Source organism: Arachis hypogaea, chromosome 9, assembly GCF_003086295.3.
Source record: "Arachis hypogaea cultivar Tifrunner chromosome 9, arahy.Tifrunner.gnm2.J5K5, whole genome shotgun sequence".
In the NCBI taxonomy this organism is placed as follows: Eukaryota; Viridiplantae; Streptophyta; class Magnoliopsida; order Fabales; family Fabaceae; genus Arachis; species Arachis hypogaea.
The window spans coordinates 119,177,153-119,230,112 of NC_092044.1; the positions used below are offsets into that span (position 1 = coordinate 119,177,153).

General features: G+C 31.4%; 5 protein-coding genes and 1 long non-coding RNA gene across 55 annotated transcripts; 4 read left to right on the forward strand and 2 right to left on the reverse strand.

Annotated features, from left to right (window-relative positions):
- Positions 1-4,926: 4,926 nt before the first annotated feature.
- LOC112712623 (isoliquiritigenin 2'-O-methyltransferase-like) lies at positions 4,927-10,462 on the forward strand. 50 transcript variants are annotated; one of them, XM_072203674.1, is made up of 13 exons: positions 4,927-5,518; positions 5,783-5,813; positions 6,184-6,257; positions 6,552-6,696; positions 6,828-6,869; positions 6,970-7,049; positions 7,151-7,260; positions 8,002-8,227; positions 8,844-8,949; positions 9,504-9,639; positions 9,833-9,902; positions 10,005-10,078; positions 10,259-10,462. In XM_072203674.1, exons 9-13 carry the CDS (start codon positions 8,942-8,944, stop codon positions 10,262-10,264), a joined length of 294 nt encoding a protein of 97 aa, XP_072059775.1. In that variant the 5' UTR covers positions 4,927-5,518; positions 5,783-5,813; positions 6,184-6,257; positions 6,552-6,696; positions 6,828-6,869; positions 6,970-7,049; positions 7,151-7,260; positions 8,002-8,227; positions 8,844-8,941; the 3' UTR covers positions 10,265-10,462. The 50 variants fall into 50 exon arrangements, 41 of the variants coding, with proteins under 41 accessions (XP_072059775.1, XP_072059776.1, XP_072059782.1 ...); XM_072203675.1 differs by having other exon boundaries at positions 6,828-6,861; XM_072203671.1 differs by lacking the exon at positions 6,184-6,257 and adding an exon at positions 5,649-5,707 and having other exon boundaries at positions 5,033-5,518; positions 6,536-6,696.
- Positions 10,463-13,781: 3,319 nt separating this feature from the next.
- On the forward strand, positions 13,782-14,676 carry LOC112712628 (galactose-binding lectin-like). Its single transcript, XM_025765557.2, has one exon. The coding sequence runs from the start codon at positions 13,819-13,821 to the stop codon at positions 14,605-14,607; it is 789 nt and encodes a 262-aa protein (XP_025621342.1). The 5' UTR covers positions 13,782-13,818; the 3' UTR covers positions 14,608-14,676.
- Positions 14,677-18,572: 3,896 nt separating this feature from the next.
- Positions 18,573-19,180, forward strand: LOC112709644 (secreted RxLR effector protein 161-like). The gene is made up of 2 exons (XM_025761526.1): positions 18,573-18,642; positions 18,768-19,180. Exons 1-2 carry the CDS (start codon positions 18,573-18,575, stop codon positions 19,178-19,180), a joined length of 483 nt encoding a protein of 160 aa, XP_025617311.1.
- Positions 19,181-19,795: 615 nt separating this feature from the next.
- On the reverse strand, positions 19,796-23,993 carry LOC112712630 (uncharacterized). The gene is made up of 13 exons (XM_072202212.1): positions 23,897-23,993; positions 23,712-23,797; positions 23,584-23,646; positions 23,390-23,439; positions 23,165-23,279; positions 22,863-22,940; positions 22,505-22,605; positions 22,121-22,248; positions 21,803-21,893; positions 21,612-21,700; positions 21,198-21,238; positions 21,022-21,078; positions 19,796-20,037 (listed from the first exon to the last, which is right to left on the reverse strand). The coding sequence occupies exons 1-6, from the start codon at positions 23,991-23,993 to the stop codon at positions 22,935-22,937; spliced, it is 417 nt and encodes a 138-aa protein (XP_072058313.1). The 3' UTR covers positions 19,796-20,037; positions 21,022-21,078; positions 21,198-21,238; positions 21,612-21,700; positions 21,803-21,893; positions 22,121-22,248; positions 22,505-22,605; positions 22,863-22,934.
- A 1,631-nt stretch (positions 23,994-25,624) lies between these two features.
- LOC112712633 (uncharacterized) lies at positions 25,625-29,770 on the reverse strand. Its single transcript, XR_003157859.3, has 4 exons — positions 29,590-29,770; positions 29,310-29,488; positions 26,607-28,150; positions 25,625-25,813 (listed from the first exon to the last, which is right to left on the reverse strand). It is a non-coding gene; the product is annotated as an uncharacterized lncRNA (long non-coding RNA).
- Positions 29,771-34,982: 5,212 nt separating this feature from the next.
- LOC112712626 (lectin) lies at positions 34,983-36,068 on the forward strand. Its single transcript, XM_025765555.2, has one exon. The coding sequence runs from the start codon at positions 35,043-35,045 to the stop codon at positions 35,913-35,915; it is 873 nt and encodes a 290-aa protein (XP_025621340.1). The 5' UTR covers positions 34,983-35,042; the 3' UTR covers positions 35,916-36,068.
- Positions 36,069-52,960: the final 16,892 nt, after the last annotated feature.

Here is a 52,960-nt window from a genome sequence, read left to right on the forward strand (position 1 = left end):
TTCTATTTTAGAAAAAATCAAAGGAGCAACTTGGTTTTCATCTCTTGATGCAAAATCAGGATATTGGCAACTTCGTTTGGACGAAGAAACAAAAAAATTAACTGCTTTTACTTGTCCAACGAAAGAATCAACAAGTGTATTACTTTATGAGTGGAATGTATTACCATTCGGATTAAAACAAGCCCCAGGTATTTATCAAAGATTTATGGAAGAAAATCTAAAAGAGTTAAATGAATTTGTTTTAGTGTACATTGATGATATACTAATTTTTACAAAACAGGATAAAGAAGATCATCTTCAAAAATTATTAATAGTTTTAGAAAGATGTAAACAGAAAGGATTAGTTCTCAGCAAAAAGAAAGCGAGAATAGCAAAACAAGAAATAGAGTTTCTTGGATTAATTCTATCCACTCAAGGAAAGCTAAAACTTCAACCAAATATTTTAGAAAAGGTAAATTTATTTCCTAATAAAATAGAAGATAGAAAACAATTACAAAGATTTTTAGGGTGTATAAATTATATTTCGGATCAAGGATTTTTAAAGAATATAACAGAATACACTAAAAGCTTATTTCCAAAAATAAGTACTAAAAAAGAATGGAAATGGGATGAAGAAGATAGTATGCAAATTCAAAGAATTAAGAAATTATGTGAAAAACTTCCAGAACTTTATATTCCAGAAGAAAACGACTACTTAATAGTAGAAACAGATGCTTCAGACATAACCTGGTCAGGATGTCTAAAAGCTAAGAAAACTATAAAAAGTTTGGAACAAGAAAAAGAATCACTAGATTCTAAATATTCCATAAAGGAATTACTTTGCAGGTATATTTCAGGAACTTTTACTCCAACAGAACAGAGATATACCACTCATGAAAAGGAAACTCTAGCAGCAATTAAATCTCTTAAGAAATGGAAAATTGATTTACTACCCAGAGAATTTACATTAAGGACAGATTCAAGTTACCTAACAGGTTTCATACGATATAATTTAAAAGTTGATTATAATCATGGACGACTGGTAAGATGGCAATTATTTTTGTTACAATATCCAATAAAAATTGAATATATTAAAGGTGACAAAAATGTTATTGCAGATACATTAACAAGAGAATGGAGTTCGTCTACAACGCATTAGATCAAGAAATTCAAAAATACGAGCAAGAACTCGAAAAATGAAAGCATTGTTAGCAAATAAGGACACAGATCCAATCCCTCAAGAAGGCCATCGAAGCAATGAAATCAACACAACAACCAAAACCATCAGAGTTCGGCTAGCTAAGCGTGGTGGACAAATCAGGTGAGGAAAAAATTCCAGAAAATAAAACAATTGCTGAAATTATCAAAAAATCCACCCAAGATAAAAAATATTATGTAATTTATAATGGCCCCATGAAAGGAGTATATGATGCCTGGGAAAAAGCAGCACCATTTACACATCAATCAAGGATAATTCATAAAGGAGGGTTTTTAACACTGGAAGAAGCAAAGGAATCCTTTAGAGAATATGAAGCTCTTCATCCAGAGCAAACCCTAAAAAGAGCAGATAAAGCTCCAATTCAAACCCAGAGAACAGGGATAATAAGAAACATTCCTACAAGGACTGAAATCAAGGAAAAGAAAAGGGTCTGTAGATCAAATCTCAGAGAAACCCTTAACATAGTTCTGAATTGGACTAAAGAAAAAAGGGCAATCTTGGGATATTATCCTATTGCCAAAGAACAGCTAACAAAGCTGGTTATATTTCCAGAGGCTTCCCCATCTGACACCTATCAGTTTTTCCAGTATGGATTAATTGATACAATTCTAATTTTTAATGATTTGAAAATTATTAGTGAGTTTCCTGCAGGATTCGTTGATGCAGTAAAGAGATTTAAAAATATGATTGACAACGTAAATCCAAGGGATATATCCCTAAAATTTACAAACAGTCAACCTATTTTTAATGAAGAAGAAGAGTGCTTGGTTCCAGCACATCAAGTAATATTCATGTCCGTCTTCCCAAGAAATTTTCAACCAATTGATCAAGTTCAAGATTTAACAATCTACAGTCATGAAGGTAGACTAGCCAGCACACTAGCAAGGGTCTTCGAAAGAACTCAAAAGATAACAAGGGAATCTCACACAAGAATCAATTATAAAAGCAGAAATACTCTGCTTGTGTCCAGTAAAAGAAATGAAATTGAAGAAAGAGAGATGAGACTCTTAGTGGAATTTGAATCAGCATTCTACAACTTATCTGGACTCTTAGAGAAGCTCCCCGAAGGGATAAAGAGGAATCTCTGCTATTTGATAAAAGACAGAGAAGACCACAAGTGCCAGCTGTGTGTCTCAGAAACATCTGAAGAAAGTAATAATGAAATGGGATCTCCCCACATAAAGGAAGAAGACAACGCATCTGAAGGTCACATGATGAAAGAGGAGGACAGCACATCTGAAACATCTCTCAACATTATTGCATAGTGACGTAAGCGCTTAGGTCATAGAGCACCAACAATGTAGCTGGTGCAAGATAATAAACAATGACGTAAGCAATGACGTCATAAGAAGGGTAAGGATGGGAATTGTCCATCAGACCCAACCATTATAAATAGGTTGCTTAGGCAATTGTAGAAGGCATCAGACGATAGAAAGCAGGAGGCTACGAGTACTCATATGCTAGGAGAGCAAGGAGGAAGCTGCCGAGGCGATTCTATAGTTTGAAGAAGAATTCCTTTAGGAAAAACCAATTCTAAACTCCCCTCTGGAGTTAGTATCTACAATCTCCCCTCTGGAGATAAAACCATCTTATGTAAAATATTTTAAATAAAGGAAGTTTTTCTCCAGAAAGGTACGCCTTTATCTTAGTCTCATAGTCATGAATTATTTAGAAAGTTTAGAATTAACAGAAGAATCTGATTATTATAGATTAACTGCTTTATTAGATAATGAAAAACAGGCTGTTCTAAAAACAGAATTAAATCTCAAATCAAATGAAAATTTCAATAAACAAAATCTTTTAAAAGAAGTTTTTAATAGAAAAAATATAATATACTATGGAAAAATTCAACTTGAAGCCCCTATAAAAATAAAATCTGCCAATGGAGAACTTGAAATAGCTCTGATAAATGATGAAGAATTGAGCAAACAGATTGAGAAAATTAAGGATCAACAAAAAAGATCTAAAATTAGATGGATTCATATTAGTACTATACAAGTCTTAATCAAATCTATATATATGAAAGGAATTAATTCACCAATAAGCTTAGCAATCTGTGATAAAAGAATTACTGATGACCCAATAGATCAAATCATTGGAATTGTTCATGGAAACTTGGCAAACGTAAATGTTAAATTCAACGCCCATCTTGGATATGCTATACCTTTATCAACTGAAAACCTTGAAGATCTATAAGTTTGGCTTATAAATTTCATAGAAAGAATCTAATGGAACAAGACGATGAACCTTTTTCAATTACATATGCAATAAATTATGCTTTAACAAATAGCCATCATAGTATAACATTTAAAAACAGAGAAAGGATTTATGTTGATGAATTATTTCAGAAAATTGTAAAAACAGAAATACCAAAATATAAAGCTATTGAAAACCCAGTTCTATTACTAAAAGAACCATCAGGAAAATTAGTTTCATCGAATTTTCAAATAAGAGAATCTAAAATTAATAGCCCTTTAAGTTTATCTAAGTTAAAAATTAAAGAAGAAAGTTCTGAAATAAAAGAACTAACAAAAAAAGTCGAAAAATTAAATGAGACCCTAAACACTAAACTATGACAATAAATAAAGAAGAAATATATGTAACTTATCAAGACAAAAAACAAGAGCTCTTTGAAAGAGAAAATCGTTTGAATTATTTACAGTTTTCTGAAATAAATCAAAGAGCATTTGAAGCCCTAAAAATAATTTATGACAAGTTAAAAAGAGAAGTTGAAGAGCTAGAAAAATTAATAGAATCTCTAGAAAATAGTGATGAATCGATGATAGAGTTTGCGGAAATTTTAAATAATGAAGCATAAAAAGATTGAAAAACCGGAAAATAAAATAAGAAGAAATAGGACGAGAAAATTAAAAAGTAAAATAAAGGAGTATAAAAGGGAATTAAATAATCTTCAGATTGAAATTGAAGATCTTATAATAAAAAGGATAGAAATAAGAATAACTATAAACAAGTTGGAATTAAACTTAAAAAATTTATAAATGCCTGGAAAACCATATTACGACTTAAAAGAATTAAAGCTGCTAAAAGAAAAAATGGAGAATGAAATTGAAAAATTAAACAGATATTTAGAAACAAGAGAAAGTGTAGAAATAAAAGAAGTAATTGAGGATTTGAGAAATTATATTAAAAAAAAAGACAAACAGATAAAAGATTTTATACACAGTAATCCATGCAAAAAAGAATATTATAAACTAAAACAAGATTAAAAAATTATAAATATACATCAAAGTAGTAGAAATGGTCAATATTATAGAATTTATAAATTATTTTTATTCAAAGTTCAAAATTTATAAATTATTTTTATTCAAAGTTCAAAATTGGTATCAGAGCCAAATTAACGATTTAGAGTAACTCTTTCTCTTTAAGCAATATTTTTATCAATACGCTAAAAAAAAAAAAAAAGTTAACGCCGTTTATAAATTTTATTACCCACTACAACATTTTTGAGCTATTGTAACATATAATATAAGTAACCCTTAAAAAGTGTTGTTTAAAATAGTCAAAAGCAACATTTAAAATTTGTTGCAAAGAAATAAAATTATTGCAACTCTTTGTTAACCAATATACTGAAACGTTCTCTTTGATCAATTTAAGATACATGTAAAAAAGCGTTGCTTTATAAATTAAATAGGCAACCTTTATAATATTTATCTATTTTACTTTTTAAGAGTTGCCTTTAAATGTTTAATGAACTTCCCATTCTAAGTGTTGTCTAAAGTTTTTTCATTAAATTTTTTATGTTATTTCTTTTTTAAAATTACTCTTTTGCTCCTGAACTCAACCAAAAACAAGAAAAGAACCACAAAATACATCAAGCAATAATTGATTCTTCACATTCGTGGCTACCATTACTTAGAAACAAAACTTGAACCATACCATTTCAGAATCAAAATCCTAACCCTAACTCAAATTTTCCCTTTAACGACATTGACGCGCGTTCTGCATTCCTCTCTGCTCGTCGTCGTCGTGTTCATCACTGCTTAAGCTCGCGCCATGTTCTACTCTGCTTGCGCTGTATTCTTTTGCTCGCATCGCGTTCTTCTATAGTCTGATTTGATGTGTTCTTCTACCCGCGCCGTTCTGAAACTTCTGCTCTTCTCAGCAATTTTGAAATCTCTTCTCCACTCCACCGTTCTGAAACCTCTGCTTTGCTCCGCCGTGGTGCCGTGCTCTGTCCATCGCAGGCGAGTCGACAACTCTTCGTCGTTCACCTCTTCCTCTCAAGCCTCTCACCTCGATCCTCAGGCATCTCTTCCTTGAAGGCGCCGTCATCCTTGAAGGCTTGCATAGATCTCTCAGGCATGACAAAAATTTCTTCCAGATTTTACATAATTAATTTGGTTGAATTGTTGAAATAACAAAACTATTCAGAGACTTTTTTCTACTTCTTCTTCTTCAATGTTCCATGGTCCACACTTCAATCCCGCAGAATCAAGCCATTTTCTCCACTTCTTAATTTGAAGCCTTAAAAAATGAATATCCAGTGAGGTATTTTTTATTCATCATTGAATATTAATATAAGTTAATAAATAACAATTTTTATGTGTGTGTTTTGCTGTCCAGGTTAGAGTCGGGAACATCATTGAAAAGTAAGGTTAGGTTTTGCCTTTTGAGTTCATTCATTAGTTAGTTTCTTATTTAGATGTTCAATTGGTTTGCTCTGCGTTGCTCTAATTCCAGGGCTTTGAGGTATCTATGCATTGCTCGAATAGCTTAAACTCGTTGCCAAATAGTTAGTATTCCTTCATTTGAAATTGAATATTGTTTATCCAAAGTCACTCGCCTCTTTTGACTTTGTTGTTAACCTCTTTTGACTATTGTAACCATTTTATGTATATTTGTTAGTTCTATTGCTATAATCAGAGAGTATAGGTTTTGTAAGCGCTTGTTTGGATTTGTTTGCATGCCTCTGATTGTTATTTGATGTATGAGTTATATAGAAAATAAATTTGGCTGAAAATTAGATTGCAGAGTTGATGACTTACTTTCGATATTGACATGGTCATTTCTGGAAAGTAGAAACAGCCTTTGCTTTCAGGTTCTTATTAGTATTCTGCACTTTACTTGTTCTTTGGGTGTAGATTGTTGCCGTAGTTCACATTGTTTTTTCAATAGTTTCAGTAGTTTGCGGTTTAAACCATTATTGTTATGCTCTACATGTTTCTTCTTTTTTTTTTCTTTTTTCCTTTTTTTAGACAAGGACTTAATTTGAATAAATTGTCATTTTCATTTATTTGTAAATTAAAGAAAAAGTATGATGTTATTCACATACTAGATATAGATCAATATGTGGTACTAATTGCACTACTGAAACAGCTATACTATATCTTAGGGAGCTTCTATTTTGTGGACACTTGTTGTTGAAGTATTGATATTATCCCTATGAAGTGTGAACCATACTTGGGCATGAGCTCTTTCTTTAGAGGGAGCTGAGTCTTGTAGGATGGACAATGTAAACAAGCTTCCTTAAACTGTAGGTAAAGTTGTCTTCTAATATCTAGTAGCTAATCTTTTATTGAAAAAAATACAAGCAGATAAATGTGATTAGCTTGCCCAGTACAGCACTTGAATGATTAAGTTTTTGTTGGATGAACTCATGCCCTGCCAGGATGAACTCATCACAAATCTTAATGGAAATGAAGGCATGCATGTATTACTCTCTCTGTTGTTTTTGTTGTTTGGTTGATGTTAATAGTCTATAATTTAGTACTAACTGGAATTTTTCACCACTTATTGTATTACTGATTCAGATGATATTGGATCAAGGGGATTAGAATGCTAGCAGCTACTGAGATGCCAAATCATGGAAAACAAGCTTGTGTAATTCCTGGTAATGATCTTATTTATGTTAGATTTTTGTTTTACATTTGTAATCATATTGAATCGGTACTTAACTAGGGGTGACCAGCTCAACTTGACTAAAATTTACAGGTTTGCCGGATTTTGCTGAAGTTTACAGCTTTATTGGAAGCGTTTTTGATCCTGACACTAGAGGCCATGTTCATAAGCTGTAGGAAATGGATCCTATAAATTTTGAAACTGTAAGTTGATACAATTTATATTATGATTGTAATCATTCATGGGCTCTGAATGAACCACCAAGGCCCTCAAATGTCATCAGTATTTGGTAAAGCTATGGTAACATTTGTGAGAGTTGTGAACTAATTTAATCTTCCAAGTGTATTTGTTGGACAACTTATAACAACATCCCCAACTATATCTATCTTTCTGATGAATTAAAGCAGTTAGTGCAATTTGACTTTCAATGAGGTTTTAAACGCAGTTGTCAGCATAATGATCATTGCTATTTGATATTCAAACTTGATTATGCTGTTTTATACCTCATAACTTGTTCATATATGCCTATGATGATATGCAAAATGGATAAGAGTATAAGTTAGCTACCATTTTCAAGGTCAAAATACCAAAACAAGTTTTCCTTTTTAGAACTACCTGCAATCTTTGTCAAAGAAGATCTGGTGATTATTTTTATGTTCAATGAGCCAGTGGAAACCCTTATTAAGTTTAGTGATCAAGTTAGATAACTAATTGTTTTTCAACTAATAAAATTGGTTTTCAAGATTTTTCAACAAGAAAAATAAGAATGCTATATATTCATCAACTATTGAAATATATCTCATAAGAATTATAACTAGCACTATATTTCAACAAGAAAAATAAGAATGCTATATATTCATGAAAAGTGATAATTTTGTTTGACTATATTTCAACTATAATTTATACAATGATAAATCACGATGCTAATGATAAAATTGTGGCAGGCTGTTTGTCATAATTGGTCAGATGAGAAGTGCATAACAGTGCTGAAAAACTGTTATAAAGCACTTGAAGAGAATGGAAAAGTGATTATCTTTGAGATGATCATGCCTGAAGAACCAGATTCAAGCAATGCCTCTAATCTTGTCTCTATTGTTGACAATTCTATGTTCCTTCATGCTGGAGGCAAGGATAGAACAGAGAAAGAATTTGGGAAGCTAAGCAAAGACGGTTTGAAATGTTCTTTCCTTCTTAATATTGCAATCTTCACCAGCTTAATTAGATTTTACTCTACTGTTTTGATCTGTTGCTTGCTGCGTTGCTGGATTGTGATTCAACAAGTAATTTAAGTATAGCTTTCAACAAGTAATTAGACTTTTTATATGTAGTTGAAGCTTCTGGTGTAGAATCATATCACAAACACTGATTGTGATATAAACACAAGCATGCACACTGCATTATGTGCTGAACTAGGAAGATGATTGCAGCAGGGATTGGTTATGAATTTATCAGACAATTAGACATGATGACATCACATGAATATTATTTCCAAGAATCTAGCATTTGAATGCCATATATATGGTTCCCTTTAACATTTTAGTTGAATTATAAGTTCACCTCCACAAACTCCATTTCATATTCACTGTATAATCCAATATACAAACACCAAATGTGTAATGTACTAATAGGAGCTTCAGAAGAGACTCTAATGCTTGCTGAACCTATGGCTGGTAGTTGTGCCTGCTCATACGAATTTGGTCTTTATGTGATGTGCTGCTGCTTGTTTCAAATAATATTATGTAGATGAATGTTATTTAAAAGTAGTTTGCCTCCTTGGCTTGCACAGCACAACTGATCCTACTACTGGATTCATATCCAAAGAGTTGCCAAGTGAATAGTGGCTATTTTATGTGCTGCTCCAAGGAAGCCTTTAGATCCTAAAGTATGAGCTGGTAATTCCCTTTGCTTTCTTCAGTTTACACTTGGAAATAGAATTGGATTTGTTTCAGTTTCAGTTACCCGATTCCGACAAATTAAATTAAGCTAATAGGAAATGACTGAAAAAAAAAAGAAGGGTTACTCACTACTAAAAGATTAATTAAGGGATGAAAAACTATCTCGCATTGAATTAAAAATATTAACTCGAATACAGAAAGGAAGGGATTGAAGTCCTTAGTGATAATAAACTGTCTTGAATTAGTACAAGTATATTGAATTTTGTATAATTAGTTTATATATGTAGTGTTTTTAATGTCTGAAGTGATTATAAAATATAAATACACCCATCACATACGAAATAATCACTAGTTTTAAGCATATATCAAACCCTACTAATAAATACACCCATCAATTCAACTCAGTCACACTTGATTGATGGCAGCATTGCATAGTGCCATGTTTAAAAATAAGGTAGGACAAATACCCTTTTTCTAATTTTTATTTTATGAGCTTGCTTTTTGTGCTAACTGCATTTTTTTTATTATTTTTACTTTTTTCCCCCTTGTAGTGTGGAGTCTGGTGACATTGATCTAAGGCTAAGGCTATTAATCCTTATTCTGCTTTTAGATGGCGAGATGCTAAAGTTTGTCTTGCAAAGTCTAAGGCTATTAATCCTTATTCTGATTCTAGATGGCACTCCACAGGTAAATTCATGCTTTCCTTCTATTCTATAGTTCTATGGTTCTTTATATGGGTTTAGTTTTCTTCTGGTCTTTTATCTTTGAAAATCTTTAATCTTGGTTCCTGAAAAATTTTCTCTTTTATACATGAATTTTTACACCAAGCCCGACTTGTAACTTATAGTTACTGAAATAAAGCTATATATGTGTAATCCAGGCTGCTCTTGTCAAAGATCCAGGTGTTTCTATCAACCGTGTGATTTGGAGTCCAGATGGTGCTTTATTCGGTAAGTTGAAAGTTTTTAAATTATTCGTTTATGATATTCTCTAATGTATACTTCCTGAAGTCAACGCAACCAATCATTGATATGACTTTGTTCAACAAACAGGAGTTGCTTACTCAAGGCACATTGTTCAGATATACTCTTATCATGGTGGTGATGAAGTACGACAGCACCTGGAGGTAGACACAAACATTTGCATGCATACACATTGGATAATTCTATCTTCTTACATTAGATTTTACTTATAACCATTTGCAATGCTTACAAAATTTATTTATTGCTTGTCATAAAGAAATTTTTATTATAATTTTTCAGTTTTAATGATAAGTTGCTTATTTTTGGTTATATATTATTTGCAGATTTAACATATGGGACAAGTCAAGCATGGATATAAAATATGCAAGTAAATTGATATTTTTTGATAAATATTAATTACTATTTTGTTATGACAATTATTGTTAGACAAGAATTTTATTATTTTGTTGAGAATTATTGATGAACATGTATTTGAAATACTAATTAAACCTTTTATAATATCTATTTTAATTAGAATTTTATTATTAGTTATTTTGTCTCTTTTATAAATTTTTCTATTGTGCACAAATTTATTAAATAAAATAATTACACATGTATGAATAAAAATTTTTTTTGTAAATTTTATTTTTGTGTATTTTTATTACAAAAGTAACTTTTATTTTTATCAAAAAACAACTCTTCTATTAGTTGCATATTTTGAATATTAGACAACACTTGTATGGTTGCATATCTAAAAGAAAAAACAACACTTGTATAGGTTGCATATCCAAAAGAAAAGGCAACACTTGTATAGGTTGCATATCCAAAAGAAAATGCAACGCTTTAAAAGGTTGCATATTCATAACTAATAGGCAACACTTCAAAGTATTGTGAATTCAAACTTATAAGCAACACGTAAATGGGTTGCATTTTATTGCAAATAGGCAACACTTTTTAGTAGTGTCCAAAATATAAGAGAAAAGACAACACTGAAAAAGTGTTGTCTAAACACACTTCTGAAGTGTTGTTGTTTTTCAATCAAAGGCAACACTTGGTAAGTGTTGCTCTCAAAAGCGTTGCTTTTGAAACAAAAAAGTGTTGCCTTGATCTAAGGCAACGGCTGCATATGCAACGCCACCAAAAAACGTTGCTTTAGGTCCAAAAGTGTTGCAATAGATCAAAAGCAATCTTTTGTCAGCCTTTAGGCAACATTTTTTAAATGTTGTCTCAACCTGAAAATGTTGTAGTGACCCTGACAATTCTATATCCACTTGTCAATACTATAATCTCTTCGGCAATATTTCGGCAAAGATATGTAGGCACCGAAGAACGCACCAAATTAGAATCTCTCCACAGAAAATGGATATCTGTGTGCAACAACCAAAGACCTTATATAATCAGTTGACGGGTTAGGATAATGACGAAGTACTTGATCCAACGGCCATCGTCTTCTTGTGCAACGTGTTGCCACGTGGGAGGCACATCTTACAAGAGGTGATTATTGGTGACCCTGATTTTATAAATCCTAATGATATCGAAAAGAAATTAAATAATTAAAAAATTTAATTAATTTGTATTTTAAAAACATATTTTAGGAATATAATTATAATTTATTTATATATTTACTGCATTCAGAATGTAAAACTTTAATTTTTAGTAATTTTAATATAATAACTTTCTATAGTACACTTGAAATATATCATCAAAACACGTATCAATAAAATTCTAATATATATATATATATATATATATATATATAACGCATGGGTTACAGCGTCCTTCGCCGTACATCATTTATCTTTTATTAATGAAAGACTTATAATACCGATTTAAATGACATTCACGTTTATCTAATCCAATTATTAATAATTATGATTCAATATAATATTTCACAAATTATATACAGAAAAGTGAAATAAAATATGTGCTTTTTAATTTATTTATAATTAACTAAACATTTATAATTAATACTTAGTTAATCAAAATAATTACTAAATTAAAAATATCATAACATTATTTATTCTAAAAATTTAAACTAATAAAAAAATCGTATGAATGATTATATTTTTAATACTGATTAATTTTTTATTGGTCTTTTTATTTTTATTTATTTTATACTAAAATTCTTTTTCTTGAAATCAACAACAATCCAATTCTAAACTTTTAAATTATAAATATTTTGATACCATTTCATAAAATTAATTTTTAAAAAAATTTAAATTAATAAAAAAAACATAAATTATTATATCTGTTAAAAATACTATTGAAAAAAAAGTAATGATTGATTACCTTGATATAATAATAGATAGGCATTATGAAAATTCCTTTTGAGATTGAAAAATCAAAACCAAGAGACTATATGAACTTACACGCTCTTTGTTTCCTAAAAAGTATACTAGCTAATTATTTATTTGAATAAATAACATTGTCTTTATACTAAAAAAAACATATTTTTATGAATATAATTAATATTAAAAAATTAAAAGTTTAATTTTAATACAGTAAAATATTTTACAAAATTTTTTAAATACATCTAATTTTTTTAGATAATTATTTTTATAGTTAATATACATAAAAAATAATCATTTTTATTGATACATTTGTAATTAAATAAATTTGTAAAACTGTTTTATACTGATAATATATTAAAAATAAATTCTTAAATTAATGATATAATAAATGGATATAAAGAAGTCCTAGGTTGTCTAAAAATAAAATTTTATTAATTTTTCTAAGTGTGAGATCATTTTTAATTTTAAAGTTGCTATATACTTACATAATTTTTTATATAATATTATCCCCAAGTTAAAATTGTTTTTAGATTCAACCATATTAGGTACACATTAAAATTAGTCACCATAATTAGTCATTAATAAAAAATATGTATTAGAATATAAAATATATATTAAAATTAAATTAAATTAAACAGCATATATATTCATACATAATTATATAATGACTGATTTTAGTGTATAAATAATATTTTTGTTTTAAATTACCCTCCACCCTTGTCATAATAATATATAATTAAGTTTAAATTGTCAAATTTCATTTATTATATATAGTTTTTATAAGTTTGGGACAATTTTAATTTATTTTTTAACCGTTAAGTTAATTTTGAGAATGAGATAGTTACTTATCTTTTTTAATACAAATAAAATATATACCATTTAAATATTGCAAACAATTAAATATTTTGAAATCCTAAAAAATAAAGTGAAACATATGATTATGAATAACGAAAGAGATCAAAGTTCATGGCGTGAGAGTTTCTTACTTCTACAATTCCTCGGAGGGCAAATGTGGTTGGTGAGAAAATCAAAAGGGATTATAATTTTATAACACAGTAAAAAAATCACATGCAGTGTCTTTATATAAAATTAATATCTAAAATTTATTAAAAAATTTAATTTATTTAACTAAATTATTATTTAATAATTTTTAATTATTAATTTTAAATTAAAAAATTTGTACGCTGAATCTTTATTTTATGATATATACATATGAACAATGCTATATAATCAGTAAATATTATTATTTTTTATTAATATTTAGCCAATAATAATTTACACCTATATTTGTAAAAATTTTACATACAAAATTTATATAATATATAATTATATTTATCAAAATTTTATCAAATAAATTAATATAATTTATATTCAAATTTTTCAACACATACTTAAAAATAATTTAATATTTATATTAGTTAAATAATAACCGAAAATATTAAAAATTGATGCTCCAAAGAATTTCTCTATACATATATTTAGAGTATTTTGTTTTCGTAAGCATGCAATACCCTTGTGCATGCGTGTATAAATATATGAAAGAAACCCCAATGGCAATCATCAAAACCATTCCAAAACTAATTAACGTTATTGTTAGTATTGAATTTCCCACCATGAAACCATTTTGGGTTGTTCTGACTTTCTTTCTCTTGCTAGTAGCAAGTAAGAAGGCCAACTCAATTGACCTAGTTGAAGTTGTTTCCTTCAACTTCGACCCTTTCAGCCATGGCAACCCAGCAATAGAACTCCAAGGTGATGCCACCATTCTTACAGATGGCAACGTGCTCCTCACCGACCTCACTAGTCCCGGCAGCACAGGCCGTGTTCTGTACGCGCCACCCGTGCGCCTTTGGGACACTGCCAGCGGAAATGTCGCCAACTTCATCACCTCCTTCTCTTTCCAGTTAACGGATTATCAAGATTTCACTCCCGCCGACGGCATTGTCTTTTTCATTGCACCAGAAAATACTCAGATTCCTCCCGGCGCAACTGGCGGCGCTCTCGGAGTCGCTGATCCAAGCGGTGTGGGTGAATTTGTCGGCGTAGAGTTTGATACCTATTCCAACGGCGAGTATAGGGACCCACCTCATAGTCATGTTGGAATTGATGTCAACTCTGTTGTTTCATTGAGGACTGTAGAGTGGAATAGACAGAGTGGATCAGTGGTTGAGGTGACTGTGATATACGACTCTTCATCAAAGACATTGAGTGTTGCTGTGAAGAACAGGAGTGGAGAAATTCTTACTATTTCAGAAGTTGTTGATTTGAAAGAGAAGCTTCCGGAGAGGGTCAAGTTTGGTTTTTCTTCCGCTGGTTCGCTTGGCGGTCGTCAGATAAATCTAATTCGTTCATGGTCGTTCTCTTCATCCTTGAAGACAGTAACCGGTGTTGCAAGCGCATGATGTGGTGTACCCTAATGTCTTCTAGATAAAGACCATATATATTTATGTATCCTATCAACCTTAATTAGCTTGTGCGTGTTTTTAATGTTGTCCTTGTATGCTCCAATGTTTTCACTAATCAACGGTTAGCTTGTAGTTGGAGTTGGCCATTTGAATAAAATATCTGACATAATCAGTTTGGATATCTCTTTAATTCATTTAGAAAAAGTCTAATTTCAGTAATTTTATTAAATTCTGACCAGTATGTAACTAGTAAAATAAAAATGAATAATTCTATATCATCAAAAATATTATTAATAACTACTTGATAACTATAAATCACAAAAATTACTATCTCTAATACTTTTCATTAATTTATTAATTTGCAGCAGCGAAATGGTCAAGATGAATTTCGTACAAAACAAAACAACTTAGATTTAAAATAGTAGCAAATTTATTAAATAACTTAAAATAGTAGCAAATTTATTAAATAACTCTAGCACCCGTTTTCAAATTTGTCATTGTCTTGCAAAAGTTAAGTTTGTATCTTGACAAAGCAACGAAAACAAATGGTCTAAAATGTCAATAAAAATGAAGATACAAGAGCATTAACCAAACTATTTAATTAAATAATTTATCATATTAATGGTGTGATACTATATTATAAAATTATTTTTTTAAGTTTAAATTAATAGAAAAAGACACATATATTTCTAAATGTATTATAAGTTACCGTATTATTTTGGTATTGCGATAAAATTGCCAATATATTTCGAAAGATGAAAATTACGACCAAAAGTCAAATAAGGTTAAATCGTTTGAGGATATATCGACGATTTATTTACGGAAAAGTATGTGGAACCAAAAAGGGATCGGCCAAAAGATAAACAAAACAATATTAAATTAATTAATTTAATTTTTATTTAATTTTTAATGTTTGTTATTAATTGCCGTTTTGAATAAAATCTCTCATTGACTAATATGTTTCAAATCCCCAATAATCACTCTTGGGATCACGGAACCCTTTCAACAAGCCCGATCTAAAATTTATTTTTCCTTTTGTCAAACACAAATTCGAAAAATACATAAAAAACATCCATTTAATATGAAAAAAAAAAACATTCTCATACTTAGTAGAAGAAACATCCATATATATTAACTCGTAAAGATTTTGAATTCATCGAAAGGTATTTGGCTGGATTTTGGCTGATATGCTTTTGGTTCCCTAGCTTTACTCTTTATTTACTATCCAAAAAGTCCAAGGTCGCAACAATGACAATAACTGCAAGGATACCGATTATTAGAATGTTAATATCATTAGTAAATTTTTTTATTTCCTCCTATTTTGGATGCTTAGATTTTTTATCTTTTTAATTTCTATTGTTCTTTTGTGTAACAATAATCATAAAGATTTTTTTTTTAGAGGATGTCATGACAAAAGGGATGATTCTAAACATTAAGAAGGTTTTAACACTTCCTCCTAATAAAAAGATGATACTCCGATTTAACAAAAAATTACAACTAATTAATCAGACCACATACTCATTAAGTGGCTTTTTGGAGAATTTAAGTACTGACTTTCAACTATTTTTCATTTGTTAAGAGAGTTAGAAGACAATAAAAATAGCTATAAAAAACATACATATAACGACATGATTAAAGTAGAAATTTTTAGTTTTGTTTGTTTAAGGCAATTTAGTTATAAAATTTTGGTAAAAACTTTACGTTGAATACTTTATACAAGTGAATAAATTTTCGTATTTTCTATTTCTCAAGTAATAAAACTGTAGCAAAACCAATCATATATCATGCACGTACAAGTAATAACAGACAAGGATATATAGAATTATACACTAGGACATTTACCATGTAAAAGGCTAATTGCCATGAAAAAAGATTTTAGCTTTATCACTCATAATAAAACAAATAGTCCAAGTGATACATGTCATTTAGCTAAGCAAAAATTGTTACCCTTTTCTTTGAGTAATAACGTTTCTGAAAATTGTTTGGACATAATTTATGTAAATATATGGGGACCTCTTTTAATTTCTTCAACAAATAGATTTTAGCTTTATCACTCATAATAAAACAAATAGTCCAAGTGATACATGTCATTTAGCTAAGCAAAAATTGTTACCCTTTTCTTTGAGTAATAACGTTTCTGAAAATTGTTTGGACATAATTTATGTAAATATATGGGGACCTCTTTTAATTTCTTCAACAAATAGACACAAATATTTTTTAACTGTTGTTGATGATAAGTCAAGATATACTTGGGTGCATTTCATGAAAACAAAATCAAAAGCAAATAGTCTTTTATAATCGTTTGTTAACTTTGCAAAAACTCAATTCAACAAACAAATAAAAATTATAAGAAATGACAATGGCCAGAATATCTAATGAAATCTTTTTATGAAAAATACACTGGTATTGTGCATCAAAAATCGTGTGCGAAAACTCCTCAATAAAATAGAATTATTGAGAGGAAGCACCAACTAACACATACTAGCTGTCACAAGCTAAGGGCCATTTTATTTCACTCTAACATTCCAAAGTGCTTATGGAATTTTGCTATCTCTCATGCTGTTCACATTATTAATCGAATTCCCTCCACTCTCTTACAAAATTAATCACCCTATCAAGTTCTTTATTCATTACTTTCTAACTTATCGGACTTAAAGGTTTTTGGGTGCTTAACATTTGTAAGGACTATTTCCTCTGGTAGATTGAAACTTGATCCAAGAGCACGAAAGTGCACCTTTTTAGGATTTAGGGAGGGGGCTGAAAGATTTGTTTTACTAGATATGCATTCAAGAGAAATATTTGTGTCTCGAAACGTTCAGTTTTATGAAACTCACTTCCCTTTTATCAATAAGACCGAGGTTCCCTTTGCATCGCAAAATAATAACATTATTCATGCATCTAATCCATTCATTTACGATGAAGCAATCACTAGTCCATACACTACACATATTTTGCATGAGACACACATTGAAGTCCCTAATGCACATATCCCTGAACCCTTAGTTGATCCATTTTTGAGTCATTAGCCACTGCACCAATTCACACCCATATGCCACCTCATGCATTACCTCCCGATTCTCAATTACCACAAAGACGGTCCACTAGAGAAAAGAAAAGACTAGCCCACTTAAAGGATTTCCAGTGCATGAACACAACAACGGAAGCAATCCCACGATATCCATCTCATAGTTTGTAGCTTATAATGCACTTTCTAATTTTCATAAGTCCTTCTCCCTAGCCATCTCCACTGACAATTAACCAAAGTGTTATGAAGAGGCAACAACTCATGCTCGCTGGAAAAGTGCTATTAAGGACGAACTCAATGCTCTTCATCATCTTCAAACTTGGCAGCTCACTCCCTTACCAGTTGGGAAAAAGACAATTGGGTGCAAGAAGTGGGTGTTCAAATTTAAACATAACCCCGACGGGACCATTGAACAATACAAGGCATGTCTAGTGGCTAAAGGCTTTACACAAGTTCCAAGCATTGATTATCTCAACATGTTCAGTCCCATAGTGAGGCTCAGCACACTAAGAATTGTTCTGGCCATAGCTGCCATGAAAGGCTGGTTTTTCAAGCAAGTAGATGTCAACACCGCATTCTTACACGAGAACCTTGAAGAAGATGTCTATATGTAGGTTCCTCTAGGGTTTAATGCACCTCTAGAGATGGTTTGTAAACTGCAAAAAACCTTTTACGATTTCAAACAAGCAAGCCGTTAGTAGAATACTAAGCTGAAGTCTGTTCTTTTAGAATCGGGCTATCTCTAATCAAAGTCTGATCATAGTCTTTTCACTAAATCTCAGCAAAGTTGATTCACTGCTCTCTTAATATATGTTGATGATGTGGTTATTGTTGGGAATGATATCTTTTGAGATTAATTTCATCAAGTCCTTGTTAGATGAAAAATTTTAAATAAAAGACATTGGAGACCTTAAATTTTTCCTAGGAATGGAGGAGCATGGCTAAGAACAGCACTGGAGTTGCATTGTATCAACGCAAGTATGCCCTTGACTTGATCAAAGATCATGGTCTCGAAGACTGCAAACCCTCTTTGACTCCTATGGACTACAACATCAAATTGTCAAAAGATAGGGGGAGCCTTTACCTGCCAACAATGAATACAGAAACTTAATTGGGAGATTGTTGTATTTAGCCAATACTAGACCAGAGATTAGCTATGTTATTGGGAAGTTAAGTCAGTTTCTTGAAGCACCAACTATCTTACACCTCAAGGCAGCTCATAAAATTTTAAAGTACATTAAAGGGGCACCTACCAAGAGATTATTTTTTCTAGTGAAGTCTGACCTAAGTGTTACAAGATTCACTGATTCGGATTGGGCATCCTGCCCAAATTCGAGACGGTCTACATTAGCATATTGTTTCTACATTGGAGGAGTCAATGTATCATGGAAGAGTAAGAAGCAGACGATTGTGGCTGCCTCATCTACTGAAGCGGAATATAGAGCAATGACATCTATTACAAAGAAAGCTGTGTGGATCAGGAAGATTTGGCTTGACTTGGATATGCCTCTCACCAATCCTATCAGTCTCTACTGTGATAGTTAGGTAGCAATTCATATTACAACCACTACAAGAAAAACACCCATTTAGGTACACTTAAAAAGTGTAGCCAAAAGTGAAAAAAAATGATGCCTTAGGCTACAGCTACGCTTTTTGGGCTACGGCTACGCTTTTTGGAGTGATTCTTATTCGGCCGTTGCCTATTCTCAAAAGCTACGCTTTTCTGCACCAAGGGCTACGCTTTTGGCCTTTGAGAATAGGCTACGCTTTTCAAGTGATGCTATCTAGGACCAAAGACTACGCTTTTCAGCTTTTATTTTTCCAGAATAGGCTACGCTTTTCAACACTACTGCATCACTTGTAAAGCGTAGCCACATTGTATATCATAGCTACTTTTTATAAGCGTAGCCTTAGGTCCCTCTTTTTTTTTTATATACTATAGCTACTGTATATAAGTGTAGCCTTAGGTCTCGTTTTTTTTGTATACTATTTTTTTTCTATATATATATATATATATATATATATAATAATTATTAATACAACATAATAGTTAATATGATTACATATATAATAATTCCGCATTTTTATTTAAATGAGTTGAATATTACAAAATAAAAATAATACATAATTATACTAAATAATTTCTTTATATAATAAAAATTATCTCTAACCAAAATATATTTATAATATTGATCCAAAAGTACAAGAATGAAGTTAACTGTAAAAATTTATACATCTCAAACTAAAGTAAGCATAGCTATATCAAAACCATAATATCACTTAGCCAATAAAAGTATCTTCTAATAAAAATCATTAGTCAATCATACATGTAAAGATTCTAAATAGCACTCTATCTTAGCCAATAAACCACAATAATAGTCAGCTTAGTCTTCATTATTATCCTGCATAATTATATAGAAAATTAGTTAAAAAAATATTCATAATGACATTCGTAATTATAAAAAGACCACCAAAGAAATCACCTTTTTTTAATCTTAATTTTAACTCGATTTATCACCAAAGAAACACAAGGTTCTCAAAAGCTATAGACACTTAAAAGAGTTGGAGCTAACATTTCAAGAATACATAATAATGAGTAATGACTAACAAATATGATATTACATTTTGCACCTAAATTGTTATAGATATATAAGGTGCCAAAATAGGTCAGAGACTACTTCATAACAAACAAAAATCTGCTGACTTTGGAAATAGACCTCTCAAAATCAAAATGAGCAATTAGATAGATGAGACTAAGATTCTTCAATTCAGAAAATAATGCAATATGTTCACAGAATAATCCTGACTCTTGAATAGACCTCTCTGATCTCCCTCTTAAAACTGCTCTTTGCTCTTCTTAGCTTATTAAATTAGCTTTGTCACTTTTCTTGGTTTTTCTTTACATTTATTATTGTTGTTATTATTTTCACAAAAAATTCAAAGTTTCATCAGATTCTTTTAACCTCATGCTTTTGGAATCTCTAGTGGACTCTTCCAGTCTACCATTTATTTCACTTTTTGTCTTCAATTTCACCATCTACCTCCTCTTATAAAATCACGAAGAATTCAAAATTCCCCACTTGGTTAAAAATGGAAACATAGCTGGTCCCACCTAGTTGGAAATGCCACAGATCAACGGCAACTTAAAATTAGGTTTCAAGGCAATTTGGTGGGTTCTATTATTTAGTGCACCTCATTAAATATAAAGACTTAACTGTCGAAACAGAAAAATAAAACTGACAAATCCAAACCATAAACCATTGCATTGAAGTGATGAAATATAATTCATTATATTAGGGAATAATTATAATTTTAATTGAAACGCATATTGCATTGAAGTGATGAAATTAACAGTACTTAATTATGACTTGAGAAGCATTACATACCTTCTATCTAGCAAGTGTGTCCCAATTTATATCCTTAAAGAAAACATGTTCTTTCACCTGGATAATTAAGCATCTATCAATGTGACGTTTGAAATGCAAGTAAAATGAAATATGATCATAAAAATGGGGAACAAGCATCTGTATGCTAATAAGAAATTAAATCACTTCTGATGCACCTCTAGCTCCAAGTCTTTGGTTAGGATCTTCAGTCAATAATCTGTAAATAAACACATCTCAGGTACTAATCCAAGAAAATATTCATTTTTCTATCCTAATCGTGACTTCAACTTAGCACAATAACGCAGGACAAAAAACCATAATTTATAACAGATCGGCATCCAGCAAAGGGAGCATAAAGAAAAAGCTTTACATAAAGTTCATATTTAGCAGATATGGCACCAGGATTGCTAAACAATATACATTCACAAATGCTATCTTTGGCTTAAGCAGTCAAGCTAAAATATCCAAATTAATGGAAGCATGCTCAGTATTGGAAACATAAACAAAGCATTGATATTCTAAAATGCTGACCAGAATAAACAGTTTGCAATTGCCAGATACATATAACATGAAGATAACATGATTATTACCGATCAATAAGATCTTGAGCTTCAGGACTCATTTCTTCAGGAACTGCAGGCCAAGGTATCTTACGATTAAGAATATTATCAAATATAGTCTACAAACACCCCCAAAAAGAAATATCTGTCAGTAAGAGCTAAACCATACAGCAAACAAGAACAGAAACGCAAAAATCATGGCAAAAGGTATGCTATTAAACCTGAGGATGCTCTGCATTAAAAGGTGGAAGACCAACAAGCACCGTCTCTCCGGCCTCCGCCACTCTCATTCTCTCTCCGTCTCTCCCTAAACTACAATCACATTTAAGAATCAAAATCGAAACCACCGACAAGGAAGCTTAATCCGTAAGCCAAAACAAAAAGGTAAAGAAAAGAAAAAAAGCAAAGCTAAATTGGGAAAGTTGTATTATAAACTGTAAGCTGTAACTAGAGGCGACCATGGCAAGATTCGTCAACTACCGAGTAGGAAAAATAAAAAATTGAAGAGAAAAAGGGAATGGGCATAAGAAATTAGATACCTGAACACCAGGGGTATCAAAGTTTATGACTAGGATCTTGGCACCAACGTCACCCAAAATTCGGAGCTCCACTCGGTCGTTGAGCGAGGCGTCACGCATCAAATTAGCGGAGTAAAAGTGAAGCATAACTATAAAAGTGAAGAATTAGAAACTGCAAAAGTGATCTTAAAACTTGTTTAAGAAAGAATAACAAACTACTATTTAAGATGGAAACAATGAGATAATAGATATGCATGTTCTAATGATGAAACATACTACTTCATTAGCATTTCAGTTTAGAGTTGTATATCAAGTTTTCCATGAACATAAAGACTTGAAATATATAGTTTTTGGGTTAAGCCCACAAAATCTGGTACAAACTTGGTACATATTAATGAAAAGCACCTGTTTGCTTTATTCTCTGAGAGAAAGGAGGCCAAGTTGATACCTTCCTTGTTGTGGCAAGGGATCCAGAGGGCATTGCTGCTACAAAAGATACTATGAACCTAATGAGGGACATCACAGAGTAAATAAGGGATAGTACATAAGTACATAGTAAAAATTGGTGAACCTGGTTCATTAGGATTTTCTCTCTTTCGCTACAATTAAATGGAATAGTGTTCTTAGTTCTTAATCAGTAACATAGGCTTTCTTAGCTGGACTATGTGGAAGACTAGAAACCAGTTCATATTTCAAAATAAAGAAATTAATCCAGCAACAACAATTATCTGAGCAATTAAGCATTGTGAATCAGAAACCTTGCCTTTTGCTCGTTTATGCCTTGAATCAGGTGCACAGCCTTGTGTGATAACATGCCAAATCCACTTGAACAGTTTCAATACTGAAAATTGATTAAAAATGTTAAAATAGACTCAGACTTTGTATTTGGTCCTAGCTCAGTATAATAACAACTATAGTAATTCATATATCAAACACGTAGTTTACTAATTGTATGCGAAAGTAATTACAATTAAAAAATAAAATCGCTAGTTTATGCATACAGGTTTTCTAAATTTCATGAAACAAAAGCAGAAAAAATAAATCAATTACTCTATTGTAAGAAACCTGTAAATGATTCGCAAGCAGATCAATGGTGTCTTGCTTAAGAAACTTCTTTGCTGAATTTCTCTTTCTCCTTATCACATTGATCCGATTCCTTGATTGTTTGATCAACGATTTGCTGAAAAACAAAAGGAGATAAACTGCAAAATTGAAAATCGAAATCTACATAATTACAATCAATGAAAGGTATTAAGAAGGAAGAAAAGAAGCAGAGAAATCGACACTTTCCTACAGAATGATTTCCCTAGTTTAGCATGCACGTATAAAATTTCCAGCACCTATTGCTTCCGTTTATGCCAAACACAGAAAGGAATCATAACAAATTGAGAATCAGAAGGCGAAACCCCCAAAATTAGAAAACCTAAAATTAGAACCCAAAACCCCCCAAAAATTCACATAACCAATTGAAAATTGATACATACCTTCTGTATCTCAATTAGCCATTGCAGTTCATCATCACTATCAAAATCATACACACCTTTGAACTACAAAGTGAGAGCGAGTTAGAGAATGAGCAAGAAAGAGAGGATGCAGAACAGAGAATGCTTACCTGGTGACAGAGGATACGACGATGGTGTTGAGCAGTGACAGTGAAGAGATGAGCGGCGACGCAACGGCTTGGAGGTGGTGCAGCAGCTCAGCGGCGAGCTCCAGTTGACGGCAGCGCCGCGACAGAGCACAAAGGCGGCGATACATCCATCCTTTTCCTCCCTTCGAGCTCCTCGGCGGGGGCACAGAAGCCCGACGGTGGCAGAACGACGACTGAAACAAGCCCTAGCAGTGGTGGTGGAGTTTCAGCGGCGACGGAGCACCTCCTTTTTCTCTCCTCCATCGCGTTTCCTCTCATCCTCGAGCTCTCTCTCTCACTGGCGCTCGACGACAACGGCGACGGCGGCGGAGCCCTAGACGGCGTCGTCCTCTCTTTCTTTCCTTTCCTTCTCCCTCTGATTTCTTCTCTCTTTTGTGTTTGTGTATGTTGAGTGAGGATGAGAGTGTGTGCTGCACTGCTGCGTGAGTGAGGGGGATTTTAGTAAGTGTTTATTGAGGATCATATTAGGAGACATTTTAAAAGCGCACCTGAAACAGAATAAATAAGCTACTCTTTAAAAACGTTTCCTTAGATAAGAAAAGTGTATTCATGGATATTTAGATAAGGCTACGCTTTATAAGTGATTTCTAAAATACTTAAGGCTACACTTTTTAAATGATGCCACAATTGTGTATCCTTTTCTCATATAAAAAGGCAACACAGAGAAAAGCGTAGCCTATTCTATGAATAGGCTACGCTTTTCAAATGTAGCTTAAAAAAAGTGTGGCTGAATAGGTATTTTTCTTGTAGTGAACCAATCCGATTTTACATGAGAGAACCAAATATATAAAAGTTGATTGCCATATTGTTAGAGACAAGATTCTTGAAAAGATCATACATTGCACTTTTGTCAATTTCGACACATGAACAATTGGCAGATTTATTGACAAAGACATTATCTCCAGGGACCTTCTCTTTGTTACTTAACAAATTAGCATTATTACAGGATATCTACACTTCTAACTTGAGAGAGGGTGTTACGTAATATATATGCTAGGACTCCTAACTAATTGCTGTTAAGTTTTTGTATTTAGAATAGGTAGTTACATGCAACAACTAACCATGTGAATAGCTTAGTGCTAGCTAGACTAATTAAGAGAAATTAGTTACAGACTTGTAGTTATGAATGATTAATTACAAGCTATCATCTATTGTATATAAAGACCTAAAGACTCATGTGTAAGATGAGTTCTACCATTCAATGCATCAAGTACTTTTCTATACTTTTCTCTGTCTCTCATTCATCTAACTCACACACTCTGAGCTACCTTCACCGCACCTTCAACACAAACATTAACTTTATTTTTAGGGGCTGCTTCTAGTGCCATGAGAATTGAATGACATTTTGTGTCCATAGTAAATTAATTAGTACAACGATAAGACGTTGATATATGTACATAAAACATTTCACCCGCAAAAGAAAATGAAAATTGTCGAATAATATTCGAATGAGCTAATAATATACATATACACTACAACAGAGGCGCTGCTTTACGGCGGTTTTTTTTCCTATTAGTGGTGGTTATAAACCGCTTCAAAATCAAATTTCGGCGGTTTGGTGGACCGCCCGGGTTATTGGTGCGGAGAGGTGATTTTGCGGCAGTTTTAAACTGCCACGATATACAAGTACTAGGATTTAGTCCATTTTTTACCGGCAGTTACGAACCGCCGCGTTGTTATTACTGTTTGTTAATTTAGGATTGTTATAAAACCGCCGCTAATTTAAAAAAAAATTGGATTTTCCTTTTAAAAAATGGTGATTTTTTTGGTTTAATTTTAAAGATATATTTTTTTGTCCTTTTTGGATTTTTTAATACTATAAATCTTAACATTTTTCATCTATTGAATCTAAACTTATGGCAAAAACAACAAAATTAACTGGAAAATAAAATAATATATTTATAAAAATATCAATATAGTAAATATCTTGCTAAGAATTGCATATTCAAATTCAAAAAATATTTGCTTCAAACCAAAATAATTCCAATCCTAGGATTCTATTTTTCACTCGGTCCTTCCACGGAATTCATCCCTACAGCGATGTCTGATGGCAATTCCTCACCCTGCCATTGAAAAAGACAAAACAGTGATACAAAAAATATAATCTGACACATTGTAATCCCTTACAATATCTGAATTTCAAATTTAATCCAAAGATTCAAAAACTAAAAATTAGAATCTACTTCACAAACTAAAAATTTGCTATCTTAATCTCAATAATCATAATATATTTGCCTAACAACATTGCAAGTGAAAAGTATCAAAATTCTACAAAAACTATCAACCATAGCTCATAACTCATAGCTAGGATGCACACATATATCATAGAATGGGAAGGAAAAAAGAGGTCTATATATTAGCATGAGACCAGAACACAATATATAGAAGTATTAAAGTTGCACATTCATATGTTAATTGAATAAAAAAGGAAGTCAATATATATTAGTTAGTTATTTTATATATATATTTTCATATATCTTTTCATGTATATAGTTAGTTGTTTTTGGTGGATTCATTTAGAAGTGAAGGGATATTCATTTGTTTTCAGTGGTAGGTTCACAATTTTAACTATGTTAAGCTGACATATGAAACATAATTTTAACTATAGTAGGTTCACAATTTTAACTACCTTGGAAATTATGCACTTTACGTTGGACCTTATCCATATGGTTCCTATTATACATGGCATATATATATATATATATATATATATATATATATATATGAATATAAAAAACAAATGTGAAGAGATTTACTTATATATATGTATAGACTACTATATGCTCCTTATTGCTAATAAAGAACTTTTATATACGTCAGACATAGATAAATACAAAAGTAAGCATGAATATTTACCTTGCACCATAGGAACGGTGCGCACCGGAGAAGAGAAGACGGGCCAGCAGCAAGCCTGAACCGACGACGACGACGCGGGCAGAGACGGCGACGCGACAGGCAGCTCCTAAGGACCGAATTCTGAACTTGGAAATGATCATTTAAACAATATATTGATCAAATATTTCAATATTAACTGGTGCCAAACTGATCACAAATGATCAAATAACCCGCCATTAGGATACAAGGAGATTTAATGGATATCTAAATTATGGTCTAGAGACTCAATTGGTTTGCTATACTAAACTCTGCTACTTTCAGAATCTCTTTTTCCTTCTGAGACAACAATCGCTTTCCAATTCTAACCTGTGAATTTAGTTGATCATTGATAAATTCAACTAGTTGTAGTTCAATGTTTAACGTAGTAAATTTTTGACATCCGTTTGCTGTGCCAAGAACTCCTCATCAAGGGTTCTATTTCTGTCACAAGATTTTCTGCCTTTGATTTCAGTTGCCTGAGGAACATGACAAGAACTGAATTCTCAAGCACCATTTTCTCACTTTCATTGCAAGCTATGAAGAATTAGTATGTCTCCTCATGTTTGTCATATGTATAGTTCATAAGCTCCTGATTTTCAATAATATCTTCACACATGTTCTCACTATTAATGCCAGGAGTCTTCGATATCTTAAGCAGCCCGATCCTCAGTATTTTAATTTTTTCTGACATGGAGTTCACATCAACCTGCTCTTGAACATTATCATTCTCCACTTTAGATATCATTCTATTTAGACATTTTGGATGCTTCCAAGAGTCTATGACTCTCTACTAGTAGTGAAAAATTCTTTTGCTCCAGATCCATGATGCTTTTCTGCAAGATGAAAATTTTCATTTGAGCATGTACATCCCCTTCTACTTCCTTGTCATATTCCCCTTTCCAGTGATTGCCATCTTCTTGGAGAATATGAATCATAAATTTCTTCCCTGCGAAGTTATCTTCACTCAAATGTACAACTCGATAATTTTCTTCTCTTCTCTTTTAATACCTTTACCTTTTTTCTGACAGCCTCCAGCTCAGCATTCAAATTTAAAAGAGAAATCTCCATAACTGCATTTTTCTCCAAAAGTTGTTCCATGATTTCCAGTCTTTGCAAAAGAAATGCTTTCTCATCTTGATTTGCCTTGCATGCCTCCTTCAGATTTGAGTTCTCATCTTGCAATTTCTTTGCAGATGAGGTAAAGTTTTGTGTGTCTAAGCCAAGCATTGCTCGTATCGAAGGGCTGCATCTTCTTTCTCTTTAGTAAGTTTAGCAATATCCAACTTCAAGGCCTCAACTTCACTTCTGGCTATATTAGCTTCCTCATTCAATCTCCTTGCATTCTCTTTAGCTTCTTCTACTCTCTTCCAATTTTGATAAGGAATCCAAGGAGTGGTTATTTTGGGCAACTACAACTTCCTGTTCAGCTTCTATTCTAGCCAGGTCATGCTTAAGGGATTCGGTTTCAGTTTTAGCTTTAATAGCACGATCATTAACTGCTCTTACATCATCATAGGTAGTATAACCTAAATTTCAGGAAAAATTAGTATATACCTCTACAAATAAGGTATTTTTCATAATACTAATATCATAGAAGAAATTAGTGTAATTTACCCTTCATAAAACCTCTGCATCTTTTTAAGTCACTAGCTAGAGAATACAAAATAACCCAAAATATATGATAGGTTAAGTATTAGTCTCTACTTCAAAATATCTGTCAATTTCGACAAAAAGAAAGTTTAAAAAATCAATGTATTGTTCAGATACATTAATTTTATATTTTACCACTTTATTCAAATTGAGTAATTGACAATTACTTTGAAACTAAATGAGTAATAAAAAGGGAATTTGCTCCGAATGCCTGATCATCAAATCATAGAAGACTATACAAAATAGTTTGAATTTAATTTCATATGGACAGCTACCATTTAATTTCATGATCAGTAGTACACTAATGAGTTATGAAAATCATCTGAAAAATCAGGCACAATGTTAAACCAACACCTTTTCTTTTTTTTCTTTAAAATAAGTAAATAAATTTGTTAACGTGTATTTATATTTGAAAGTAAATATAGAAAAAATATAGCTTCAAAGGATCATCTCCACATTTTACATGAAGCCTTAAAGCATGATACATTGGTATATCAAAGGTCATGCTAACAGGCCCTACCTCCTTCATGATATTGCCTACATTTTCAACAAAACAGAACCTCTGAAAATATAGTTGGCTTAGGCATTGCAAAGCATGTTTCAGGGATGGATGCTTACAAAGCATTGCAAATCATGTAAGAGTATAAAAATATTTGTTATATAAAGCTTACATATTTCTACTAATTAACTCCATTTTGATGCGCTTGATCTTTATTTCTCTCTAATTTAAACATTAGTATGATAATATTCTTTCATTCTGAAAAAATGCCGACTAAGATAGTAGATAATAACAATTGACTAACCAGAAAATCGGTGGTTATGGCACTGATTAATCTAATCTAAAAAATTATTCTATATTAAAAAACCTGCACCTAGTCCTGCTGGACAATGAGATAGGATGGTTAGGAGACAACAAGTGCGGCCAAAACTAACTATTGGTATGCGATTAAGAAGATAAGGATTAATGTGGACAGATTTGAATTCTGAAACCAAAAGGAAAACAACACAAACTTGAACGAGGGGTTTTGTACATACTAGTAATCTAAATGAAGAAGCTGTCGGCAATGGATCTACCAGCAACGGGAAGCGCGATGCAGTTGGTACTGACGGGCGGAGGGGAACGGCGGCAAGGATTCGCACGCGGAGGTGTGTTTTGCGCCTCTACCCCTTTGTGTTCGCGCGAGGAAGATAAAAAGTACGAATCTAATTCTTGACTGTATATACCCAAATCAAGAAGAACAAGATCAATCTAAGCCAAATTGAAAAGTGAAACAAAAAAGAAAACTCAACCAAATTAAAAGAGAGCTTAGCAAACCTAGGTTTCAGACAAATGGTTAGAGAGAGGAAAAACGGCTCAGTGATGGACACAGTAATGGAAAGGAGGAGACTGCTGGAATTGACTGAGGGGAGCATCACGGTGGCAAAGACTCCCAGAGAAGTAGTTTGCGCCCCTACACAATTGACTTCACGCGAAAAAAATTTTATAAACGCGCTATGTTAATTTGTTATATATATCACTGTGTTGTTTTCTAGCGGTTAGGACGTGTCACCGCCATTATGCTATTTAATTTTGGTGCAGTTGTCAAACCACTACGACAATTGCAGCTATCCAGTCAATCTGCAGCGAATTTGTAAACGGTCACCAATTTTCTGCCGCCATCTTCTATATTTGTTGTAGTGATACAACATTGATATATCTTTCTAATAATATATTTTTCTTTAGCATGTAGTTTTCTAAATTTTGAACAACGAAATATTTAAGTTTATTCAATATTTAACTAATATAAAAAGTATTCAATATTGTTTTGTAAAAAAATATTTTAGTAAAATTAATATCGTAACAAATATATTAGAAGTATATTGAGTATATGTACAATTAATGTATTAAAATATTAAAAATAAAAAAAAATCTACAACTAATAATTAAAAAATATGTAGGAAAATTAATTGAATAATTAAATGATTTCTCTATATATGATGCATAAATTATACCGAAATACGACTCACTCATCATTCTATGAGATTATATACTAATAATAGCTCTTACCTCTAAAGGCTCCTAACCTATTCAATATAAGAGGTTAACAAAAATACCTTATAACTATAAAAAAAAATCAATTATATATATATATATATATATATATATATATATATATATATGCATTATTTCACATATTTTCTAACAAAATAACTAATTATTAAAATCAATATTTTTTATAGCATAATAATCATATTTTTAATGAATATAAAAAATTACTTAATTACCATGATATTTTTATACTTTTATTTATATTTTTATTATAAATATAAGTTGAATTTGATGATATTATTTATAAAATTTAACTACAAATATAAATTAAATTAAATTATATTATTTATGAAATTTAATTATAAATATAAATATATAACTAACGAACTCGTTCTTTTTTCCAGCATGTTGTATTCCTTTATAGTTGGTCGATTGTTGAATTTCTTTTTCATGTATATGATAAAAGAAATTATTAAGATAATACAATTACACACACGTCACATATACCACACATATCATCACATTTGGAGGATAAGATTTTTTCCCCCCCTTCACGATTGATTGAGACAATTGAAATGAGCTGTCTTAATAAAATGCAATACAAAATAAATATGGGTATCTATTATGCATGGATACTAATATAAATACATAAATTTAAAATTTTTATAAAATATAGGAGCATAATATATATATATATATATATATATATATATAATATATAATATAATATAAAATATTTTTTATATAAATTATAATAATATTTTAATATTTTATGAATATTAAAATATAAATTATTTTTTAAGTATATTTAATTTTTTAATTATTATATAAATTATTTAAAATATTTTTTATTTTAATTATTAATAATATATTATTTTTAAATTTGTTTCAAAAATACATACATATAAAAAATATAATAAATAAATAAAAAAATATTTTTATATTGTTATACTCAAATATAATTGATATATAAAAAGATCTTTTTGTATAAAATATTTAAACATAAAATTAATTTTATTTTTTTATAAGATCTTTTAAAAATAATAATTCAAAAAAATCTTTTCTTAATAACTCACCAAAACAAGCTCTTACTATCAAGGGAGCATTAGTTAAGTTTTTAATAATATTTCAATTAAGTAAATATTTTGATTAAATAAGTGTTAATTATAAATGTTTAGTTAATTATGAATAAATTAAAACCAAATTTTATAAACAAAAATAATAGTGGCGTGCGTTAAAGCAACAACGACATCTTTTTTATTTTACTTATTTATATATAATTTGTGAAAGAAATTTATTAGAAATTAATATTTTTTAATATTAACCAATATTTTAAGTTGATATTTTATTTTTATATTATTAAAATTTAAAATTTAAAAATTATTTTTTAATATTTAAAATTAATCAAATATTAATTAAAAATAATAAATCTTATTGGTGGTGTCGTATTGTTTGTCGTGAAATATTGTATTGAATCATACATTATTGATTGTTAACAATTGGACCAGATATATACCAGCGAATGTAGTCCAAAAAAGAAAAAGAAAAAAATACACGTGAAAAATGTTATGTAAGTCGGTATAATAATAAGAAAATAATTCTAGATTTTTTAGCATATCTCTTCAAATAATAATTTTTTTAGTTTTATTTAAATTTTTGTATAATTTTTTTATTATTATTTTGTGCTATTCTTTTTTTTCTAGAGGGGAATAATAAAGATCGAAATTTAAATTTTTTTATTATAAAAATTTTGATATCGTATCATAAAATTATTTTTTTCAAAAGGTTAAATTGATAAAAAAAAAATTATATCTCTAACAAAAACTACTATATACAAAGATCAAATTTTAGACATCTTGATTATAAAAATTTTTAATATCGTATTATAAAATTATTAATTCTAAAAATTAAACCGTTAATAGAAATAAAAGAATGATATATATCTAACGATTTGTCCATTATATTAATCAACGATGAAAAGCCCCTTTTAATATAACAATTTCGTTCATCATCCCAATCAATTTGAGTAACTTCTAAATTAAATTCTCAATACACTCTCACTTGTTGCCCACAGAACAACATGATAAACATGTAAGAATTTCTTGTATTGGGATTCTATTGATAATTTTTGTCTTTTTCAATACAGATTGAATGTTTAGATCTAATTATAATATTTATTTAATATGTTTATGAAGTAATTGGATGATCTACTTTAGATTTTAAATCTCATTATGTATTATATATATATATTGGATCTTATTAGTATACTATCACATCAGTATAAATAATAAGATAAGATAATAGATAAAAGCATTCATAATCTAAGTCTAAAATATAAAAATTAAGAGGCTAAAAAAAATTAAGAGAGGACTAAAGTACAAAAATAAAAAATTTCACATGTAAAATTATTAATTTGGGAAGGTCATTAACACCCCCGCTCCTCCCCCCAAAAATATAAAAATAAAAAATTTCATATGAAAAATTATACAACTGCCATCTTCTTCCTTTGCGTGAAACATGTGGGAATTAAGAGGTGAATCATTGGCTCTGGGGTGACTTGTAATTTCAATGTTAATTGACATGTATGTGCAAGAGCAACAATAATTTTTGCTAAGAAGAAATCTTGGCTCATTTTTTTTATGTTGATTAAATATATGTAATACAATGTTATTAAAAGATTAGGTGTTTTTTTTAATATAGTATTTTATTCAAATCGGACTGTCTGATTTGTTTAAAAAAAAAAAAAGCTACAAATTGGAGGATCCGATTTATTTCAAGAAGAAAATAAACTATAAATTAGAGGATCTGATTTGTATTTTTTATTTTTTTTTAAATAAAAATTAGACGGTCCGATTTCAACATTAAATTTTTTTTATTTTCGAAATCACAAATCGATTGCTTCCGATTTGTATATCGCATACCAATATAAAATACATCTCTCCTCACATCTTCTTGTTATACACCTCTCTCTCCCTCACATGAAAAATAAAAAGCGAGAAATGGATCTTATCCATATGATGTGATCGGACACCATGCATGCAACAAAACAGCACCAATATATCACTTATATAATTAATGATAAATTTTGTTGATTTATATTATAATAATATTTTATATACTTTGAATATCATAGATTAAACTATTGTTGAATCACGTTATATTCATTTTTTAAAAATAATAAATACCAATAAATTTATTAACGACTATTAAAATTCCTAAAATACACTACAATCACTTACACGCATATATTAACGTCTATTAGAATTTCTAAAATACACAATATTTTTTAATATTATATATTTACAATTATATTAAATATACATTAAAATTAATCATTAAAATTATTTATTAATATAAAATACATATTAAAATATTAAATATATATTAAAAATAAATTAAATTACATATATAAATATATAATAATTAATTTTTACTATCCACCTAACATTTTTTTTCAACTCTGTCAGAAAGATAATAAAAAATCTTGACAATGTGTACAATGAACTAATTATTTAGTCTGGTAGGAATAAAAAATAAAAATTACTCCACAAATTATCCTAAATCCAAAAACTCCCGTTCAATTATTTTAAAAATAACCGCTCAAATCCTAAATTACAAACAGTTTTTACCCCAAATCACTCTTCCTCCCCACCCGTCAACCACCCTTGTAGCCCCTCTCCCGTCACCGTTATGGGATCGTCATCAAACAACTATCCCCGTAGTTATTAAAATAATCATCTTGCTAACTAGTGAAATGACCATCCAGCATTTGTTAATTGTATATACTTAAATTGAATCGAACAAAAATAATCATCCAATTAAGAATTAAAATAACCATTTACATACCTAGTGAATTGAACATCCAGCATATTTGGGGGATGAAGAGAGTCGACAGTGATTAGATTGTGAAAGAGAACAAAATTAAATCAGAAGTGTTTAATAAGAGAGAAAAGAGAGCTAAAGATTATGTATCTTCATTGATGGTAGATATATGGATATATAGCAACCAAAGTCATAGACCAACAAATTTTTTGTCATCTCTGTCTTTGATTCTGTATATTCATTGGTTGTGGATATGTGGATATATAGTACGGGAATAATGTGCGTCTCGAACCACGCGACGGAAGGCGATGGCTACGGTGGGCCTGCACGGCTAGCAGCGGGTGGACAACAGTAACGAGAACACACAGGGTTATGCGGTACGATCTCCCGTTGCTACGGCACGCAAGCGGAACACGAAGAGACTGGACGTCGTCGGCGGGAAGTTGGACGGCGCCGGCTAGTGTTTTAGGCAGTGGCAACTGGTGTTCCTGACGGCGATAGACCAGAGTGATAGAAAGAGAATGAACGAGAGTAAAAAGACGATGCAGAACCAAAATCACATGCGAAGAAAAAAAAGTTACCATCGTATGTCCGTATACGTAACTGCACCATTTACAAATTCTTACTTTTTTTTGAAATTTAATCGACAAAATTATTTAAAATTAATTAAATTAATTATCATCTGATTTTAATTTTCTTTTTACCTCTATTATACTCATTATACATTAAACTCATTATCTCTTTCTACTTTTCCTTTTTTATATTTACTTTACTAAAGTTTTGCATGCATCATGCGCCTTGAACCTACCGTCACCCACTCTATATATACCCCTTAAATTAGCACTGAACTTGCAACCCTTACTAAGCATAACTTATTCTGCGGTGTTATACTCATTTCCACTTTATAAGTACCAGCCATGGCGTCTAACTCCAAAATACCCTTATCCCTTCCCCTTCTTGCCTCCATGGCCATCTTCCTCATCCTACTCCACAGTGTGAACTCAGCGGATGTCACCACTTTCCTCTTCGACAAGTTCGATCAAAGTAACGAGAATCTCATCATCCAAGGCGACGCTTCCGTTTCAAGCAACGGAGCCTTGCAACTCACTAGGGTTGACAGCAGTGGCGTCCCACAAGGAGGTAGCGTCGGCCGAGCCTTGTACTCCGAACCCATTTCACTCTACGATAAATCCACCGGAGCAGTAGCATCCATAGTCACCTCCTTTATCTTCCTCATTTCTTCACCTTCTGATACTCCGGGTGACGGCCTTACCTTCTTCCTCGCTTCCCCGGATACTACTATCCCTCCTAACTCCGGTGGTGGCTACCTTGGCCTCTTTAGCGCCTCGAATGCGCTCAACAACACGCGCAAAGAGCTCATTGGTTTTAAATCCACATCTGACAAAGTTGTTGCTGTTGAATTTGATACGTACCCTAATCTCAATCTCGGGGATCCCGATTACAAACACATCGGAATTGATGTGAACTCTATTAAGTCGGAAGTTACCGCTGAATGGGACTTTCAAAATGGAGAACCCGTGGCGGTAACAATAATCTATAATCCCTATGGCAAGACTCTTAGAGTTTTTGCTTCTTACCCTAATGGTTACAAAGTGGACTTCACTCATGACTTAGATTTGACCACTGTTCTTCCTGAACAAGTTAGGGTAGGGTTCTCTGGTGCCACTGGACAGTACTCACAAATTAATAACATAATATCTTGGTCTTTTGGTTCAATTTTAGGGAAAAGCTTCAAGGTTGAGAAAGGTGGTATTGCAAGTGTTGTGTAATGATTGGGCATGACGCTACATAATAATAATAAGGACAAGTAGTACATGTAGTCCATTGTGTATGTGAATACTGTGCTTGTGGTGTTTCTGCCTTCTATGTAATATTTCCATGAACAATGAACTCTTCCTAATAAGATGCTTTTTTATTTTGAGGAGTGTTAGGGGATAGTAATTTTTGTGTTTTGTAATCATTAATTGGCCATTAATCATGTTTTCAATGGTATGAGATTACATCAATTGGTTATCCAATAGTAAAAGATCACTCACTTTTCTTTTGATGGTTAAGTGCTGGCCACAAAATACAAAAGTTGCTGGCTCTAGACTTTCGCTTTTATTTTACTTTTCTGTTGTTTTCGTTTCGTTAGGAAAAGTGACACATGTCAAGGAAAAGAAAAAAAAAAAAGAAGAAGATAGAGGTATATATGATTTTTTAGGAGAAATATAAAAGAGAAAGTTTAGTGAACTAATTTTTAGTTAATTAATATTTATCAATTTTAATGTTTAAATTTATAATTTTAAATTTAAGATTAAATGTTTATGATTTAATATTTAAAATTTTGGTGATGTTATACGTACGAATTTTTTTTATAATCAAATTCGATCAAAGTGACGTCAATGAAAAAATGTGTGCATGTATCACATGCTTCTTCGGTGGATAAATTTTTTTGAAAAGTATAAAAACTTATTAATTGTATCAAAATTTTGTACATAGCACATAATTTAGGAAAAGTATAGGTACTAATATATTATCTGTTAATTTATTGTCAATAATGATTAATTATTATATTTTAAATACATATATAAAGAGACATATTCAAAAAATATATCTATAAAAATATTTCTATTAAACACAGTTATAAAAAAAATATTTTTATTAGACACATTCACAAAAATACTTCCATTAAATACAGTTATAAATAAGAATTGGCAGATGTTGGCAGAAATGCTATGGTAAGGTAGCGGGATTGTATAGTTTATTAGGGAGTCACTCACATAAAGATAAAGACACCTAAAATATCTTTTTTTAAAGATTTTTTTTAGCAATTAAAATTTAACGCATATAATCGATTAAATTGGATTATTTTTATCAAAATTAGACCGGACAAATCAATTTAGCTAAAAAATCAATAAACTAAAATTTGAACCGGTCTAAATTAATATTTTTTTTATAAAAAATGACTACAATACCCCTATTATAGAAAATAAGTAAAATACTTCTATTATATATATTTAATAAGAGTATTTTAGTCAATTTTTATAGAGTAAAATATCGTTTTTGTCCCCAACGTTTAGGGTAAGTCCTAAAGTTGTCCCTAACGTTTTAATCGTCCTATTTAAGTCCTTAACGTTTCAAAATTGACTCAATGTTGTCCTACCGTTAGAGATCCGTTAACAGAATTAACAGCGGGACAAAATTGAGACCATTTTAAAACGTTAGAGACTTAAATAGGACAAAAATATTGGGGACAAAAACGATACATAAAAATAAATTTTAATTTAATTTTATCTTTCAATAATATCAATTATTTTTTAATTACATCTAAGTAAATTACACTTAATTACATTACTTTCATTTTGAATAAATTTATTTTTTTTAATTTTAAAGAATTTGATACATTAGAGACAAAAAGTATAATTTATATTTTATTGTATATATATATATTTTTTTTCTTTTCCGCAAGTTTATATACTAGTCATTCTACAAACATTTCATGATAACTAAAAATCTTTAAGAGTAAAATTATAAAAAAAATAATTTATTTAGAATGAAAGTAATATGATTAAATGTAATTTACTTAGATGTGATTAAAAAATAATTGAATACTATGTATAGTAAAAAATTGATATTATTGAAGTATAAATTAAAATTATTTCTATGTGTCATTTTTGTCCTCAACGTCTTCATCCTATTTAAGTCCCTAACATTTCAAAATCGTCTCAATTTTGTCCTGCCGTCAATTCTGTTAACGGATCCTTAACGGCAGGACAACATTGAGTCAATTTTGAAATGTTAGGGACTTAAATAGGACAATTGAAACGTTATGGACAACTTTAAAACTTATCCCAAACTTTGAGGACAAAAATGATACTTTACTCATTTTTATAATAAGAGTATTATAGTCAGTTTCTATAAAAAAAAATATTAGTTTAGATTAGTTTAAAGTTTGGTTTATCGATTTTTCAGTCAAATTTATTTGTCTGATCTAATTTTAACAAAAATAACACAGTTTAATCGATTATATATATTAAATTTTAAAAATTAGAAAACATCTTTAAAAAAAGACGTTTTAAACGTCTTTATCTGAGTGTTTCCTAATTTATTAATATAAAATTTTTTGCACATTACATATAAATTTTTGTATATAATATATGTATTTTATTTATTGAGTGAGTCAATATTTATTTTAAGTATATAATTTTTAAAAAATTTATGTATTGTATACTAAAATTTTTGTATTGTACATATTTTGTTGATTCAGTATCAATATTATTATAAACATCTAATCTTTTAAAAATTTATATACTGCACACCAAAATTTTTGTATTGTACACTAATATTTTTATGTTGTGCTTTAAAATGTCTGTGACACGCATAGTTTGGTAGTTAAACAATAATAATATTATGTATATATAATCTTTTAAAAATTTATATACTACTTATCAAAATTTATGTATTATGTACTAATATTTTTTTCTTGTGCATCAAAATTTTTATACTTAATAATTTTATTGAATATATTAATCAAACAAAAAAAAGAGCGCGACAAGAAGCATGTACATAAATTAAGTAAAAGTTAGTTAAAAATGACTAGGCCGCCTAGCTTTATTTTCTTGTAAATGCGTTTTGAATAAGTTTTATAACACATCAAACACAACACAAAACAGGTTAAAATTTTGAAACTTGCAATATAATTACTACAAGAAATTATTAGAATAGTAACCAATTCCGATGGTTTTTAAAATCTTGGTCACTAATTTAAAAATAGCGACTAATTTTAGTCGCTAACAGTTATCAACTAATTTTTCATTAATACTACCAAACTAATATCAAACGTATTGATCATTGAATGGCGACCACTGTTTTGGTCGCTGTAAAAATCGGTCGCTAAAATAGCAACCGACTTTTCGATCGCTAAATCAGTTGCTGATAAAATCGGTCGCTGATGTTTGATTTGAAAATTTAAAATCAGTCACTAAATCAGTCAGTGTTACTAATTTTTTAATTATAGATTTTTATTAATTTCACATATACCACTATTAAAATTTTGTTTTCATAAATAATTATATTTCAACAAAATATAAAAAGAATCAAACATAAATCAGTTTTTTAATAAATACAAAAATATTCATAATATCTATATTGAAATATAAAAATTAAAAGAGACAAAATTTATAAATACATTAAATTTATGATCTACAATCTAAAATGTACATTGATGGGTTTATAGTCAATGACTCCAAATAAATGCAAAAAACAAACAAAAAAAAAATTATTTACATAAAGTAAAAAAAATCCCTGACAAAACTAAGGCAGATCCTCTTCCATATCTTCTTGTCTGCCTCCCAAAGTGCAACCTTCTCCCTTACTCCACAGCAAAATCATCCTATCACATTACAAATAATAAATTAGAATCATACTCCAAATCTTTCGAACATTTTAGTCTCTAATAAATTTAATTTTTCAAATAGTCTCCAAATTAATTTTTGTTTTGTACCCAGAGAAATGTATATATAGAACTACAATAAAAGATGGAACAACTAACATACCAAAATGTAATCTTTTTGCTTTAGAGTATTTAGGGTGGCCTTGAATTTCCATGATGTGATATTTGTATCTAAGCATCTGAATTCCAGTCTTCTTTGACCAAGCAATCACCTCTACCTTAGCCGGCAACTCTTTTACCTAAAATAATTAAATCCCACATCATCAATTAATTATATTATAAAATTTTAGAGTAGACATATATAATATAGACACACATGCATGATGCAATAAGCATAAAAAACATAGATAAAAGAATGTCTTAACCTGCATCAAAACCCAAGAAAATCAAATATATGATCCCCAATACTCATATAACAATGGCTAAAGTAACTTAAAATACTTATACTACATAGATGAAAAAGGCTTCATACTTCTTTAAATTAACAACATTGCACTGCTGCTCCAAACCACTCAAAGATATTCTAAAAAATATCAAAAATAGATCTCACTAACTAATTGATTAATCCACCTCATCAACAGATACTTCATCATTCTTAATAATCATAATGACTTCTTCCCCATCATCAAGGTTTGGGGCTTCATATCTAACAAAATTAGGACTATTGTTCCATATGATCAAAGAGTTCTCTTTCCTTGCATTTGATCCATTCACATTCTCCTCATTATTGAATCTTATTTTCTGAGATAAACACAGTGGCGACAAACAAATCTATACAATTACAACAAAAGAATACTAAAATAAGTATAACAATCAAAATTAGGTGATTATACAAACAATAACCAAAGAAATTTGTAATTACACATTAACAACCTTCCTTTTCAACCAACCATAATACTACTCCTCAATCTTCATCCTCAAATAAAGAAACATCTAATTAATTAATAATCAATATTAATGGCAAGTGGTGAATTTCTAATCTCTTAACTTCTTACCAACTAAGGCAGACATCAATGACATATGCTTCCATGGTATTCAGCAAGCACTCATATTCTCCATGCTACACCAAGTCCTTCCTCAGATTGTATGCAACAACAAGAAGCAAAGTTCTACAACAACAATTGTATAATTGTTTTCTGATTCGAAATTCAATTTCAAGGTGAGAATGCATTGTGAGTTAGAAGCGGCAGCGGAGAGTGAGACCGAGATCAAGGTGAGAGAGATTGTTAGAGTGAGATCGAGATCGAGGTAAGAGAAATCATAAGAGCTTGACAGCGAGAGGAAGGTGAGATACGATGAGCCAGCAACGAAGATGGTTGAAGGCTTCAGGCAGTAGACAACAGCGATGATGATGACGGCGGCACAAATAGAGAGTATGTTATGCTTCCGATGGTGGTCACATTAGGGTTAGTGAGAAGTGCGAGGAATCTGAAGATGGTGTGGCTAGATCAAGGTTAGATCAACTCAGTAACTTCCCTTTTATTTAAACTAGAGACCGATTTAGCAACCGATTAGTTTATAACACTATTTTTGTATTTCTGTCGCTGAATCGGTCGCTAAATTTAGAAATAGCGATCGATTTAGCAACCAAAAAATAGCATTTTATAATTGGTCGCTAAAATCGGTCGCTAACTGAGCGTAGTGACCGAATTAATGACCAACTATTTTTAGCCTATTTCTTGGTTGCTAAATCGGCCGCTAAATTAAAAAATCGACTAATTTTGTGACTAAAGAACCAAAGACAAAATTTTCTGTTTTGGTTGCTAAATCGGTCATTAAACTAAAAATAGCGACCAATTTTAACGACCAGCTTTAGTTTGGTCGAAGAAAAATATTATCGGTCACCAAATCGGTTGCTATTAGTGACTATTTTCATTAGTCGCTAAAATCGGTCGTTGAATGAAACTTAGCAACCGATTTAGCGACCAACATTTTTTTTGTCCTATAAATCTTATATCGGTTGCTAAATCAGTTGCTATTAGCGACCAATTTTTTCAATCTCTAAAATCGGTCGCTATTCTAATAATTTCTTATGGAATTACGGTGAATGATTATAAAATACCTTTTTTCAGAGATTATAAAAATACTTTAAAAAGATAAGGGATTGTATGCCAAAGTAAAACAATTGCTACTTATATATTAAAATCAGCTATCATATATTTGTGTATAAATATACACTACAAGAAACAATATATAATTATCGACGCTAAAAATTAACGGTCAGATTTTTCGTCGATATTTTCCGACGGCTTGTCGTCGATAAAATGAAAAAAAATTATTAGAAATAAAAATATTAAAGTCGACGACCATGTCGTCTATTATTTTGGCAACTTTTTAACATTTTAATATTATCGTCACATTGTCGACGAAATAATGGGTGAAAATATTTTCTTTAAAATCGACAGACTAGTTATCTATTTTAATATTATCGTCACATTGCCGACGAAATAGTGAATGATAAATTAGACAATAGAAATCTCTTTTCAAAATTAAATAAATGGTGTAGATTTATTATATAAAATAGATGGCTAAAATGTTGATTTTTGTTTTAACTACACAAAATTACTGTCGATTTTTGTTAACAAAATATCACATCCACATTTGCTTTCCGCATGCCTTGGTTTCATTCAATTCCCCAAAACTTAACCCCAAACCTTCAAAGAATCAAAATTCAGAGTGAGGCTTCTTTTTCTTCTCCAACACCTAAGAATAGTGACCAAAGAGGGAGTCATGATCACAGAGAAAGGCTGAGAGTAATTTTATGCTATTGTTTGTCATGATTCATTGTATAAATACAATACCAAATAATGGAAAAAAAAAACAACTTTCAAAGTCTATGAATATCCCAAGAGCTATCACAAGATACTACCACTTCGTCCTCTTTTTTTTTTTTGTAGTTTTATTCTTTGTTTTTTTTTTCCCAAGCTTGCTCCTTATGTATTCCTGGAGCCATACTTATTTAAAATGGGATAAATGTAATATGAGAATAAAATAATTTGATTCACGAGTTCTCCCAATTGAAAAAAGCAAATGGCCTCCTTTGAACTTTAGTTAAAAAGGGACTAAGGTTAAGGTGCACTTTTTCTTTTTAGTTAGTTAAAATGGCATTTTTGAACCGTCATTTTTATCATAGTATTGACATTTTTATTGGTTAAAATACCATTTGAATTTGTCATTTTTACCAGATTAAAATAACGTTTCATGTTGTTTAAAATTGCAGTTACAAACTACTTTTATACCGAATAAAAGTGACATTTTTTATCGTTTAAAAAGACAATTTTAACCATCATTTTATCGCATTAAACAAATAATTTTTGAATTAAAATTTTTCAATAACAAACATTCAGTACCCATAAACAAAATATTATATAACTCATAAACAAAGTATTAAACATAATTTTTTAGTATTGAAAATCAAAAGTAATAACCCCTATACAAATAAAGTATCTAACATAACATGATTCTTTAATTATAAATATCTTTAACATGTAGCTCTTAATACATAAAATCTCCATCATAAAAAGATGACATTTTTAGCAAAGAAATCTCATTCTCTTGATCCAATTCCTACAACAAAAATATAATTTGAAAATAAATAAACCATTAAAATAGCTGACTTAACTATAATAAGAAGATTTCAGCCAATTCAACACAATTTCACCTTATGTGACTTTGTATGATATCACCATTCAATTTGGTGAGTAAACTATGCTTAATACATAGTCCATTATGGTCTTCCGCTCTTGGTGGCATAAATAAATCTGAGGTTAGATATAATTAAATTTCCCATCTTTTTTATTATTATTATTATTATTATTATTATTATTATTATTATTATTATTATTATTATTATTTTGAAAAGTGCGTCTCTAATTCTATTATTAGCATTGGAAGTAACAATATCTATATATGACTTACAGGCTTTATCTCAAGCTAAAGATCATAGCATTAATGTAAGTTATAGGCTTTATCTGAAGCAAAAGTGGATGAAGATTCTTGTTGGGTTGATCCATTTCAATAGTCATAACTCATAACTAGATATATGAATTAAAGGGATTTATTTTTTTATTATTATATATTTATTTGTGTATCTAGCAGCAATTAAAAACACACACACACAAAGGGTGGTCCTTAACGTCTTATTATTGATATAGTAAAATTCTTTTGACAGTTTTGATCATGGGAGATTGTTATTATTATTACTAATATTCATCTCTCTTATTATTGATATAGTAATATTCATCTTTCATTTTATGCATATTTTCCATATTGATGCAGATGAAATTAACAAAAGGAATAGATTTCATATAGTCAATGAAAACAGACTTGACATACCTCACTTGTAAGAAGAGAGCTTATTAGATCAGTTTGTGTTGATACTGCAAAATATGGAAAAAGCTTATTAACTTATTCAGTTTGTGTTGATACATGCAGCTGTGGTTTTCTCCCTTATGAACTAATCAATTAGAACACAGATTAAAATCACCTTAACAGAATAGAGAGTATAGATGCACCACTTGAATTATATGTAATAAAGAGGAAATGTTAGCGGAAGAGCAGAACCAAAAGACTAAATGTAATCAAAAGACTGATAAGAGGAAACGTGTCGATGCACTTTATCTAATAAACGAGTACCATATGCAAGAAAAATAAATGTCTCGTTTCTGAAAAAAATACATTCAGTGCATGAAACTTCCAAGTTAGAAGCATACTGCCAACAAAAAAAAAAAAAAAAAAAAAAAAATTAAAAAGAATAAAGCATCACTTACAATGAGTTTAAAATAGTTACATTTTCAAGATATTTTGGAACCGATCCTATAAGATTGCAACTTCTCAGTACTTTGGAAACAATTCAACAATTGAGGATCAAACAGGCATTGCTATTAGCTTTCTCCCATTGCTAAGAGCATTTCTTAGTTAGGCATTATTAACTCAAAATAAAAAATAAAAAGAAAAAGTAAAAAAGATGCAAGCATTAAAGTATTAAACTCGCAGTGTTTGCAAGTTTGTCAAGTTACTAAGTGGTGGAAAATAAGAATCTGGTCCTTTCAAGTCGCTGATTCTCCTGCAAAGCATGTTTTAAGCATGTTGAAAACACAACACCTAAGTAGTTTTGAATTTTCAAGCATTGGTGGCTACAATTCAAAACAGCATGCTTACAAGTCAGTAAGGCTTTTCAGAAATGAAATTCCAGAAGCAATTGGTCCACTCATACCACTCCCATGGATCACCCGGCATAATTATAAGAACCATTACTTTGGTAAACCAATTGATATTGTGTAATTAGAAAAAAAGGTAACAAGTAAGGTTCAAATTTCACAGGAGAAATCAAAGATTCACACAGCAGAGACTTGTCTAGCTCTGAATAGAATTGGGTATTGCTCCGGAAAATTGATTATCACTGAGTCGACCGAAGAATAAGAGAGTGATCAGCAAAGATACAAGACTAATGAAATTAAACTACAGTATAAGGGGATGTAAAAGGAATGAGTAGAGACATATAGACACTTACACGTAACTCAATTTACTGAGCCTAGCAAATGTAGTGGGTAAATTCCCAGTAAAAGAGTTGGAGCTAACATTTCAAGAATACATAATAATGAGTAATGACTAACAAACATGATATTACATTTTGCACCTAAATTGTTAGAGATATATAAGGTGCCAAATTAGGTCAGAGATTACCACTCTTCCAGTCTACTATTTATTTCACTTTTGTCTTCAATTTTACCACCTATCTCCTCTTATAAAATCACGAAGAATTCAAAATTCCCCACTTGGTTAAAAATGGAAACATAGCTGGTCCCACCTAGTTGAAAATGCCATAGATCATATTCTCGCCCAGTACTAAAACTGAACCAAAATAGTAACGTATAAAATTAATAAAGTGTAATCATGAAATGCAAGAAGAAATGAGCAAAAGTAGAGTAGAAGTAATAAACTAGATATGTATTATTTCATAACAGTAATTGAATAGTAATTCTTCAATATACAAAGAATGCAAGAGAGTTATTGAAACACTAAACTGGAAATAATTAAATGATTCTAATTTCTAAGAAGCAAAATAACAAACACATAGAGTGCATTATTACAAAAACAAAAGAGGAAAATGCGTGTGCATATGATGCAATGGTGTTAGGCAGAAACTACAGAGATTTACACACCCAACACAAATGTCAATATGATCAATGGAACCTTAAGTGGATGATCGAGAATGGTTACATAACTCTAAATTGAATTTCAGCATAATATATGTTTACTCTTTTGTTCAGTCCACTACTCTATGCTAAAAAATAAGCTGAACAAACTAATAATGATAAATTGCTTTGTACCCCACGCTCATAGAGTGCAATAAGTAACAACGATCCTACCTTCAAAGATCATATAGCGTTTTATTATATTTTGTATTAACAGCAACTTGATATTGGGCTTCAAGGCAATTTGGTGGGTTCTATTATTTAGTGCACCTCATTAAATATAAAGACTTAACTGTCCAAACAGAAAAATAAAACTAACAAATCCAAACCATAAGCCATTGCATTGAAGTGATGAAATCTATGAAGCATGGACACTTTGTTGAGTTGCCGTGTCTGCATGTCAGACACATTTTGGACACAACACTCATCGATACTCGTCTGATACGCGTGTCTGCTGTGTCCAACCGTGTCTTAATAAAAAATAAAAAAATTTCTCTGGACACACTTGGATACACCTAAATACCATCACATGTCCGCGTGTCCAGTCTTATTTAACATATATTGTTGAAATGAGTTTAGAAATCATATATATTATTATTTATTAAAACAAAAAATATTTTAGATACTTTTATATAGTTAAAAAAATATTAAAAACAGTTCAAAAATTATTTTATATTTTAACAGCAATAAAACATCAAAAATTCATTGTAATTTATCTAAAAAATACTTTATATTCTATATATACGCCGTGTCCCCGTGTCTTATAAGATTTTAAAATTTGTATATTCGCGTGTCCCGTGTCGTGTCGTGTCCCGTGTCCATGTCAGTGTCCGTGCATCATATCATAATTCATTATATTAGGGAATAATTATAATTTTAATTGAAACGCATATTGCGTTGAAGTGATGAAATTAACACTACTTATTAATTAAGGTAATATTGATGGTCAAATATTGATACATAATAGGATAATACTAATAGAGTAATTCTTCGCATACAAGCGATTAAGGCTTGTACGCCTTACAAGTTCAATTAAAACTAACGCTCAAAACACGCTTCGAACCATTCTTCTTCCTCTTCGTCTTCTCCTTCTTCTTTTCTTTCGTTTCTTGCCTTCTCTTTCTCCTTCTTCTTCTTCTTCTTGCTGCACGTTCTTCTTCCTCTTACTCTTCTTCTTCTCCTTTTCTTTCGTTTCTGCACGTTCTTCTTCATCGTCTTCCTCTTCTTCTTCATTTACGTTCTTTTCTCTCTGTTTTATCTTTTTTTTTCGATTTTTCATGGTGAAATAGTTTTTGAAGAAGAAGAAGCAGTAGAAGATGAGGAGGAGAAAGAGAAAGAGTTCTGAATTATGCATAAGATGTATTTTAACGAATTTTGGGTGTATTTCTTTAAATCCTTTGGGTGTATTTTCTGTAATCCTTTGGGTGTATTTCTATAATCGTTTAGGTGAATTCCTGTAACCGTTTGGGTGTATTTCTATAATCCTTTGGGTGTATTTCTGTAATCATTTTGGGTGTACTTCTGTAATCGTTTGGGTGTATTTCTGAAGTTCCATTATCTTCAAAAGGATTACAGAAATACACCCAAAGGATTACGAAAAATACACCCAAAGTATTTAAGAAATACACCCAAAATTCGTTGCATAATTCAGAACTCTTTCTCTTTCTCCTCATCTTCTGCTGCTTTTTCTTCTTCAAAACGATTTCAAAGCTTGATTTCAGAAACCATGAAAATCGAAAAAAAAAAAACAAAGAAGAAGAAAAAGAGGAAGAGGAAGAGGAAGAGGAAGAGGAAGAGGAAGAGGAAGAGAAGAAGAAGAAGAAGAAGAAGAGGAAGAAGAGGAGAAGAAGACGAAGAGGAAGAGGAAGAGGAAGAAGAAGAAGAATAACCGTTCTGAGTGTAGCGCTTTGAAAACAAGAAACGTTGAATAACGCATTAAAAGGCCTAGTAACTTGTAAGACTTGTAAGTCAAAAAGACTTGTATGTATAGCACTCCTCATACTAATAGTAGTAACTATCATTGTCAATGTCACATTCTGCTCTAAGAACATGAAAAATGTGAATCAGATAGCCAAAAGTGAATAACTCAATTTTAGGTTTGAGATTATGGTGAATCCCTTGAGAATTGTTTATAGGGAGAACTAGAATATGAATTGAAGATAATGAAATGAGAGAAAGAGTAGACAAAAGGAAAAGACCTATCAACTTTTGGCTTCTCCTTGTAAGGTTTTACAAGCACCCTAGAGCCATGAACATAATGGATTTCCCTTTTTCAAAATCATTTTAACAGATTCTGGTTCAACAAAGGTCACAAATCCAAACATTCTTCTTTGTTGATGGCATGGAATCCTTACATCTTCAACACTCCCAAAGGACAAAATTGAACACAATTATCAAACTCCCATGAAAAAAAAAGAAAAGAGAAATAAATTAAAGAAAAAAGTAGAGGGTAGTGGAATTCGTAGCTACACCACCGTCCCTCTTCCCCTCCGGCCTCTGCCACTCTCATTCTCTCTCCGTCTCTCCCTAAACTACAATCACATTTAAGAATCAAAATCGAAACCACCAACAAGGAAGCTTAATCCATAAGCCAAAACAAAAAGGTAAAGAAAAGAAAAAAAGCAAAGCTAAATTAGGAAAGTTGTATTACAAACAGTAAGCTGTAACTAGAGGCAACCATGGCAAGATTCGTCAACTACCGAGTAGGAAAAATCGAAAAATTGAAGAGAAAAAGGGAATGGGCATAAGAAATTAGGCACCTGAACACTAGGGGTATCGAAGTTCATCACTCGGATCTTGGCACCAACGTCACCCAGAATTCGGAGCTCCACTCGTTACCGTTGATACATCTGATGGTAACTTTGGCACCATTTCACATGTTTAGGCGAATCCGACGGTAAATCTTACGGTAATATTTTTTTTTATTTTTTGGCACAGTTAAGCTACAAATAGTAGACTCTTGTTAATAACATTGTTAGCATAAACTTAAAGTTAGCAGATATCAACAAATTATTTTATTAAAAAATAAATGGTCTAAATATAATAAAATGTCATAGATGTAGAATACAATGAAGTAGACACGCAAGCATAAAACCCTAAACCCTACCGATTCCAGAAATCTTCGTGGTCCCCCTGCTGAGGCGACGGAGTAAGTGCTGCCGTCGGTGCCCCGACCAGCAGCGTTGCTGCTGGAAACAACATCGTCGCTGCCTCCAGCGGCATTTGTTGGCTATACTCCTTCATCTGTTGTTATAACTGATTGAGCTGCTCCAGCTTTTCCGTCAAGTCCGAGCTGAAGATAACGCGTGCAAGAAGGTCTTTACACCTCTGCTCAGACTACTTCGCTTGTTGGTGAAGCTTCTATGTTAGCTTCTGCACCTCCTTCCTCAAGTCGACAACTTCCTGGGGATCAATAGCGCTCGTGGCAGAGGCAGAGGCTGAAGAAGCCGCCAACGCGGAGGATAGGAGGCCACTGGCAAAGAATGACAACAACCTGAAGTGGCGATTCTTGTGGGGTTCAGAGGCGGTCTCGCGCCAAACCCTATCAGGATCTACCACTGAGGTCTCGAAGCCGGTTTCGTCGTCCCCACTAGACGGCTGAGATTGCTGGGTTGCGGCCTCCAACCTCTATGTGTACTCCTTATGCGTCACACACGTTAGTTGTGATTAGAATAATAGTTAAATAATTGACTTTAAACTAAATAAAATTGAAATTTAGGATTAATTTAAACTCACATAATGAGTCGCAGACCGCTCGTCAGCAAATCTCTCCTAGTTTGTCTTCAAAGTATGGGTGTACTTGAAGGTCTCTGCCAGTGTTGCCTCACGATCTAATGATTTAAACTACAAATTAATATATTAACCAATAAAATAAATGAATAAATTAAATAATGACAGACAAATATATATGAACCAAAATACAGGAAATCAAAGAGTATATTAAATCATCATCCTTGTTTTTTTTATGATAATCCAAAATTCAACAACTAAGATCATCATCATATAATTCCCAAGCTACTAGTTATATATGGTTATAATAAGTATCATCATCAGACTTAATAAATATTTCAAACCCTAGACATACTTATAGATAGATATATATAATAGTGCTCATGATCCCACATTAACCACTCCATATAGCACCTAATAGATTAATGATATATGAAATTAAACAAGTTAGAAGGAGATTAAGCTACTAGAAATTAAAATTAAAAGAAATAGATGAAGTAAGAAAAAGAACAATATTTTTACACATTATAAACCAGTCAAGTTGTATCAGAACCAATTCAACTATGAACCCATTTTATATATGGTTCAAACATTCTCTCATCATCCACCACACAAATCAATCAATTAAACCAATGAAGCAGTTCTATATCAGCTCAGTTCAATTTAGTTTATAGAGAAGTATATAAGTATATATCAATAGAGCAAGGCTAACACCAAGGATCATATTCAAAACAAGAATGCTTACAAATCAATTATATGCTTTATAAAATAAATGAACAAATTTAAAAGCTAATTCAAGTAACTAAAAAAATATTAAACAATACCAAAATTTTTACCAGTCTGCTCTTCGCCTTTATAAAGGTCGCTGACTCATCCGTATACCTCGACGACCTGAGTGAAGCCCTGTTAACGACGTTCATCAGATGACGATGCTGGAACCCCTCGTTATCTCTAAAATAGGCCTGCAATTCTTACTTGATATTTGGATGAATCCACGATGCTAGGTGGTCTTTTTCCTGACAATCGTTGCTCATCATCTGCTGAAGCCATTTGGTTGTCCGTGGTCATAGATCTTCTTGATCATGACATTATGTTTTGCATCTCATATGAATTTCAACTGTACAAAGTGATTCACCAAGATTAATTAGTCAAAATAAAATACAGTTCAAATACAGTTAATTAATTTAAATCAATAGTTCTTACCGTCCACTTCTGAACCATCACTCTCTGGTCTCAACCCGGATCTACGTGTAGGTTGGCCACGAATAGTCGTACATGGACTTAATGACTCGAGATCTCTGTGTGCAAGCATTGGAATTTGGTGCAAATGTGTCCAAGAAAACCTTACTTAACTGTTGAGTTAGAAAAATAATTAACATTGATGATGACAAACATGAATAAGTTGGGTTGATAACTGATGAGCGATAATTTGTATACTTTTTGCATTGTTTTAGTATGTTTTGGTATGATCTAGTTAGTTTTAGTATATTTTTATTAGTTTTTAGTTAAAATTCACTTTTCTGGACTTACTATGAGTTTGTGTGTTTTTTGTGATTTCAGGTATTTTCTGGCTGAAATTGAGGGACCTGAGCAAAAATCTGATTCAGAGACCAAAAAGGACTGCAGATGCTGTTGGATTCTGACCTCCCTGCACTCGAAGTGGATTTTCTGGAGCTACAGAAGCCCAATTGGCGCGCTCTCAACGGCGTTGGAAAGTAGACATCCTGGGCTTTCCAGTAATATATGATAGTCCATACTTTGCCCAAGATTGATGGCCCAAACCGGCGTTCAAAGTCACCTCAAGAAATCCCAGCGTTAAACGCTGGAACTGGCACCCAAATGGGAGTTAAACGCCCAAACTGGCACCAAAGCTGGCGTTAACTCCAAGAAGAGTCTCTACACGAAATTGCTTCATTGCTCAGCCCAAGCACACACCAAGTGGGCCCGGAAGAGGATTTTTATGTCATTTACTCATTTCTGTACACCTTAGGTACTAGTTTCTTATAAGTAGGACCTTTGCTATTGTATTAAAATCTTTGGATCTTTATATCTTTGAACATTTTAGTTCTTAGATCATTGGGAGGCTGGCCATTCGGCCATGCCTAGACCTTATGCTTATGTATTTTCAACGGTGGAGCTTCTACACACCATAGATTAAGGTGTGGAGCTCTGCTGTACCTCGAGTATTAATGCAATTACTATTGTTCTTCCATTCAATTCCGCTTGTTCTTTTCCAAGATATCACTTGTTCTTCAACTTGATGAAGGTGATGATTGACGCCCATCACCATTCTCACCCATGAACAAAGTGACTGACAACCACTCTTGTTCTACAAGCATTGAGGCTTGTGAATATCTCTTGGATTCCTGATTGCACGATGCATGGTTGATCGCCTGACAACCGAGTGCTCGCCTGACAAACGAGCCAGCCATTCCGTGAGTCAGAATCTTCGTGGTATAGGCAAGAATGATGGCAGCATTCAAGAGAATCCGGAAGGTCTAACCTTGTCTGTGGTATTCTGAGTAGGATTCAATGACTGAATGATTGTGACGTGCTTCAAACCTGTAACTACTGGGCGTTAGTGACAGACGCAAAAGAATCACTGGATTCTATTCCAGTAGGGGAGGGAACCACACCGGTGATTGGCAGCATTGTGACAGAGTGTGTGCATTAGCTTTCACTGCGAGGATGGAGGTAGCTGCTGACAACAGTGAAACCCTACACGAGCTTGCCATGGAAAGGAGTAGGAAGGATTGGATGAAGGCAGTAGGAAAGCAGAGAGACGGAAGGGAAGGCATCTTCATGCGCTTATCTGAAGTTCCACCAATGAATTACATAAGTATCTCTATCTTTACTTGTATTATTTTCGTTCATCACCATTACATTTGAGTCTGCCTGACTAAGATTTACAAGATGATCATAGCTTGCTTCAATACTAACAATCTCCGTGGGATCGACCCTTACTCACGTAAGGTTTATTACTTGGACGACCCAGTGCACTTGCTGGTTAGTTGTGCGAAGTTGTGTAATGCCATGGTATTGAGCTACCACGTTTTTGGAGCCATTACGGGGATTATGAGAGTTGTGAAAAAGTAATGTTCACAATTTCGCCACCAAGTTTTTGGCGCCGTTGCCGGGGATTGTTCAAGTTTTGAGCAAGCTTTGGTAACATCAGTGCCAAGATCCGGCAACAACATCAAGTTTTGGTGTTATGCCCGGGATTGTTTAGGCTGGACAACTGACGGTTCATCTTGTTGCTTAGATTAGGTATTTTTTTTTTCGAAATTCTTGAAGATGATCCAGAGTTTCATGATGATTTGTTGAAATCTGGCTGGCTGAAAGCCATGTCTAATTTCATTGGACCGAGGTTTCAACTATCACCACAGAGCTTGTTGATTTCTATCAATCTTGCTTTGGAGCAGTGATTGCTAAGGCTTGGCTGGCCTCTGGCCAT

Excerpts from the sequence above, each read along its gene's own strand:
- LOC112712623 (XM_072203646.1), top strand. The coding sequence starts at position 7,237 with ATGGATCCTATAAATTTTGAAACT. Across the intron at positions 7,261-8,001 it reads ATCCTATAAATTTTGAAACT|GCTGTTTGTCATAATTGGTC; the intron begins GTAAGTTGATAC and ends AAATTGTGGCAG. Across the intron at positions 8,228-8,843 it reads TGGGAAGCTAAGCAAAGACG|CACAACTGATCCTACTACTG; the intron begins GTTTGAAATGTT and ends TGGCTTGCACAG.
- LOC112712628 (XM_025765557.2), top strand. The coding sequence starts at position 13,819 with ATGAAACCATTTTGGGTTGTTCTGACTTTCTTTCTCTTGCTAGTAGCA.
- LOC112709644 (XM_025761526.1), top strand. The coding sequence starts at position 18,573 with ATGGCTAAGAACAGCACTGGAGTTGCATTGTATCAACGCAAGTATGCC. Across the intron at positions 18,643-18,767 it reads TGACTTGATCAAAGATCATG|CCAATACTAGACCAGAGATT; the intron begins GTCTCGAAGACT and ends TGTTGTATTTAG.
- LOC112712630 (XM_072202212.1), bottom strand. The coding sequence starts at position 23,993 with ATGGAGGAGAGAAAAAGGAGGTGCTCCGTCGCCGCTGAAACTCCACCA. Across the intron at positions 23,647-23,711 it reads GTCGTATCCTCTGTCACCAG|TTCAAAGGTGTGTATGATTT; the intron begins GTAAGCATTCTC and ends CTCACTTTGTAG. Across the intron at positions 23,440-23,583 it reads GGCTAATTGAGATACAGAAG|GTGCTGGAAATTTTATACGT; the intron begins GTATGTATCAAT and ends CGGAAGCAATAG.
- LOC112712626 (XM_025765555.2), top strand. The coding sequence starts at position 35,043 with ATGGCGTCTAACTCCAAAATACCCTTATCCCTTCCCCTTCTTGCCTCC.